At 34.7% G+C, this 72,089-nt stretch overlaps 1 long non-coding RNA gene across 1 annotated transcript; it reads left to right on the plus strand.

Moving 5' to 3' along the window:
• The first annotated feature begins 29,319 nt into the window (after positions 1–29,319).
• Positions 29,320–47,779, plus strand: LOC116658286. The gene is made up of 3 exons (XR_004313605.1): positions 29,320–29,494; positions 34,289–34,337; positions 47,662–47,779. It is a non-coding gene; the product is annotated as an uncharacterized LOC116658286 (long non-coding RNA).
• The last annotated feature ends 24,310 nt before the right edge of the window (positions 47,780–72,089 follow it).

Consider the following 72,089-nt stretch of genomic DNA (forward strand, 5'->3'; position numbering starts at 1 on the left):
CTCCCATCCAATAGGCTACCTTTTCATTTTGTTGATGTTTTCCTTCACTATGCAAAAGGGTTTTGTTTTTTGTTTTGTTTTGTTTTGTTTTTAGTTTGATGTAGTCATATTTCTTTATTTTTGCTTTTGTTGCCCTTGCCTGTGATCCAAAGAATATTGCTAAGATGTCAAAGAACTGACTGCCTCAGTTTTCTTCCAGGAGTTTTATGGTTTCAGGGCTTACATTTAAGTCTTTAATCCATTTTGAGTTATTTTTGTATATGGTGTAAGAGACATCTAGTTTCATTCTTTTGCATGCAGCTGTCCAGCTTTCTCAACATCATTTAATGAAGAGACTGTCCTTTCTTCATCCCTTTCTTCATCGTATGTTCTTGCCTACTTTGTTACAGATTACTTGACCAAAACATGTGAGTTTATTTATGGACTGTCTATTCTGTTCCATTGATCTATGTATCTGTTTTGAGCCAGTACCATCCTGTTTTGATTCTATCATTTTGAAGTATTCTATATATGTAGCCCAAAGTTACCATCTTATAGTTTCTGACTATGGTTTCCTCTGTTACAGTTTTGTCCAAACTATTCTCATTACATCTAGATTTCTAACACTGGAATATTCTCCAGTGTGTTTCTCTCCCTCTTAAAAGTATAGTGCCCAGAACAGAATCCAGCATTTGAATGTGTTCTGACAAATGAAAGGTAGGACAAGAATATCATCTTTCCTATTCTCTAAGCTAGAATTCTACCACTGTATCATACAGCTTATTCATATTAAGTTTATTGTAAACTAAAACTTCTATATGTTGTTACTAAATCAACATCTGCTCATGTGTCTGTCATTCTCTCCTCTCTTAAAAAGATTTGGGGTTTTTTAAACCAAAATTCAGTTTTATCTTGTAACATTTGTTCCATTACCCCAGGCTATCAAACATCTTAAGAAGCATACTATTTCTCCATTAAGTCCATCTACAATGTTATTATTAAATACCTTAATAAATGCTTTAAAGAAACCCAGATATATTATAAGCTCTGCATTTGATATACTATAACTTTTTTTTAAGTCTACCACATTGAGGGCTGATTTTTACTACTCCTTGCAGGATTTAGCAAAATGAGTCTTTAATAGTTCACTATTCATGGAGTAAACATTGAGATTAGCATCCTGTAGATGCACTATCCCTTAATAAATGTGAATGTCTGCTTGGCCATTCCTCTCCCTTTCACTTTAAAGTCTCTTCAGGGTTTTCTAGAAATTTCTAATAACTGAAAAATTGTTCTTGCAAAGTCACTGTGTTAAAATTGTCCCCTTTAGGTAAAACATATTTTTGGAAGCTAAGTATAATAATGACACAATAGTTTTACAGCACAATAAAATAGCATATTACATAAAACATTGATACATGTAAATTTCCTTTTACTCTATTTTGTACTTGTATGTAAATACTTGCCTTCATTCCTTCTTACTTAAATTCAGATGAAGATTATTATTCATCTTTTAGTAGAAAAACTACAATTTTTTAAAAAATAAGACTATAAATCAGCTGCAGGACACAAAAGTATTTGATTTCCTACTATAGAATTTTTCTTTACTCTTTTACCTTCTCTTTCACTCAACTCACTTGTAGAAAAACATTCCCAGATGAAATGAAACAACTGTACTTTGTTTTCCTGCTCTTAAATTTTTTTTCCCTACATATTTCTTTTCACACATGATTGATAGGAAGAGAATGGAGAATAACATGTGAGCTTCTGTGATTGTATTTGCAAAGAACACTGAGTTATTTTCTATTTTTTTCCTTGAAAAATGATAAACTTCTCTCCTCTCAGCTGGTTTTCTCCTTGCTAGGAATTCCAATACGTTAAACCACAGTCTTTTTTATATTTCTATCTATAAACTTGTAAATTTTACATACATTTGTCTCTGATATAACTGCTCTTTCAAGGAAGTTGACTTTTGCCAAAGAAACATCCATAGACTACTTCATAGAATATAAATCTTTTTACCAGGGAACACACTCATATATGACTTAATTCTTCTCCATTCTATACCTTATACAATTTGCTTGATTTTTATGGCAAATACTCATTTATGTATGATTTACTTGTTAGTCACCTCACACCAATTCCCTACCTAGGCAATTATGAGCTATTAAGTGAAACAGATCTATGTTGACTGGGTTCATCGGCAACCTCCCTCCCCAGTATACAGCTTTTTAGCTTGTGTTTTTCCCTGAGTATCTGTGCACACCAAAACCTTAGTAGGTAACATACTTAATATCCCAAATTAGCTCAGTTGCCAGGACCAACCTGCATCTTGGCATCTTCCTCCCAAATTAGAACACAAAATCTATGTTATTAACCTCTTTATCAATTCCAAAGCATGTGTGCAGTAACAGCCCTCTTGTCGTGTTATCCACTTCACTTTCTGTAAGTATTCAAGTATATTTTCCAATACTATTGCTAACTGTTGACTCACCCTAAAATACCAAAAAAAACCCAAACCCAAAATTGCTATTGCTAAAGAAAAACTAAATTTATTAGACTTGCTAAAGTAAGGAAGAATATTACCTTGACAGATACTTATGTGTCAAAATGGGGATTGGGGCAGAATACTTACAGGTATTGGGGTTTTAGGTTCTTGTCTGGAAGATTTTTAATTTAGATCATGTTAGGTGAGGAACTAATTGGAATTGTGCAGAGTTGATAACATAATAGCTCCAAATTGGGAGTCAGCGTGAGGTAAGGATTTTGAAGTGAGTCTTGCTGAGCAAGCTTGCAGTCTGGAAAATAAACTATATACTTGGGCCATCTCGCCTTTCAGGAACAGGCATTTTTTGAAGCAAATGGCTACATTATTTTCATTTAGTTCCAGCATTTTTTAATCTATGGACAAAAACTATAGTCCTATTATTGCTTAGTATACTAGGTTGGTTTAAATTCTCAATATGTCCACTCCCAAAGCCATTTTAATGTCTATTCATTTTTCTTTGTGTTCTTTTCTGTATATACAGTCATCTCTCTCCATCTGTGGGGGGATTGGTTCCAGGACCCCCTGTGGATACCAAAATCCAAGCAGTCAAGTCCTTTATATATACTGGTGTAGTATTTGCATATAACCAATTTGTATCCTCCCTTTAAAAGAGTTATGTTAGGGAACTTTTAGAAACATGCAAGTAGAAATAACAAAGAAATAATGTGTGTGTGTGTGTGTGTTTATTTGGGGTTTCCATTAAATTCTGATCAGAGGATATATGCATTTGTCAGTAATAACTTTGTATAACAAACTATAAATCTATAAACGTGAGTAAAATCAGCTAGGTAAAGATATGTAATAGAAAGAGCCTTGTAGAATGTCCAACCTTAAGGGCCAGATAAGTTTGAGCCAGCAAAAAGTGGCATAGAAGGAGGTCCATAAATGTACTGATAAAACCAGAACATTATGTCCTGGAAGATAGAAAAAAGTATCAAGAATTGCATATTGTGAAAGGTTGCTGAAAATTAAGTATGGTGTTTGAAAACCAGAAGTGCCATTGGATTTAGAAATATGGAATCATCAGTGATTTTTCTAATATACCAACCTTAAATTTGATTATTGTTGAAAAAGTAAATGTAGAGTCTGAAGGGAAGTCTTCTTTAAGTTACATCTAATAAAGATGCCATAATGTAGAAAATGAAATCATAAAAGGTAATTATATAAACCACAGTGCTGTTATTAGAGGTGGATATTGGTGTGACCATACGAGGCAGTATTTTTAGCTTTCGACTTCTGGCTGTTGAACATGAACTTCAGAAAATCATTTTGGTGCTCTCTTCTTGTGTTATTTCTTTTCTATCTCTTTGTAAATATACAGCCCCAAAATAATATAAGCTACATTTTCTCTGTTTGGAGATACTTTGAATACAAAATATCTGAAAATTCAATATTTGTGTCAGGATAATCAGCAGAGCTGAGTGGATTTGATTCTGAGGCAAGTCTTAGGAGGAAGGTTACTCTGCTGAGATTTAAGGAAAGAGAAGGGGTGAGAGTAAAATCTGGCTACCAGCTCTCTCTTCTGTAAAATTTCTCTCTGAGGACAAAGATACATTGCAATCATAAGAAATTTGGAAAAACATAAGAGCCCTGGGAACTGTTTGGATTTAATGGGTTTTGTTTTGTTTTGTGTTTTGTTTGTTTTTATGGCAGCACCTTCCTTACCTACTACTTATGTAAGGAGTCCCTCAGCCTCACTACTCCTTTCAAACACCTTTGTGTTTGGACAAAAAGGCATCCTCATGTGTTACTGAAAATGCCTAATCATAAAGGAAGGAAAAATATTATTTACTCATTCCAGAATTTGGAAGCTATCTAAATCTAAACAATTTAAGGGTCTCCTTGATATGCTGTAATGTTTCATAATATTTTTAGCTTATAAGTTGTAGATTATTATAGCTTATGATAACGTGGCATAAGATTGGTAATGCATATGAGCTGAAGCCTTAGTACTTAATACTTAAGCATGAAAGTATCAAATACTTCAATCCGTTTGTTTTGCCATGGTAACCTACAACATGGGAAATGTAGTATAGATTGCCAGTTTCAGTTTTATGGGAATTCTTTGAAATATGCTGACCCTTAGTTGTTAGGGATGTTAATTTTTGTAATTGCAGAGGAGATTATTTCCAAATGAGCACATACTACGGGAAGTGAATTAATATAATTTTAAAGTGGTGCATAAGGGGAATTTTATAGGATTGAATGCATATTTGGAAAAGAAGAAAGATATAAATCAATAATCTAAGATTCTCCCTTTGGAAACTAAAAAGAGAAGAGCAAATTAAAGCAAAAGAAAGGAAATAATAAAAATTAGAGCAGAAGTCAATGAAATTGAAAACAGGAAATCACTAGAGAAAAACCAGTTAAACCAAAAGGTGGTTTTTTGAAAAGATTAATAAAATTAATAAGACTATAGTCAGACTTAGAAAAAAGAGAGAAAACACAAATTAATATCAGAAGTGAAAGAGGGTATCACTACATATCCCATGGATGTTGAAAAAACAGTGATGGAATAATAGTAAATAGCTCTATGCCCATGTGTTTGATAACAAAGATGTAATGGAGAAATTCCTTGAAAAGACCCAACTTGCCAAAACTCATTAAAGAAGAAAGACAATCTGAATAGGCCTATATCCATTAAGGAAGTTGAATCAATAATTAACAACCTTCCAAACAGAAAGTCTCAGACCCAGATGGGTTCACTGGTGAATTTTACCAAAAATTTAAGAGCTAAATTATACCAATTCTCTACAATCTCTTCTAGATGACAGAATCAGAGGGACTGCTTCCTAACTCACTCTGAGTCCAGCATTACCCTGATACCAAGTTTTCATACTGATGAGGAGAAAAAATTACCGCCATGATTCTAGCAGGGGAAGGGCACAGTAACCATTTGGAAATATATCAAAGTATTTTATTCTTCCTAACAAAGTTGCCTCTCAAGATAAATATTTTTTAACACAAAAACCTGCATATGGATATTTATATAGCAGTTTTATCATAATAGGCAAAACTTGGAAGCAACCAAAATGTCCTTCTATAGATGAATAGATGAATAAACTGTGGTACATCCAGACAATGGAATATTATTCAGTGCTAAATACAAGTCAGTTAGTATGTCATGAAAGGCATGGAGGAATCTTAAATGTCTATTGCTGAAAGAAAGCAGTACGTCTCAAAAAGCTAGTTACTCTATGATTCCAATTACATGGCCTTCTGGAAAAGCCAAAACTATGAAGACAGTAAAAGATTTAGTGATTGTTAGACGTGTAGAGAGGCAGGCGGGGTACACGGGGCTGTATGAATAAGTGGAGCATAGAGAATTTGGGGGGCAGTGAAACTAGTATCTATGATACCATAATGGTGGATGCATGTCATTTTACATTTGTCAAAACCCACAGAAAGTACAACTCCTAGAATGAACCCCAATGTAAACTGTGGGCTTGGTTGACAATGTGTCAGTGTAGGTTCATGCACTGTAACAACTATAGCACTCCAGGGTGTGATGTTGATAATACAGGAGACTGTATGTAGGAGTAGGGAATATATGGGACTCTGTTCTTTCTACTTAATTTTGCTGTGAACCTAAAACTGTTCCAAACATGAAGTCTATTTTTAATGAAGTTTTTATAAAAATGCACATTTATAACATACATGCTTATCTTATAGTTCTTAACATTAAAACTCAACAGACAGATTAACTGTTTAACTCAAAATTTCCCAAATGTATTTTGCTACTAGATTCATTTTTATATAATGTCTCTTTATATCTCTTTGGCTTTGGATTCTGTGTAATATTTTCTGTGAAACAGTGAGTTTAGATGTAACAGTAGTAAGAAATTCTATGGAAATCTTCTGCATAGTTTACTCTGTGTCTTAAAGTTCACATTTTTGTGATTAAAGAGTCATATAAAATCCTTTTTAGACACGCAGAACAATAAGAAATTGACATAAAGTAACAGCAATAATCAAAGGTAGAATGTACTCCTATTTTGACTCACAGTGTCAAGTCAGTCTTACTGCTAAACAAGCGTCTATAGTTCTATGGAGCTGAGAGTTTGATTTTGCTTTTCTCTTAGCCACCCCATCACATACACGCATGCGTGCACATACAAACACACACACTATAATTACCATGTTGAGTGTGAGGGGCAGAGAGCTGATGACTATCTCAGATCTTTGTCAGACCCTATTGTGCTTCTCTGGTGGACCTGCCTGACTTCATTGAAACTTGCTTCCTCTCCGTAACTGTGCTGACATATGTCTACTTCTTTTGACTCGACCTCCTGCTGCTCAGTCTCAGCTTAGTTTGAATCCCTGGCACTTACATTGCTCTGTCTATTTGGTCTTTGTTTTCTATTTCTTCCCACTCTGTTTGGAAATCTTGCTGATGACCTCAGTCTCTGCACTTGGATTTTATGCCCTGTTTGCTCCTTTCCTGTTGCCACGGAGTCATTAGACTTGGAGCACGTCATCTCTCTCTGGAATTACAATATCTGTGTTTTCTAACCTCCTGGGTTTGGGTCTGTGCCTGCCAGACATTCACTGTCTTCAAGGTCATTCCAGTTGGACTCCTGAACTTGGCTTTCACGGGTCTGCCCTAGCTGGCTCTGTGACAGTTTCCAATACTTAGCAGACGTGAAAGAAGCCCTTCCTTTCCTGTCACAGCTTTTGGTAAGTCAGATATAACACTTCCTGCAAACTCACAAGGCTTGTCTTCCATGCAGTTCAGTCCTATTTTCTAATGGCACTTTCTAGGTGAAGCCTTCACCTCCAATCTATTTAAAATGCAACCTTTTTCTCTCATCACATTCCCTATTCCCTTTCCTTGCTGTATTCTTCTCCACATTATATACTATATAATATATTTATTTATTGTAGGTATTATCTGCCCCCTTCTACTGGGACATAAGCTTCATGAGTGCAGGATTTTGTTTTCCTCACTGATACATCCCTCAATCTAGAAGACTGCCTACTTCATAGTAGACACTCAATAAACACATACGTAAATGGATAAATGAATGAATATGAGTGAATCTTTGGTGGGTCAAATTGGGGGTAAGAACACTGCAACCAGCAATTTCCATCTCATACAGTTTCAAAGTTTACCCACCAAGACTGGCCCACCGGGGCATTCCCAAAATACTTAGAAGGGAATTTGCACTCTGATCTCATTGTGAATCTGCTAGCAAGGAAATCAAAGTTAAGTTTACCTTACTGACATAATCTTAAAAGCAAAGTGAACACTTAATTTTTTAAGCACAGATTTTAATGAAGTTATTGACAATTAAAGGCATTGTGGCTTACTCTCTTTTCACTAGTTATTTCATGACAAGAAAATCACATTGCTCAATGATTCCAAACTCAAAACTGGTTGAAAAAGGCGATTTATTTTTCATCATTCATTTATTTCATGCTTTCTGTAACTAAAAGTATGTTTTACTCTCAGTGAAATTTTAAATTTTGTAATCTCCCAGTTGAGCGGTGTGGTCATTCCTCCTTCCACTGTATGATACTCAAATTGTTTCCACTTCTTGGCTTCAGATAAAGGTACAGTGAACATTCATGTCCAAGTTTTTGGGTGAACATGAACTTTTAATTCTTTGGTACAAATGCAGTGAGCTAAATTGCTGGATCATATGGTAATTCCATGTCTTGTTTTATTAAAGTATTTTCTGGGTTGGCTGTTATCATTTTACATTCCACCACCAATGTCAGAGTGATCAAGTTTCTCTGCAATGGCACCAACATGTAGTGTTATTATTTTTTATTTTAGTCTTTCTGATAGGCAAGTAGAGGTATCTCACTGTGGCTTTAACTTGAATTTGCCGAATGGATATTAAAGTTGAACATCATTTCCTGTGTTTATTTGCCATCTGTATATCCTCTTCAGTGAAATGAAAAGTTTGTCTTTTACCTGTTTTTAAATAGGTTGTTTTTTCCTGTTGAGTTTTAAGAGTTCTTTATATATTCTAGAAACTAGTCCTTGGTCTAGTATGAGGTTTGAAAATATTGTCTCCTAGTTGGTAACTTGTCTTATCATGCTCTTACCATGGTCATTTGCAAGGCAAATGTTTTAATTCTGACTAAACCCAATTTATCAACATTCCCTTTTATGAATTGTGCTTTTTGCATCAAATCTAAAAACTCTTCATTGGTCTCATGTGTTGAAGATTTTTACTTATGTTTTTCCTAAAATATGTATAGTTTTGTTTTATTTTTAAGTCTATGAACCATTTTGTGTTAATTTCTATGTAATATGTGAGGTTTAGTTCAAGGTCATTTTTTGTGTATTTTTGTGGTTTTGGTCTATGGATATCTAATTCAACAACACCATTTGTTATAAAGGCTCACTTTCTTCCATTGAATTCCTTTTACATCTTTGTCAAATATCTGTTGGAAATATATGTGTGGGCTTGATTCTGGGTTGTGTATATTTTTACTATTAATATTTGTGTCTGACCTTCCACCAATAACAAACTAACTTGATTAATGTAGCTATATAATTAAGCTATATAGTTATGACTATATTAAGCTATACAGTTATGTATAGCTATAGTTAAGCTATACAGTTATGACTTAATATCAGGAAGAATGATTCCTCCTATTCTTCTCTAAAAAAAAATTGTTCTAGCTGTTCTAGGACTTGTGCCTTTCCACATACATGCTAGAAGAAGCTCTTCTATATCTGTAAGAATCCTTGATGGGATGTTGATAGGAATTATAGTCACCTTTCATATCAATTTGAGAAGAATTGATATCTTTAGTGCATTTAGTCTTCCAGTCTATGAATATAGTATGTTTATTTAGATCTTTGATTTCCTTCATCAGCATTTTATATTTTTCAGCATACAGGTTCTGTACATGTTTTGTTAATTTTATAGCTATGTCCTTTTATTTGTAGCAATTTTAAATGGTGGTTTTTTTTTTTTTTTGGTCTGACATGTTTACTGTTGGTATATAAAAATGTGACTTAATTTTTTGCCATGATCTTACATTTATGATCTTATTGAATTCATTTATTTTAGTAGTTTTATTGTAGATCCTTGGGATTTTCTATGTAGACAATGAGTCATCTTCAAATAGTGAAAATTTTCATTCTTCCTTTTTAATCAGTAGGATTTTTTTTTTCTTGACTTATTGCAGTGGTTAGAACTTCTAGTACCATCTTGAATAGGGTAGTGAGAACAGATTTCATTGCCTTATACATGATCTTTGGGAAATAATTTAGTCTTTCACCATCAATCTGATGTTAGCTGTAATGTTTTTGTAGTTGGTTTATGTCAAATTGAGGTAGTAATTCTTTTTTCTTTAACTTGCTAAGTTTTGTTTTTCTTTTTTCATGAATAGATGTTGTATTTTGTTAAATGCCTTTTCTGTGTGCATTGATATGATGTTTTTCTTCTTTACCCTATTAATATACATTTGATTTTCTAATATCAAACCAGCCTTCAGTAACAGAAGCAAATCCTATTTGGTCATTGTGTATAATTATTTTTACACATTATTGGTTTTGATTTCCTAAATTTTTTTCAGGATTTTTGTGTCTAAGTTTATGTAAGACATTGGTCCATAGTTTTCTTTTTTATTGTCTTTCTCTAGTTTTATTAGCATTATAATACTACCAATCAAAATTAGTTAAGTTTTCATTTCTCTTCAGTTTTCTGGAAGAGATTGTATAAAATTGACACTTAAAAAATGTAAATTGCCACAGGGAAGCCAACTGGGTCTGGTATTACTGTTTTTAACTTTTAAAATTACAAATTCAATTACTTTAATGATTACAGGATGACTCTGGTTACTTATAACCATCTGGTTACTTGGTAGTTTGTGTTATTTTGGGAAGTTATCAAATTTATGAACATATAATTGTTCATAGTTTTCCCTTATAATTTTTTAAGTGATTGTAAAATCTGTGGTGACATTCCCTGTTTTATTCCTTATATTTGTGATTTGTGTCATTTGTCTTTTTATCTTAAGTCTTTAGTCTTGTTAGAGGTGGGTCATTTGTATTGATTTCCTTTTAAGAACCAACTTCTGATTCTATTGATTTTTCTTTACTGTTTTCCTATTTTTAATTGCATTGATATCTACTCTTATCTGTATTATTATTATTATCCTTCCTTCTGCTTACTTTGGGTTTGTTTTGTTCTTATTTATCTAATTTCATGTCATAGGAATTTAGATTATTGATTGGAATTTTTTTTCTTTTCAAATTTGAGCATTTAGTGCTAAAGTATTTCCCTCTCATTACTGCCTTAGTTGTCATCTACAAATTTGGATATATAATTTTATTTCCATTCAGACCTATGTATGTATTTATTTCCTTTGAGACTTACTCTTTCATGTATGGGTTGTTTAGGAGCATTTTGCTTAAATTCCAAGTGTTTAGAATTTTTGCTGTTATTTATTTATCCTGTTCCCTTATATTTCCCTCTTTTATTTCTATTATTGATTTGTAGTATGGCTCCATTATGGTCATAGAACATAGTTCCTATTTCAATTCCTATAAATGTGTTGATGTTAAAATTATGAACCTGGATATGGTTTAACAGGTTCCAAATACAAAAGAATGTCTATTCTGTATTTTGGGGTAAAGAGTTCTATAAATATCAATTATATTCTTTGGGTTGGTGATTTTATTCAGTTTTTCTGTCTTTGCTAATTTTTTTCTAGTAGAGCAATTAAATGTGGGGCACTGAAGTCCCCAATTATTGCTAATTTGTCTATTTCCCTTTTCATTCTATCAAGTTTTTTTTTCTTCATATACATTAAGCCTCTATTACTTTGTGTGTATATACATTTAGGATCACTATGTGTTTTTGCTGAATTAAGCCTATTATCACTATGAAATGGTCCTCTTTGTTCCTAGTAATTATCCTTGCTATGTGGTTTCTTTTAACTGATAGTAATGAAACTATTCCTGCTTATTTTTTGATTGATAGTAGCATGATACACATTTTGGTTTTTTTTTTTACATTTCATTGTGTTTGATGTGTTTCTCCAATTTAGATAAATTATCTAAATACAGAGATTTATGCAGCATATAGTTGTGTCTTTTAAAAAAATCCACTCTATCAATCTCTGTATTTAGATAATTTATATTGAAAATACTCATTGATATGTTGTCATATATCTGGCATTTTATTATTTATTTTCTGTGTGTTTCCTGTTTCTCATTCCCCTATTTCTCACCTTCATGTGGATTATTTCAGTATTCTTGTTTTTAGGATTCTGTCTTGCTTTATTTATAGACTATTTTGGAGTGTATCTCTTTGTATAGTTTTTTTAGTGATTACTTTAGGTGTTACAGTACATATGTGACTTGTCACAGCCTACTGATACTGACATTTTACCACTTCAAGTATTGCAAGCCTACTTCCTAACTGGTCTGTTAAGGTCACCTCATAAAGGAGTAATGGACCCCCCCCCCCAATTTAAAATGGGCTCAGGTGTCTACACTAGTAATATCACAAGTGCCCCCAAAAAGTATGAAATGTTTTTTAGTCACATAGTGAGTAGGACAGGCTCCCAAGCAGGTCCATAAATATGGAGAGATTTCAGGTATCGTCAGTATTTGTCTCACTAATGGGGTGCTATGTAGGGCTAAAGGAAGCAGTGACTTGCACCAAGATTCCATTAGCACCTTATGCCCATCATGGGTACAGAGACTCCAGGAGGCACACGAGGAGGCTGCAAAAACCTCTCTAATGAAGGAGTCTCAGAGGGATACTAGTGGGAGTGCCAGTTTTATTCCAATTTCAACAGATTCTAGAGACTCTGTTCTAAGAAATTCCATTCAAGATGGTCTGATTTATAACAGCCTATATACGTTTAAGTAAAAACTTTAAATGAGTAGCATGTTTCCACCAAGATCCAAAAAGACTTAAAAGATGTTGGGTTTAACATTGTGGATGCTGAGAGGATAAATAGCTGCTTGTTGACAGTGTAAGGGATAGAGTAGCCCTTGGCAAACCAAAAAATTAAGGTGGTGAGTCTCCTATGTTTTGTGAACTGCTTTGTTATTATTTGTATGACCTGAATGAGTGTATCAAATAAATCTCCTTGGAGGAGAATACCATCAATGAAATATCCTACCTGTGTTGTGGATAAGGTTGGATGTGGTTAAGAAAGGCAGTTTGTGAAGAGTGTTGAGATGCCCTATAGAGTTACTCTATATTACAAGATCCATTTACTCTACCCAGTTTAGATATACCAGTCTCAATTCTCTCTATATATACTTAGCAACAGAATACATGTAATTATTGCTTTAATTATCTAATACAATTTTAGAAACTCTTAAAGTATAGCTTGTTATTTTACCTATATTTTATCCATTTCCTTTTCTCTTCATTATTTTCTAAACTTCCAATACTTTTTCTGTTACTGTCTTACTTGTTTGGAGAGCTTCAGTCAGCTATTGTTTGAGTAGGTCTATGAATGGTGAATTTTTAAATTCTCCTTTACTTGGAATAACCTTATTTTCCCTTCAATCCTAAAGGGTAGTTTCACCAAATATTGAATTCAAAGTGTACAATTATTTTTCTTTCTACAATTATTTTTGTTTAATACATATATTTTTATTGAAGTATAGTCAGTTTATAGTGTATCAATTTCTGGTCTACAGCATAATGCTTTAGGCACACATGAACATACCTATATTTGTTTTCATAGTTTTCACCATAAGTTACTACAAGATATTGAATATAGTTCCCTGTGCTGTACAGTATGAACTTGTTTGTTTTCTATATATTAGGTAGTATCTGCAAATCTCAAACTCACAATTTATCTCTTCACACCCATATCCTCCCCTGGTAACCACAAGTTTGTTTTCTACATCTGTGAGTCTGTTTGTAAATAAGTTCAATTATCTTTTTCTTTAGATTCCACATATAAGTGATATCATATGGTATTTTTATTTCTCTTTCTGGCCTTCTACACTTAGACTGACAATCTCCAGGTCCATCCATGTTGCTGCAAAAGGCATTGTTTTATTCTTTTTTATGGCTGAGTAGTATTCCATTGTATACATATATCACATCATCTTTATCCAGTAATCTGTTGATGGACATTTAGGTTGTTTCCATGCCTTGGCTATTGCAAATAGTGCTGCTATGAATATTGGAGTGTGTATATCTTTTTGAATTAATGTTCCCTCTGGATATTTGCCCAGGAGTGGGATTGCTGGATCATATGGTATTATTTTAGTCTTTTGAGACATCTCCATACTGTTTTCCATAATGGCTGCACCAAACTACATTCCCACCAACAGTGTAGGAGAGTTCCCTTTTCTCCACGGCCTCTCCAGCATTTATCAGTTGTGGACTTTTGAATGATGCCCATTTTGACTGGTATGAGGTGATACCTCATAGTTCTGTTTTTTGGTTTTTTTTTTTTAATATATTTTTATGGAAGTATATTCAGTTTACAATGTTGTGTCAATTTCTGATGTACAGCACAATGCTTCAGTCATATAACATACATATATTTGTTTTCATATGCTTTTTCACCCTAAGATACTCCAAGATACTGAATATAGTTCCCTGTGCTATACAGTATGAATTTGTTTATTTTATATATAGCAGTCAGTATCTGCAAATCTGGAACTCCCAATTTATCCCATCCTCTTTCCCTTCTGGTAATGTAAGTTTTCTATGTCTCTGAGTCTGTTTCTGTTTCTGTTTCGTAAATAATTTTCTTTTTTATTTAATTCCATATATGTGTTACCATATGGTAGTTTTCTTTCTCTTTTTGGCTTACTTCACTTAGAATGACATTCTCCAGGTCCGTCCATGTTGCCGTAAATAGCATTATTTTATTCTTCTTTATGGCTGAGTAGTATTCCATTGTATAAATATACCATATCTTCTTTCTCCAGTCATCTGTTGATGGACATTTAGGTTGTTTTCATGTCTTCACTATTGTAAATAGTGCTGCTGTAAACATTGGGTTGCATATATCTTTTTGAATTAAGGTTCCCTTTGGATATATGGTGAGGAGTGGGCTTGCTGGATCATATAGTAAGTCTATTTTTAGTTTTTTGAGGAATCTCCGTACTCTTTTCCATAATGGCTGCATGAAACTACATTCCTACTAGCAGTGTAAGGGGGTTCCCATTTCTCCACAGCCTCTGCAGCATTTATCATTTGTGGTCTTTTGAATGATGGCCATTCTGACAGGTGTGAGGTGATAACCTCATTGTAGTTTTGATTTGCAGTTCTCTGAAAATTAGCAATATGGAACATTTTTTCATGTGCCTGTTGGCCATTTGTATGTCTTCATTTGGAGAATTGTTTGTTTAGGTCTTATGCTCATTTTTGGATTGGTTTTTTGTTGTTGTTGTTGTTGTTGTTGTTGTTGTTGTTAAGTTGTATGAGCTGTTTATATATTTTGGAATTTAAGCACTTGACAGTCACATCATTTGCAAATATTTTCTCCCATTCTGTAGGTTGTTCTTTTGTTTTGCTTATAGTTTCCTTTGCTGTGCAAAATATTGTAAGTTTAATTAGGTCCTGTTTATTTTTGTTTTTTCAATCGCCTAAGTAGACTGCCCTAGGAGAATTGCTGAGATTTAAGTCAGATAATTTTGCCTATGTTTTCTTTAAGAGGTTTATAGTGTCTTGTCTTACGTTTAAGTCTTTAAGCCATTTTGAGTGTATTTTTGTGTATGGTATGAAGGAATATTCTAACTTCATGATTTACATGAAGCTGTCCAGTTTTCCCAACACATTTGCTGAAGAGATTGTCTTTACTCAATTGTATGTTTTGCCTCCTTTGTCAAAGATTAATTAACCAAAAGTTTGTGGGTATATTTCTGGGGTTTCTATTCTGTTCCATTGATCCATATATCTGTTTTTGTGCCAATACCATACCATTTTAATTACTGTAGCTCTGCAGAATATCTGAAGTCTGGGAAGGTTATTCCCCCAGCTTCTTCCTTTTCCTTCAGTGTTGCTTTGGCAATTCTGGGTCTTTTTTGATTCCATATAAATTTTAGGATTATTTGTTCTAGTTCTGTGAAAACAGATGTCCTAGGTAACTTGATAGGGAGTGTATTAAATCTGTAGATTGCTTTAGGTAGTATAGCCATTGTAATAATATTAATTCCTCCAATCCAAGAACATGGGCTATGTTTCCATATCTTTAAGTAACCTTTAATTTCCTTAGTTAATGTTTATAGTTCTTTGTAAGTCTTTCACCTCCTTAGTCAGATTTATTCCTATTTTATCTTTTTGGGTGCAATTTTAAAAAGGATTGTTTCTTTCCATTTCTGATATTAACATCCTTGAAATTACTGTATCTGTTTGCTTTAGACTGGTGTTCATGTGGGCTCAAACACATCCTAAAAAGAATGAAGGGAAAAAAAAAGGGAGAAAAAGAAATGTGTATTTTCTTGCTCCCCTCTCCTACCTTTTATGATTTTGATGTCCTTTTTTGTTTTGTTTTGTTTTTTTCTTCGCATCTTCATGTTTATTCTTTTGCAACTCACTGTAGTTATCACATTTCCAATTATGGTTTTCTTATATTTATAGCTTCCTGCTTATTTTCTATTTAGAATAGACATTTCAACAATTCTTTTAGCATAGGTTTAGTATTGTTGAATTCTTTCAGTCTTTGCTTGTCTGTGAAGTTCTTTTTCTCTCCTTCTTCTAAAGGATACTCTTGGCAGATAGAGTATCCTAGGTTTACACCTTTTTCACATTCAGGACTTTGAAAATATCTTGCCAGTCCGTTCTGGCCAGTAGTGTTTGTGTAGAGAAATCAGCTGAAAGCCTTATGGGGGTCACCTTGTAACTATGTTTTTCTCCTGCTGCCTTTAGAATCATTTCTTTAACTTTGGCCATCTTAATTATAATATGTCTTGCTATAGGTCTGTTTGGGACCCTTATGTGTAGGTTGGCATGCTTATATTACCCCATAGGTCCCTTCTATTGCTTTCATTGGTTTTTACCTGCTTTTCTGGCTGCTGTTCCGATTGGGTGACTTCTGTTAACTTGTCTTCTAAGTCACTTACTTGTCTATGCATTATCTAGGTCTGCTTTCGACTGCTTTAGCTAGGCTTTTTTCTCAGCCATTGAATTTTCTGTTTTGAATTATTTCCTCTATTGTTTCTATTTCCTTTTTTATAGTATTCTGTCTCTATTCATAGTCTCTCTTATTTCCTTCAGTGCTTTTATCACCCCCCCCTTTTTTGAAGTCATGATCTAGGAGACTGTCAAGGTCTATCTCATTCTTCTTTCTTTCAAGGGACTTCTCTTGTTCTTTTAATTGGGAGTGGTTCCTCTGCTTCTTCATTTTTACTTATATTTCTTTGGAATTACGGATTTAGGAGTATCACTTATCTACTGTGGTCCTGAAGGGCTGTTTTTTGTTTTTGTTTTTATTTAAAGCAGAGCTTATGTGCGTAGACTGTGTGCCTCTAATAGTTTTGTTGCAAGGGCTATTAGTATGGATGATTGCCATGTCTTTCTTCCATGTGTGCTGGCTGTTATCCCTTTGACTGGGGTGTGGTTTTAACAGCCTTGACAGAGGCCAGGGGCAAGGCCTGCTCCCCTGTTGCTGGAATAGGGGCTTCTAGGCCTGTTTTTGAGCTGCGGTGTGTGGTAGGCAGGGTTGGAGTGGGAAAAGGAGTTGCTGAGTATACCTCCCCAAGAGATATTCACTGGGAAGTGCCCTCTGTGGTGTTGTCTGTCACTTGTTATGCAGGCTTACAAAGTAATCTTTGTTGATGCTGCCTTTGTCCCCACCTTAGCTGTGGGAATGTCAGCCACCTGCTCTGGTGTCCCCCAGGTTCTGGACCCCAGGAACCACCAGTACAGATCACCAATGTCAGGCATGCAGTCACACACCTGTATCTGCGGTGCATCACAGGGTCAGTACAGACCCGAGGCCCACCTCAACGTACAGTACAGTGTGCTGGCTTGTTGTACATACCTGTACCTTGCCTCCACCATGGGCCAGAACTCCACTCCCTGCCTGTTCATCCCAGAGGTGCAGGTTCACAGTGTCACCAATGGAGCAAATCACTCTCTCTGCCTGGGGCTATAAATAAATCTCAGTCCTACCTGTGAAGTTGCAGGGGCCCTGGGTATGGATTCAGCTTTCAGCTCTGCCTCTGCACAGCAATGATGGCTATGACCAAGCGCCATCTCTGTTCTAGCCAGAACACACCAACAATGGAGCCAAGCAGACACAGTGGCTACGGTGAGGCTCTGTTGTGCCCCACCCACCACGCACACCATGCTTGTCTATGGGGGTCCCGGGCTATCCTGTTCCCACACACCCTCAGCCAGAGTCCACACTGCCCTCCAGTCCCCTGAGGCCACCTCTGAGTAGCAGACCCCAGCCCCTCCCCCAATCTCCAGCAGTCAGTCCTGGCCTGTCCCAGCCAGCTTGCATCTAGGGCTCAGGGACCCGCCCTTCCACTTTCTTTTAGTTCTGTCTTCCAAGTGGCTGCCACTTTCTCCTCCAAGCTTCGAGAAGCTTGGCTTCTGTCCCCACTTCCCTCACAGCTGAAGAGGGGACATACCATCATGAGGGTGCATTTCAAAGCAAGAGACACTCTGCCAGAGTTTAGTAGGTGTTCTGTGCGATTCAGTGGGCTTGTAGATATAGTTCTTGGTGTATTTATGGGAGAGGGTGAGCTGTGAGTCTCTCTACTCTGCCATCTTGGCACCTCCCCCTGTGTGTTCCCTACACTCGTCCAGCCCCAAGGATTTCTACTGAGAGAGTCATGTTCCTCCACTGAGTTCTGCTATTAGTAACACACTTTTCCCTGACTGCTTTCAAGATATTATCTTTGTCTTTAGTTTTCAAAAATTTGAGTGAGTTTTGGTGTGAATATTTTGGTATTTATTCTACTTGTGGTTCACTTAACTTCTGGAATGTATAAGTTTACCTCTTTCACCAAATTTGGGAAATTTTTAATCATTTCTGTAAACACCTTTCAGCCTTACAGTCTTTCTCTTTACTTTCTGGGACTCCAAAGATACAGATGTTCCACTGTCATCTCCATTAGTACCACAGGACCAGTTTTTATTTTCTCCAGGCTATTCTTTTTCTGTTTTCAAATTGAATAAATTTTATTGATCTGTTCTCACCTTCACTTATTCTACATCACTGCCACTCAACTATTGATCTCTTCCAATATAAGGTTTTAATTTAGTTATTGTATTTTTCAGTTCTATTTCCTTCTGGCTTATTTTTTCAAGTGTCTTAAGACTTGCTGCTTTAAAAACTGTCAAATAATTGATTCATTAGTTATTGGTGCCAGTTGATTGATGTTGTTCATTTAATTTGTGATTTTCGTGGTACTTGGCATGACAAAGTAGTTTTAATTGCATAATATATAATTTGTATATTATGTTGGGAGACGTCTGGTCCTATTTAAATCTTTCATTTTAGCAGGCAGTTGCCCTGGTTAGGTTTAGCATATTCATTCTGGCGCCCTCTCTGGTGCTACTGAGGTAACTGCTGGGGACAGATCAGATCAGTGTTTTTTTGCTGTATTACATAGATAATGGAACAACTAAAGATTGTACTCTACTGTTGACTATATTTATACTTTCAATGAGACTATGAGTTTTAAAAATCTAGAAACATGTTCCACACTAAGAGAGAGTAAGAAATATTCATGTAAAAGAAAAAAACAAATACACTTTGAAATTATCCAAAAAACTCATGATGAATTACCATTAAATAATTATATTTCAATCCTACCTTTGAAGACTCAAGGCATAGTTAATGTTTTCCTTTTTTTTTCATAAGAAAAATTGTCTTCTATAATATGATAAATGAAATATTCAATAATGCATATTTTCTAAGGACTGAAATCAAGACTACATTAAATATGTTAAGTGTAGGAAACAGAAGTTTATCCTGTATGTTTTGCTAATAATAGAATTAAGAAAAGTTCCACGTTTTTTGAAAAAACAGAAAACGGGAAAACTAATTTTAGGCAAATATTTTCTATTACGTAATTGTATGATATACACCCCTATTGATATACACCCCTATGTTGAGGGAAATAAGTAATTTTTCAAGGGTGTATTTTAAAATATGGGGACTGGATGAAATTTATGTTCATGTATTAATAGTCTTTATGAATAGGAATCTTTCACTGGGAGTGAATACGGCAAACATTAACTATGCATATCTAAGAAGACTGAAGTTACCCTCAAAGAAAATAGTAATTACATAGGGTCTCAAACACTGAAAAGGTACAGCAATCTTGAAAATCCAATTTTTAAAGAATATTATTTGTTATCTAATTCATGAAACAAATATATTTGACTATATTTTATTGCCACCAAATATAACAACATATCTCACTCTTCAGGTTGAACTGAATGTATGTATTCTATAGGTTGCCTATAGAAAGAAATAATTAGAATAAATTTTAATTAAAATATCCAGAATGTTTATGCAGTTGAGTATGAGGTCAATAGGCCATAAAGAAGTAGAGGTGAAATGTGTAGAGTATGTGGAGAATGTCATGCTAAGTGAAGTAAGCCAGAAAGAAAAAAAAGTACCGTATCACTTACATATAGAATCTAAAAAAAAAATGAGGCAAGTGAACTTATTTACAAAACAAACAGACTCACAGATGTAAAAAACAAAATTGTGATTACCGGGGGGAAGAGGGTGGGAAGGGATAAATTAGGAGTTTGAGATTTGCAGATACTAACTACTATATATAAAGTAGATAAATAGCAAGGCCCTACTGTATAAACACAGGAAACTATATTGAATACTTTGTAATAGCCTATAATGAAAAAAGAATCTGAAAAGGAACATATATATATAGATATAAAACTGAATCACTATGCTGTACACCAGAAATGAACACAAACTGACTATATTTCAATAAAAAGAAATTTAAAATTTTTTTTAAAAGTTAAGTGGAAATATTTAAAAGCTTGCAAGTCAGTAATTAGACTTGTACATTTTGGGTTTTATCACTGCCTTTTTTATAAACTAAAAATGAGTTCTCATAAAGATTAATGTATTTGAATATTATTTGGAGGCGTACTATATAACTTTTAATTTATTCATTTAAATTTACCTGCTTTAAATCAGAAAAAGGAATTATCATTACACTACTTCAACCATGCCCAAAAGAAGTAAAGAATACTCTCAGAACATAAAATGGTAGTTTGTCTTTCTCACTCTTTCCAACTTTATATTACAACTTTAATTTCCCCCTGAAACCAGGAACACATACTGATCCATGAAACTGTAATGACTGAATCATTATTTCTTCCCCTTCTCATGTTATGTTTTGAGGTTGGGATCCATCATAAATATTAGTATTATCATCTGGATCTGATTAAATGTAATGGATACGCAGTTTTGGAAAATAACCCACTTTTTTGCCTATTAGTAAATAATATTGATTCTTCTTTACACAAATCACTAAAATTCTGTAACACCCAGTAAAATAATGGTCTTTAAAAGCTTGCCCAGCCTTGTGTATAAAGTTTTATTTTCATAGTTTAATTCAATCTGATTATTTTGTTTTTTACCATAATAGCTATGACATTACCTACTGACGTAAAATATTTTAAATATCCATAATTAAAACCTAGGGGGAAAAAAGACAATAAAACTTCAAAACTGGTTTAAAGCTTTGCAGTAATATTTTACTGCCAAAGAAAGCAGATAAGACTTTCACACTGTGCTGAAAACTGCAGGTAATTAATTCCCATGGCAGAGAAGTGAAGGAAAAGCACATTCCATATTCTCAGGGCAAAATATAAAAGGAATTCACAGCAGATCCTGTGAGGTTTCAGCATTAACCTGTAAGGGACACTTAGAGTGGACTAGGATGTGTTTGGGGGGGGGCAGGATGAGACTGTGAAAGTACAAATTATATCATAGAAATGCTTCTGGCAACACATCATCCACAACAGGAGAAAAAGCTCTAAGTGATACAACAAACGGTGTCTCAAGTTCCTTACTCATTTCACGTTTAGCCAAATCACTGACTTTCTTTTTCCCTGTCATGCTTTCCTAGCTCAGCCACATTTAACGTCAGATGTAAGAGTGTCCCTGGCTTTTTGCTTACTTTATTTTCTGACTTTTAAAGAATAGAGGATTCTTTAGGATTTGTAATTCTGCTTTGCCTTCTCCATTTCAGTCATTGATTTCAAGGGGTAATCTGTAGTTCATCAGTAACTCAAGGAAGTATGTGTGATCTCATGAATCCTGGTGGTTTTAAGATGAAGGTGGGGTGGAGTGAGTAGAAGACAAAGGCCTGCACACCATTAACGAGGAAAGCTTGTAATTTTCCTGGGTTTGGCCAAGAGTTGACTGTTTCAAACTGCCTGCAATGTGTTTGATACATCAAGAGGAAATACAGTAAACAATCCACGGGGGGCCAGAGCAGATCATAGCATCAGATACACAGCATTTGTAGAATATAGACTTTAAGTTCTTCACAAGAAGCATTCAGGTGGGCAGCGTTCTGCCTATCATGATTATGCCATGTGTAGAACAAGGAGAATATATTTTTACAGTGACTATCTATATATTTTAAATCATATCCTCAAAACACACCTTGACTAAATCATTTTCTCATAGATTTGAAGAGTTAATAAAAGCAGTTTAGATGAAAAATATACAAAGGAACCCTCCTACTACACTCTTGGTAGAACTATAAATTGGTGCAGCAACAATGGAGAACAGTATGGAGGTTCTTTAAAAAATCAAAAATGGAGTTCCCATATGATCCAGCAGTCCCACTCCTGGGCATATAGCTGGAGAAACTTTAATTCAAAAAGATACACTCACTCCAATGTTTATATAGCAGCAATATTTACAGTAGCCAAGACATGGAAGTAACCAAAATGTCCATCGACAGATGACTGGATAAAGAAAATACAGTGTGTATGTATATACACACACACATATACACACAATGGGGTATTAGCCATGAAAGAGAATGAAATAATGCCATTTGTAGCAATATGGATGGACCTAGAGATTATCTTATTCAGTGAAGTTAAGTCAGAGAGAGAAGATAAATAACACTTATATGTCGAATCTAAAAAATGATACAAATAAACATACAAAATGGAAGCAGGCTCACAGACGTGGAAAGCAAACTTCCAGTTACCAAGGGGAAAAGGAGGGAGGGATGAATTAGCAATGTGGGATTAGCATGTGCACACTACCCTATATCAGATAGATAAGCAAGGACCTACTGTGTAGCACAGGGAACTACATTCAGTATCTTGTAATAACCCATAACGGAAAAGAATCTGAAAAACTACATATATAATCTGAATTGCTTTACTGTACACCTAAAACTAACACAACATTGTAAATCAACTATACTTCAGTTTTTTTCAAATGGAAAAAATATACAATACTCGATCCTTCTTGAGGGCAGAATTCACAAAATGGTTTTAAGAAATCTATGCAAACACCTGTGAGAATGGTAAGCTGCAAAAAGACCTAGATACTATCCCATAGTTATTTCTATTTTTCCCCATACTTCATAAAATTTTAAGAATTCCAGAATTTTAAAGGCTATGTCTGATAAGCACGAAGGTCCAACAATTGCAGGTGCCCTGTGTATCTATTAAATGCCATTGAAACTACTGACAGATTTGGCTCATGTGCCAGTGGAGTCTTCTGCCATGCCAAATCACTTGATAGGTCAAGAGAGAAAAGAGAAGGAATTGCATGTTATTTTTCCAGATGGTGTTTTTGAAGCAGTGTTCTACAAACCAGTAAGAGTTCTAGAGATACACAATCCCATTATTAGTGGTGAGGGAGGGTGACTGGAGGGCCAATAAGCAATGTTTTGAGTTCTGCAAATACTTTAATCAGAGCAGGTTTGCTTTTGTCTGCTTTACATTCTGGAAAACCTCTCCCACTTAAACTGTCAGTACACTATAAAGGCTGTTCTAGTACCAGATGAACGATCCAGATCTCAAATGCACATATGTAAAAAGAAGAACAAACTGTGTGTCCTAATTATTTTTACTGCTAAGCTGTTGGAGCACATATAAGGAATGTGCTGTTGTGGTCTTGTGTCCCTGCTTAACAGAGATTGCCAGGTAAACAATTACAATTAACAAAGGCTTTTCCACTCCATTTGTTAGTTTCAGTGTGTCCTTATCACTCAACACAAAACTCATAAAAACATAGCAGTAATTCCTTAATTATCAGAAGGACATTCAGTTAGCTTTCAGAGTTGTGAGTTTTGTTTTAGTTTGCTTTTCTAGTTCAATCTGTATTGACCCCACAGTGTTCACGAGGTATTACACAATCGTGACAATAGGTGCAGGTGAGTTTTGCAAACCAAAATGCTCTGAAATGTGAATGCATGCTTTTCCCTGAAGAGCTATTACTAAACCAATGGCCTCATAAAAATCTATTTTAAAATCAGATAATTAATAGCTGATGGTTACTGTTAAGAATATCTCTCTGGTGGATTCTTTTGATCTTGAAGCAATTTAGCCATATAAGTATCAATACTACGTTGGATACAATGATTTTCCCCCCCAACTTCCACAGACAAAAAGAGACTGATTGATTCAGCTTGATGACTGAATTCTGAATAGTAAAAGCTCAAATCTTTCTCTACCCTTTTCTTCCCAATAAATCCAAACTGCCTTTGCAGACAGATTTGACTGTATTAGTATGTAAAATGGGATGACTAATTCCCGCTATCCTATACACAGAAAGAGTGATACTCACATTTTTATTCATTGGGTTCTTTGTGTCCCTGAAGGCTTGAAGGTGGTGATTCTTCTACCTGTCTTAGCTATCAACAGGGTATCTTTCCCATTCAGGCTGAGGTTATAGCTTATTACACATGTTATCCTGCCATTCTCGATTTTACGGCACACACAGCACTGTATTTGGTATGTCTTTGAAAGCCTCACAGAACACAGCACAGTTTCTAGGACACTGCAGGCCTTATCTATGTCTGTGTCTCTGTTGCACACGTGTGTGTGCATGCACACGCATCAGAGATGTTGACTTTTGAGAGATCAGAGTTTTAGAAAGAAGACACATGCTGCTGACTTGTGTTTGCACTAAGATAAGGAGGTGTTTGGGTTATTCACCCTCACCTGACTCAGTCCCTGGCTGATGTGTAATAAAAGTGCACCTGAAAAATATGGTTTCCAACAAGTCATCTTTCTAGAGGGTAAAGAAATATCAAAATCTGTAACATTTTCCCCAATGTAAAAATTGTCATCAATGATAAAATCTTGAAAGCAAAGAAGCATACTAGTTGACTCTCAAAATTTTTTTTGAAAACCTATAAATAATATCTATTTGAATTGGTGAATAGTAGTTTTTCCTGCTAAAACTGACTTGCTTTCTCCTCATTACCCACCCCCAATCTCCTTATTTAATTCAGATGCCTTTAGTTTATTGGCTTGGCCATTAAAGCATAACCAAAAAGAAAAAGAAAAGTTTCTTGCTTTCCAAAAGTATTTGAGTGTTGGGTTCACTTTTGGTTTCACATTAACTTAGGATAATCACATAAGTTGTTGACAAATAAACATTCAAGAAATTTTTATAAAGGATAATCTTGGCAAACCACAACAGCCTTTAAACTTTACTTTAAATTAAGATTCTAGCAGTTTATTATGTTACTTTGTGCCAGGATAAGGCTATAAATGACTCTCATATTCAAAAGAATGTTTCCATTTAAAATTTACATTTACAAGTCTAATACGTTGTTGGAGCTCATTCTAGTCACAGAAAATATACTGAGTTGTATAACTTAACTTTATTAGAAACCTAACTCAATTGTTCCTTGAATCAATTTAAGTTAGTTTATAGTTTTTTTATGATGAAATTTGGTAGGTAAATTAGTGATAATGATAAATCTTAAAGTAAATTACTAAATAGTTTAATACAGATAAGTTACTTATTATGAAGTTAGTGTGTTCAACTATTCAATCGTAAATCAGTTTTGAATTTCCTATTACTTTGTGATCAGTTTAAGCAGATTGTTTGGACTATCCTGATGTTAGGTTTAATTTTAGAATATAATTTATAGAAGGTATCTAGAACTGTATTGAGTACATTAAAGACACATGGCATGTGGTTTCAACCCAAAGGAGATGCTTCATCCACTATGAGAAATATTATGGCCAATAGGGTAATACATTATAGGCCAGTTCTTTGAAAATGTAAATTGTAATCCTTAAAATTCTTGCAGAGTTTCAAAATTCTAAATTATGTGACATAATTGGCAATTTTTTTAGAAAAATAATAAATGCTTGGAAATCATTTTGGCAACCTGAGTTTCTTCATGAATACTGACAAGTTCATATTCTGCATTTTTGTGCTTAAATGATTTAAATTTTGAGCACGATGGATGGCATGTCATTCTCTCAGAAGACATTCAATACCATGGATAAGTGTATGTCAGAAATAAAAAGAAAAATGTCATAACTAAATTGGCTTCAGTGGGAAAACTAAAACTGATTTTTGTGAGAACCATAATGACCTGAATTTTATTTATGGCAAGTTGTATACGCGATTCTTCAAAAAAGTTCTGACCTGAGAAGTAGAGTTTGAACTACTCCAGGGGAGAACAAACATCTATATTAAAGTGTTTATAGTGTTATTTTTTATTGGCTCATCTAAGGAGAGGAAAGTGTTTACAAACCATTTATAATCTTCTATGTATCTTTCATTAAAACACAACAGAAAGTGCTTCCAACTGTGCAGATATTTCATATGAACACAAAGAAAACATACATATACAGTTGCACACACACAGGTATACACATGGGGGAAGATTTCCCAAGACTGAGAAGTAGCACAGTTATACTATTGAAACTGAAATGAAACAAAAGCCTCTGGTCTATGTTGTGATGAGTAAACTACCATGGATGATCTTAAATGAAATGGAAAATATAAAAGATGTTTAAAACTGGCACACAGTGTAATTATGTATGGTGACAGATGTCAGCTAGACTTACTGTGGTGATCATTTTGCAATATATGTAAGTATTGAATCATGTTGCATACCTGAAACTAATTTGTTGTATGTCAACTGCACCTCAGTAGATAGGCAGATTTCAAAAAGAGAAAAAAACTGGTATGTATATAGGTTATGGAGAAATATAGACTGGTATCTGCTGTCTGCTAACTGTGTACAAATATAATAAAAAACCCATGAATTACTACCGTATAAGAGGTACAGGGAAACAATATTTGCTCTATTATCCAGATGAGAAAACTGATGCAGACAGTATCTAACTTGCTCCTGATTGCACAGGTATGTATAAGAGATAAAACTCTGGATTTGAATCTAAATCTGAATTTCAAGGTAATATCTCCACTGACTCGTGGCTTGGGTATGTGGGTCACATAAGGCAATATTTGTAAAATGCCAAATATAGTGCCTGAAGTACAGTAACTATTAAAGGCTAGCTACAATTATTGACCTTTATTAACAGTTAGCTCCTACCCTTTTGGAGATGCTGGGCAATTAAATAGAAAATAATTTTGGATCCATCTTAATCTTCAATTCCATATAGACTGATTATAATCCTATGGAAAGACACTTATGAATATAAAATAAAATGAGAAAGTGTAATAAGCTGAACCTGTGCTGTATGTTATTCCAATACCCTGTTTCTGAGAGTGACAACAGTTGCAGTAGTGCTTGGTATTCAGTTTCCTAATGCCATCCTCAACAGAAATTCACTTATGACAATAACCCCAAATTCCATTATTTATTAATAATGCTGTCACAACATTCTTGCATTTAAGTTCTTCCAGAATCTTTGTCAAAGCCTACCACATATCTTTGGGTGGTAAGGGTGAGGTTGGAAGGAAGGGAGCTCTTAGGAGATCAAATCCTTCCTAGCCATATTGTAAACATCAACCTAACTTGCAAACCTTCCAAAACACATATGTTGGTCTAATTTTGTCACAAATTCTGTGCCGAACATTGACGATGCAGTAGTGTGCAGAGAACCCACTGTGCCCTGCTGCTATAGCATTTAGAGCCTTTACTGAAATTCAGACAATACAAGCTCTGAATAAATGTGTGATAAGTGCTTTGATAAGGAAAGAATAGAGTGCCCTGAGGTCAAATGCAAGGAAGCCCTGCCCAGACTAAGAGAGTCAGAGGAATTTCCCCAGAGAGAGAGAGAGGTTAAGGCTGAGAACTGCTACAAATTATAAACTGTGATCCCTGGTTTCGGGTTTTTTCAATCCTAATGAAAACCTTATCTACCCACCGAACCATACTTGATAAAAATTTTATAGGCATTGATTATATTCTTACTTTTGGACTTCTGGGCCCAAACCAAATGAAATAAGTAGTGTTAAACAATTAAGTAAGTTATAAAAAGAGCGAATGTGGTGTCTCCCAAAAATGTATTTTAAATGGGTATATATTCAACTGCTCTAAGCCTTTAAGGACAGAACTAGACAAATTGATTTGCCTGCTGTGCATATGCGTCTGTGTGTGTGTGTGTGTGTGTGCATGCATAATTTTGTAATTATCCCAAAGAAGCATTATATCTGATGGCATAATCAATTATTTCTTGCTTACTATTTCATAAAATGAGACTGCACTACAAACATTGTAATATGTGATACTCTGAATATAAGGGATTATAGTAAAATTTCTGAAAGTCAAAATTAAATAATGACCAGAAATAAGAATTACATAAAAGACATGTTAATTAGATGTATTGTGGTGACTTTCACACAGTATACAAAAATTGAATAATCATATTGTATATCTGAAACTAATATTAATGTTACATGTCAATTATGCCTCAATTTAAATTTTAATTTAAAAAAGTCATCTTTCAGTTTCACAGGAAAAAAAGGGAATATACAGACATCTGTGTATCCCTGTATAAGTGTTTCTGTTCATCTTAGCCATAAATGCTATGATTTCTTGTCAAGTGACCTATTTATACCATGGGCAACATAGGAAAACATGTTGTCACTGATAGAGAAGCAAATTGAGCAGCATTTTGGTAACTGAAAAGGTGTATCAGATCTTACATGGTGGGAGCAAAAGCAAGCCAGCTTTTCCTTCACAATGCCAGTAAACTGAACCGAAGAGACAAACTTTCTGCCAAAGAAAGAAAATAAAATCTAAACTTCGGATAATGATGTAATGAAATAAGCATAAAGTGAGGATAATAGTGATTCTCATCATTCTGTAAAGAATAAAATAGAAAATAGTACAGTTACACAAATCTCAAATATTAGCTAATGGTTGCTGATTACTTGCCATAATGGGAGGCTCAAGTCCAAGTGATTTACATGTTTTTAACATCAAAACAATAATCATTTTACTATCTATCTTCACTTTATAGATAAGGAAATTGAGACAAGTTGAGTGTGGCAATTTTAATATATAGCTGACTCTTGAACAATATGGGTTTGAATTGCATGGATCTACTTATATGTGGGATTTTTTCAGTAGTAATTAATTAGTACAGTGCTGCATAACCTGTGGTTGGTTGAATCCTCAGATGCAGAACCACGGATACAGAGGAACTGTGTATAGGAGGGCCAACTATAAATTATACTCTGATTTTCAACTGCGCTGAGGGTTGGCGCCCCTAACCCCTGGAGTTGTTCAAGGGTTAACTACTTATCCACATGTTCTTTGGTATTCCTTCCTTCAAGAGGTGAAGCGTAAATCCCCTCTCTGGAGTGTGGGCTGGACTTAATGCCTTGCTTATTATTAATACAATATGGTTAAAGTACAACATGTGACTTATAAGACTCATTCATATAAGACATTGTTGCTTCCTCTTTGCTCACTCTGTCAGATCACTTGCCCTGAGGGAAGCCATCTACCATGGTGTGAGAACTCCCAAGCAGCCCTGAGGACAGGCTCAAGCAGTGAGTAATTAAGGCCTCTAGCCAACAGACAGGAACTTAGGCCTCTGCCAACATCCATGAGTATGAACTTGGAAGTGAATCCTCTGGCCCCAGGCAAGCCCTCAGGTAAGTACTACCTTGACTAAAACCTTCACTCCAATTATCAAGAAACCGAAAATGTGAGATGATAAGTGTTTACTGTTCTAAGTCATTAATTTGGGGGTTAATTTGTTAACACAGCAATATACATGTAGACTTGTATAAATTGAATATTTGAAAATTAAATTTAGGAAATGTGGCTTCAAAGCTGAAGCTCTTTTATAAAATGGTGGTAGTAATGGCACTCATTTGACTTTCTGCCATATACTAAAAATTCTCCCTCACACTTCCAAGAGCACCAATCAATAGATAACATTTTATTTACTCTGGCTCAAATGGGTTATGTTCCTTGTTGAAAGCCACTGTGCTACCCAGGTAGAAAAAGATGGAAGCACATTAAGCATTCATTTAGGGCTATAACACTGATTAAATTAGGTAAAGAAAAACAGAGATTTGATACTGAGACTTTAGTACAATTTTATATTAACTATCTGCAGGAAATCAGAAAAATAAGGTGATACTTGAAATCATTTTATAACAATTTTTATAAATATCATTGGATTGAAGATGGTACTATTACTGTTGCTAATGATAATACTTAAACAGGTTAAAATTGAGTAGATATGTACTAGATAAGAATAAAGATAACATGTCATCTTTTTTTTGATGTAGTCTTGTTATAGATAAACACATTTCTTCTGTAAAGGGCTAGATAGTAAATATTTTAGGTTTTGAGGACAATGAGAATTCAGTTGTAACTATACTACTCAGCAACTGTAGTAAAAATCAATCATAAATAATATATAAATAATCATATGGTTTCATTCTAATAAAACTTTATAAAAACAAGTGGTTGGCTGCATTTACACTGAGTTATACTTGGCTGACCCCTTATCAAATATAAAGTACTTGATATAAAAGAAACATCTCTGATGTATTTTAGCTTACATTTTTGTCCTGTCTTAGACAATGCTATTCAGAAATGGAGGCTATACAGATAGTAGCAAAATGGACAGAAAGGACTTAGTTATACTCCCTGATCACAAATAAACAAGACCAAAATGAAATTTTACAGGAAAAATGACAACAAAGGAGGATAGGGCTGAAGACTCTCCATGGAAGGTTATCATGAAACTACAAGTGTGCGCAGAGTGATAGAAAGGTAGTGGGAAGAATGTTAGCTATTGTCTTAGTCCCTTTGGGCTACTAGAATGGCATACTGTAGGCAGGGTGATTTTTAAACAAGAGAAATGTTTTTTTTACACCTCTAGAGGCTGGGAAGACCAAGACCAAGGTATCAGCAGGTTCTGTCTGGTGAGAATGTTCATCCTGCTTCACAGATGCCATTTTTCTCAGAAGAAGGAGCAAAGGGGCTCTCTTGGGCATCTTCTGTAAGGGCACTAATTCCATTCTTAAAGGCTCCATGCTCATGACCTAATTACCTCCCCATCTTCTAATACCAGCACACTGGGGGTTAAGTTTCAACACAGGAGTTTGGGGGAGACTCATATATTCAGCCTATAGCATTCCAGCCCTTTCCCCTGACCAAATCACATGTAAAATATGTTCATTCCATCTCAATAGTCCCCAAATTCCTAACTTGTTCTGGCATCAACTTTAAACATCTAAAGTGCATAGTCTCATCTAGATATCAGCTAAATCATAAATGGGTGAGACATGAGGTTTATGTCTGATTTATCCTGAGGCAGAGTTTCTTTCCAGCTGTGAACCAGTGAAACCGAACAAGTCACGTGCTTCCAAAATTTAAAGGTAGGACAGGGATAGGAAAGATACTCATTCCGAAAGGGAGAAATACGAAAGAAGAAAAGAGTGATCAGTAGGAAATAAGTCCAAAACCTAACTGGGCACATTCAATTAGACTTTAAGTTTCTTTACTTATCCTCTTTGGCTTGACGCTCTGCCTTCCAGACCTATTCGGGTATCAGTGCCTCCCCACAGCCTGGAGGGGTGCTGCCCACTCTGTGGCTCTTTGCCAGGGCCCCACCCATGCCTTGGCTCCACTGGCTGTAACCCATGCTGCAGCTCTCTGACAGGGCCCCACCAATAGGACACCTAGGCAGACACATCCTGACCCACCTGCAGCAGAGAGGTGGCCACACCCATAGACATAGTTCTTTTCCCTGGGCAGGTGTTGGTAATGGCAGGGACGATGACCTCTGGGGTCATTGTTCTTCCCTTGCCTTGAAGAATCGTTCCTGTCTTCTGCTATGGCTGTTTAGGTCCATGATTTATATTCACATTAATCTCCTTATCAAAAAGTCACTTGGCCACACACTTAGTGTTTTCTTCTGAAAAAGCCATCTCAATTTACTGCAATATGGCTAAGCTGACGATTTGCCAAATCTGTAAGTTATGGTTCCTCTTCACTTAGCAATTCCATCTTCAAATCATTTCTCTCTTCTAGCATTTTATAATAAGCTGTTAGGAGGAACCCAGCCACTCCTTCAACCCTGTGCTTAGGGTTCTCCTCAGCTAAATATCCAATTTCACTGCTTACAAGGTCTACCTTCCAGAAAACACTACAACATGAACACAAGTCAGCCAAGTTCTTCACTATTTTATAACAAGGAGCACCTTTTCTCCTATTTCCAATAACATGTTTCTCAGTTCCATCTGAGACCTCATCAGAGTGACCATTACCATCTGCATCTCTGCTTACATGATTTATGTTCATGATTACTTAGGTATTCTTTAAGATGACTGAGGCTTTCTTTCTCATCTCTCCCTAGAGTCATCCTTAATGTCCATATTTTAGCACCCACCTCAGAACTCTTCCAGCCTGTTACCCAGTACCAAAGCCACTTGCTACATTTGTAGGTATTTGTCACAGCAGTTCCCCACTTCTCAGTACCAGTTTTGTCTTTTGTCTTAGTCAAGCTGCTATAACAAAGTATCATAAACTATATCTGAAACTGATAAATAGAAAATACTTCTCACAGTTCTGGAGGCTGTGAAGTCCGGGATCAAAGTGCCAGGAGAGTCAGTGTTTAATAGAACCAGCTTCCTCGTTCATAGACAGCCATCTTCTCTGATTCACATGGATGAAGAGGTGGGGGGGGGGGGGTCTCTATGGGGTCTCTTGTTTTTTATTGAGGTGTAGTTGATTTAGTTTCAATTACACCTCAATAAAAGTGTTAGTATTAGTTTCAACTACACCTCAATAAAAAATCAGCAAGGTGATTCAGTTACAAATATCTTTTTTTTTTTTTTTCAGATTCTTTTCCATTGTATGTTATTATAAGCAATTGAATACTACAGATCCCTGTGCTATAATAGTAGGTCCTTGTTGTTTATTTTATATACAGTAACGTGAATCTGTATCTATTAATCCAAAACTTCTAATTTATGTCTTCCCTGCCCTTTCTCCTTTAGTAACTATAGTTTCTTTACTATATCTGTGAGTCTATTTTTGGTACGTAAATAAGATTTGTATCACTTCTTTAAGATTCTACATATAAGTGATATCACATGATATTGGGAGTTTCTTATATAAGGGCATTAATTTCATTTGTGAGAGCTATAGGCTCATGACCTAATTGTATCCCCAAAACTATACTTTCAAATATGGTCACATTGGGGATTATGTTTCAACATAACTTTAAAGGTACACAACAGTGCTGTCTGCTGCACTTTATTATCAATCATCATCTCATGAATCCACAATCTTACTGCTTTTTCATCATTTCCATAGCTTCATCCCACACTACAGATGTTACTTAGCACTTCTGGCATGGCCTCACATACAGATAAACAAATTTGCTTTTTCTTTTTCTGGATGTACCCTATTATTGATTCATTAACACTGAACTCATGGTCAACAGCAGTCTAAATCAAGCCTGGATGAAGTTTATCTAACATGAATCTTCTCCGTAAGACACATCACTGACTTCTTGTGCTTAGAAACGCGAGACAGCACTTCATCACTATGGTTGGGGGCCATTTAAACAGTGAAATCATCAACAAAAGCATACAAATGCAAAAGGAAAAAATGTGCCAAGTAGACCACAAGAAGAACATTTGTTTAAGTAGAAGAGCTGAAATAACATGGCAGTGTGTCACCTCACTTGACCTTGGCTGAGGATGTGCACGTCAGCTGGCTCAAAGTGTTCACTGCTCTGTACGTGTCTGTAAATGATCATAAAGGCTCCAGAAGTACTGACTGGGGTTCAAGGTAAATTTTGGTGAGTAGGCAAATCTGTAAATACAGAATCCATGAAAAATGAGAATCAATTGTATATATAAATAAGAATGGTAAATATTGTATTTTATTGCTTTGATTCACTTAGGGAATATTTTATAAGTATTTAATTCATGATGATATTCACTCAGTTTACAAGGATATATAAGAATTTATTCTCTTAGAAAGTACACATACACCTAGGTACAGTGGAATGACTATGAAATTAATTACTGTACACACCTGGTCACTATTTATAACAGTGTGCTTATAGGTTTTAATAGTTATATTTGGCGTAATGATAGATGGCTACAGAAAAGAGAAAATAAAGGATTCATCTGTTTAATGATAGAAAGTTTGTCTTCCCCTTCACCCTGGGTGTGCACCTCTACTCTGACCAACACTCTTTCCTCCTCCTACATTCCATACCCTTCATACCAATATAGAAAAATGAGCAGAGAGTAACAGAATGATATTAATTATATACATTTGGTTAGTATGAATTATCTGCATTCCTATGATTTTAATACCAAGGTAATGAATCTATTAAAACTATAAAAAGTGGGTAAGACCAAAAAAGGAGAAAATATGATGTCATATTGTTACTGATTTTTTTTTCTTAGTATCCCGATACTTGGACAAGGGGCATGCACTGACAAGGTAAGCTTACACGTAAGTGTTATTCTATCTTTTACGTCAACAAAAAGATAGTCCATCACTTAAAATTTGTATATATAAAGTTGTCAGCAACAATCTGTATGCTGAAATCATACCAATGAGTGATGTAACAAGCCATTTGAAGATAGGGATTGTCATGTATTCACGTTTGTATCACCAACTTTCCACCCAGTTGCCTGGTTTATAGTAAGGCCTTAATAAACAGTCACTTAATTAAGTAAGTATTAGTTGTTGAAAATGGAAGTATTCCAGTTTTTAAAGTTTATTCAAAATATGTTTCTGACATTAAGAAAGTCCATTGGGTCTTTGGCAGCTTAATGAAATGCAATGCTAACTATGGGTAGTGAATGCAAACAAGACAGGATGTATTCACAATGAATGAAGTGCTGCAGTGAAAAAAAAAAAAGCCTTCTTCCCACACAATCGGGACCATCTGTTTGATCATAATTATTAAGGAAATAAAGTGTTTTCCAAGTTTTTTTTTTTTTTTTTGATAAAACCTAAAAATGTTGCTGGAATATTGGTTTATGTGCTGAGTCCACAGTTTCTTCTTAGAGGACTTGCGATCTTCCTATGTTAATTTCAATATGAACAATGTGGTCAAATAAAATAACTAGAATAATGTAAGAAAAATGGTGTGTTAGTGAAGTGTTAGTATAGATATGCTGTAGAGTTTAGATGAAAAGTCACAGCAAGAATTTCACCCGTGACTAGAGCAGAGCCAGTGCAGATCTAAACCTACGCGTAATATGTTCCATATGCTTAATACCTACAGGCTATGAAATATATAGCTGATTTAATTTTAATTAGGTTTTTACTTCCTAGGTCATCAACACACATGTCTGCACACATTTTCTACAATTCACATACATGGTGTATACTAGTTTTGTTATCATTAGGCTATGTAGAATAGAATAACTTCTCAGGTCAAGAGTTTTAAGAAATGTAAAATTTTACTCATCAAAAGAATGAAGATGATCATACTGAGTTCTTAGTTGCATTACATGGTGAAAAGTAAACCAGACTTATTCTTAGTGCAGTTAAAGGGTATATCACTTTGATGCTTATACTTTTTCTAGTGGTTCTAATTTCATATTCATTTTCAAAGAAAACACTCCCTGAGACCATACACAAAATAAACTCAAAACAGCTTAAAGATTTAAATATAAGACAAGACACGATAAACCTCAGCAATGTTTTCCTAGAACAGTCTATCAGGTAATAGAAATAAAAGAAAAAAATTAGCAAATGGGACCTAACTAAACTTACAAGCTTTTGCACAGCAAAGGAAACCGTAAGCAAAACAAAAAGAGAACCTACGGAATGAGAGAAAACATTTGCAAATGTGACTGATAAAGGTTTAATTTCCAGAATATATAACAATTCATACAACTTAGTAACAACAACAACAAAAAAGCTCAATCCAAAATTAGGCAGAAGACCTAAACAAGCAATTCTCCAATGAAAACATACGCATGGCCAAAAGGCACATGAAAAAAATACTCAATACTGCCAATTAGCAGAGAAACACAAATCAAAACTACAATGAAGTATCACTTCACAATAATCAGAATGGCCATCATTCCAAAGTCCACCAGCAATAAATGCTGGAGAGGATGTGAAGAAAAGGGAACCCACCTACACTGCTGGTGGGAATGTAGTTTGGTGCAGCCATTATGGAAAACAGTATGGAGAGTCCTCAAAAGAATAAAAATAGATTTGCCATATGATCCAGAAATCCCACTCCAGGGCATATATCCAGAGCAAACTTGAATTCGAAAAGATACATGTACTCCAATGTCCACAGCAGTACTATTTACAATAGCCAAGACATGAAAACAACCTAAATGCTCATCAACAGATGACTGGATAAAGCAGCTGTGGTAAATTTATACAATGGAATACTACTCAGCCATAAAAAGAATAAGATAATGCCATTAGCAGCAACATGGATGGACCTGGAGACCATCATTCTAAGTGAAGTAAGCTAGAAAGAGAAAGAAAAATGCCATATGATATCACTCATATTTGGGATCTAAAAAAAAAGGAAAAAAAGGACATTAATGAACTCATCTACAAAACAAACAGACTCACAGACAATCTTATGGTTACCAGGGAAAGGAGGTAGGAAGGGATAAATTTGGGAGTTTGAGATTTGCAAATGTTAGCCACTATATATATATATTTAAATTTCTTCTCTATAGCACAGGGAACTATATTCAGTATTTTGTAATAACTTTAATGAAAAAGAATATGAAAACAAATATATGTATGTATATGCATGACTGGGACATTATGGCTCTGCACCAGAAATTGACACACTGTAACTGACTATACTTCAGCTAAAAAAGAAATGAAAGTTAGAATCAGTTATGGTGTAATATTGGACTATATATATACATGGTAATAACAAAGAATGAATTATGCAAGTGACCACAGGAATGGATCTCACAGAAACCATGTTTTGTGAAAAGAAAATGAGGCACAAAAGCCTATTTACTGTACATATTTGATAATTTTATAAGAACAGAAAAAAATAACTTGATAAAGTCGGAATAGTTATCTCTGCAGAAGGTTCTGAGAGGATTCTGGGCCTGGGTAGATATTAACTGGGACAGGGACTCTTTTGGGGTGCTAGATATGTTTGTATCTGGTCACACTGTATCTCTACGACTAATGCACTTTATTCTGTTTTCCTCAATGGAAAATCTTTCAAAAGTACTTACCACATTCTAGATATTATCTATATTGGATTAGTTCATTTTAACTTCAGTGGAATGGGAATACATACAAACATTTTCCCAGTAAGAGATAAAAAGAGGTTTCTACCTATTCAAAACTAGTTTTTAAAAATCTAAAATGATTTAATATTATCACTTCTGTAAGCATTTGTTTATAATTTTTTTAGATAAATAACATTTTGCTCCCAAATGTTTCACATTATTTGATTTGATTTGAGCAAGCTGTTCATATATGCAGAAAGAAAACATCTGATAGTGTATCAGATTGTAGTGCATTAATTAGACAAACATACATCAATGTTAAAAAATGGATTGTTGATACATTCTGTACTTAAGCCTGGCGGATAGGAATGCTATATATATAGTTATCCTGGCTATGCATTTTACAAACATTAAGTGGTCCACTCTTATCATAGTCTGTGTGAGTGGTGCCGCCTGTAGTTAAGCCTGGCAACATTCTAAAAATTTTATACATACTGTGTACTCACAGTATTTCCCATCAAAATCTACATAGTTAACAAAAGAAATGACCTTTCCTGTTCTTTAAACAATTCATACCATTACATAAACCTTTTATTTTTTTTTAACTAAAATTAAGAGCCTTGTATTTCCTCATTAGGTATTTTATTTACCATATTTACTCAAGAAGAGAAAGCTGTACAGAAAACCAACATATTTTCAAGGTTATTTCTCAAGCCATGTTTGCAATTATGTGCAATTTGACATTGTCCATAGTATTTGTGTGTCCTCTACATAAAGTGTGTTGTTTCATCCAAATATATTTTTGTTCTCAAGTGTATTAATAATGAAAATAGTAAATGGGTACAATTTCATTGCTGAGTCATATGTTTGCTTGAAATTCTGGTGAGGTAGTGAAAGCAGTGGTCTGGAAAAAGAGGTGGAAGCATTCAGAGCACAGGAGTGGAAGAAAGGAATAACAAAAATGTAGCTAGGTGGACTGGGAATTTATATAAATGGAGGAAATCATTCAGCAATAAACTCAGCAACATGGGCCTAAGGGGGGAAAAGGGGAGAATATTAAAAGTAAACATTCATAAAATAGAATTAAAAGCACAAAATGGCATGGCAAAAGTCAGCATTTCTGAATCACTTAAAGTACGTGTGCAAAGTATATATTTTTGGAATGACATTAAATAGATTTTAAATATATGTAACTCAAAATATGACTATTTTATATCAAAATAATACATATTAATGTTGTTCAAAACATCTTGGTTAGTACTAATAGGGGAATAAAGATATTGACAGTGTTATAAGTTTAAAATCAAGGGCCCCAAGCCAACATTTTAAGAATTCCTGCCTTTCCTTTGAAACCTGTTCTTTTTCTCCTCAACAATCTAATGTGGGTTGAATGAGGAAACCAACAATTCAGTCATTGACAGATACTACTCCACACCTTAGTATGATACTTTCTGACATGCATTAAAGTGAGGCTTGAGGAGAGTGAAACAAAGGACTAAATATAAAATTTGCATGTAGAACAGAAGAAAAGCATTAAGGAGATTCTAGTCATTGTCTAGTTATTTGAATGTGTTCGTGAACTGTACAAAAGGTACACTGGATGTGAGATGTTTGACAAACAATCTGCATGCCCAAGTTAACGCATCCATACTGACAAGCAGTTAGCCTGACAAAACTGACTTGGATCGACTTGAGTCCCTTTGGAAGTGATGTGTGCGGAGTAAGCAAGTCAGCCTATGGAATCTAAGACCTGGCATTCATTACAGCCCAGCCGGCCCTATTGACCCTTGATGGTCATATACGGCCCTCCTTCAAATGCCCAGTGATCCTCGGCTATCAGCTCATACTGGATAGACAGACAATGAAAAGATAACATGAAAGTCTTGACTGCACAGAGAAGTCTTATCTGTTGGTTGGCTTCTCTTTGGCCTTAAAGTTCTCAAACTTTTTTTTAGTAGCACCTTAAGAGATATCATTTGGCAAATATAACAGCTTCTCTAATCTCTGAGTGTACTCAAAGAGTTTTAGATTTATTTTTTAATTTGTAGATTATTTTCACCAATTATTGCTTCTTGCAGGGATGTTTTTTTTTTTTTTTTTTTTTTTTTTTGCCTTTTTGGGTCCTCTCTGTAGCAGATGGCTTTCCTAATATGCTGGTCAATATTTCGTTGTTTATTCATACTTTAGATTAAAGTACCAATTAGTTGGTTTGGATTTCCTCTTGACTTTTTTTGAAAGGCTTCCTTCATCCCAAAATTATAAAGATTCTGTATTTTCTACTTTTATTTTTTGTACTTAGCTCTTTAATACTGTGTGGACTTCATTTTTGTATGGTATATAACACACATTTAACTTTATCAATTTTTTGTTTGGAATGAAGATTAGTTATCCTAAAACCATTTATTTAATTTATTGAATTGTTACTCTTCCCTCGGTGATTTGAATAGGGTCATTCCATTTTTGTTTTACTAGCACGGTGGTGTCTGTGTGTTTGTAGATTATAGGGGTGTAGATAAAACATCAAATGGGGACTCAGAGATCCAAATGCAGAAGGACACATTTTTCACAGCCATTTGCCAAATGCTACGTTTGTAGGTGGTTGAAACTTAAGACTGGAGGGATCTCTCTTTTTAGTCAGGCTTGCCTAGTATTCTGGCATCCTACAATTTTGCATACTTTTTCCTTTCCTTAAAAAGAAAGTGGGAAGGTAGGAGGGTTTGTCTTTTATTATCTCAGTTGGAGAAATGAGGAAATGTTATATGTAAATTTTTCTGGCAAATCTGTTGAAAGTCAGGTCTGCTATTGCATGTCAGCACCACGGCTTCCTTCCCTTGTCCCTCAGTCAGTGAACTCCATCCACAGTGGGTGTCGAGCAGTGGACCTGGCTGGCCTGTTTCAGATGGTGCTCTGTACTCACAACAGCAGCATAACAATGAAAATAGACACTGAGCTCTTACTAGGTTTAATACTTAGCATGAATGATCTCATTTAATCTTTAAAGAAATCCTATGATATGGACTGAATTGTGGCCTTCACTTCCTCCAAATCCACGTGTTGAAACCTTAACCTCCAATATGACAGTATTTGGAGATAACTTTAGGGGTAAATGCTAATGAGGTCATAACTGTGAGGCCCTAAGCTAATGGGATTAGTGTGCTTATATACTTTATATATTATAAAATGTACATATTGTTTTGGTTGATATATTTAACCCACAGACGCTCCAGGCTAGAATTCTGACTGCACTGGGGAGCTTCAAAATGACAAGTTCAGGATTTTAAATTATTCATTCAAGGCACAATTAGAGCACCTTTATATAAAGCTTCTGTGACATTGGTGGAACTGTCACCCTGAATCAATGAATCTGAAAACCAGATACTGAGTTTGATTCAATGGTTTAGAGCATTGAAAAGTAAGTCACTGTGTTCAGTATCTTGTAATAATCTGTAATGGAAAAAAAATGAAAACAAATATATGTATGTGTATGCATGACTGGAATATTGTGCTGTACACCAGAGAAAGACACACAGTAAGTAAGTTAACATCACAGGCTCAGCAGGTTTTCAGTGTTGAATCTGGGAACCTGGCTGGAAGAGTGGGAATCTGAATACTAGAGTAGACAAATTATGGTGGATTTGGGTCAGTCTGAGTCTCTGGAATCCCTTACTGAAGCTGTTGTTTGCTTGCTAACAGAAGGAATAATTTTCCCCATCTAATGAGTTTAATCCTGCTTTATATGAAGATCACTGAATGCAGGCTTTGATCATTCTTCTTTCAAGGAGATGAAAATTTTACTCAGGATAGATTCCTACCAACCCTTATATCCTCCAGGCCAATATTGAGGTTGCAGCAAGTTCCAGAAACAAATACAAAGTCTGACCTACTATGAGGAAAATTACATGTCAAAAGGATGACAGTTTTTTTTTTTTAATTTACATTGGCAGAAATATAAATACTGCAGAATATGTTGTAGAATGAATTCCAAACTGTTAAACCACGTTGGAAAGAATGTAAGATTGTGACAAATTTATCACTATGGCTACACCTATCAGATGGTAATTTTTGAATTCAGTGTGCTAGCTTGAACAGTTGTCAATGGCTCCAACAGTCTGCCACACTGATTTTCTAGAACTGGAAGAAAAATGTGACCTACATTAAATAAAACTGAGATTCCAAAAATTTCTTGTTGCAATATAGATGACACAATTCAAAGAGAGAGATTGGAATGTTGTTCTTACATCAAGTACAAGATCTTATTTTAAATACATTTTGAAATAATATTTTATGCATTTGTACACCTCAGATGTATGCTTTCATATTTTATATGCATAAGTAAACACAGTGGGTTCTTTGAGTTTTCTCTCTCTAGACCTCAGTACTTACCACCATTAAAATGACTAACTCATATGATTAAAAGGTATCTATATTAAGTATACCTAACAAATAGGTTAAATATTTAAATGATTCCTAAATAAGCCACACAGAAGCAGTAAGACTCACGTTGGGTGCTGTTACAATGCAGGTGCCCCCTCTCCCAGAAGCAGACTATGACATTATTTTTCTCAAATTCAAAATAAGCTGCTATGAATACAGTATTTAGAACTGAATTTTGTAGTAAACCTTTGGTTTAAATAATTACTGAATTTGATTTTTCTCCTTATGTGAACATGAACCTCAAACATGGAAACTTGTTAAGCCTTGGTGTCTGCGTCTGGACATGTCTGGAGACAATTATACCAGCCTCACAAGATCCTTGGGAGGACTTCAGTGAAGTAATGTCTAGAGAGATTAACACAATGCCTGGCTCATAGTAACTGCTCAATAAATTATTAATACTAGTATTGTAAATTTTGAATAAAGAAAACAAATGTTACCTTCAAAATAGCTTTACTAAAACACGTAAGGAGAATAACTTTGGAGCAGAGATTGGGTTTTTTTAAATGCTGCATCAGTAAAAAGCATATTTTCAAAGTGACTCATTCTTTTATTCACTCCTTTTTCTTCTCTTTATCATTCCACTGCTATTCACCCTTAAGATTTGTCTTTAGCTTTATTTATAATTCATTTAGTTTTTCCAAGAAATTAATTATTTTAGTAATTAAGCCAACTACCTCCTCTTAGAGTTTACTCAGTGCTTCTCCATATAAAAACATATTATTCACCTCTAAGTAAGGTTTGCTTGCTTTGGCTGAACTGACTGCACGTTTCATAATGTTTATCCATCCATGAAACTTCACCTTCTGTAATGCCACTTGATGATTAGATATATAACAAGGATTTATGACAAAAATTAAAATTAATCATTTGATGATATTCATGAGCCTCTAATTCAAGATTCTCATGGGGTTTTTTTCAGATTAATTCAAATACTGCTATATAAGGATGAATCTATCTTCTTTATACAGCACTACATGAAGAGTATACATTCCATAGTTTTCCCACATAGATACTGCAACAAGAAATCACCTAGCACAGTATAAGCAAAATTGCACTTAGAATTTATATAGTTTTCTGTCTAATGTTGTCTGGGGGCAACAGAATGTTTAATTCTGGTAAGAGGGGCATGGAACCAAAACAAATTTGAACCTCACTGGGTAAACTGAGTTTGCTCTGGGCTTGTTCCATCCTGTCTTACCTAATAAAATCTTCAAGAATATCCTACATAAAGTCTATTAAATTGACAGCCAAACTTGTGCTCCCATTTTCTCTTTCAGTGTACTGATTCTCAATACCCTTCTCCTTCTCCAGATGCCCCCTTAACTCTCTGTTACTCTCTGCTGCCCAATTCTTCTAGTAAATTTCTTTATTTTACTTATTTTAGATCCACCCTCTAGCCAGAGAAGAAAGTTGGAATCTTCTGGTCATTATATTTCTCAGCCATAATACTTGCTATGTGAAAAGAACAGAGCTGGAGGAGTCATACTCCCTGACTTCAGACTATACTATAGAGCTACAGTAATCCAAACAGAATGGTACGGGCACAAAAACACACATTGATCAATGAAACAGAGTAGAGAGCCCAGAAATTAACCCACATACTTAATGCTCAATTAATCTATGACAAAGAAGGCAAGAATATATAATAGAGAAAACACAATCTCTTCAATAAGTGCTGTGGTAAAAACCAGACAGCTACATTTCAAAGAACGAAATTAGAACATTCCCTAATACTATACACAAAAATAAACTCAAAATGGATAAAAAACTTAAATGTAAGACTCCATAAAGATAAAAACGTAGATACCATAAAAATTCTAGAGGAAAACAAATGCAGTTAAGTTTTTGGCACAAATCATAGCAATATTTCTTTGTATCTGTCTCCTAAAGCAAAGGAAACAAAACCAAAAATAAACAAATGGGACCTAACTGAACTTAAAAGCTTTTGCATAGCAAAGGAAACCACTGACAAAACTAAAAAACAACCTACTGAATGGAAGAAGACATTTGCAAATGTTATGACTGATAAAGGGTTAATATCCAACATATATAAATAGCTCACACAACTCAACATCAAAAAAAAAGAAATCTGATTAAAAAATGGACAGAACTGAATGGACACTTTTTTGAAAAGGAAAAGCAGATGGCTAACAGGTACATGGAAAGACGTTCAACATCACTAATCATCAGGTAAATGCAAATCAAAACCACAATGAGATATCACCTCACTCCTGTCAGGATGACTGTCATTAAAAAGACCAGAAATAACAAGGCTAAGAGCTGGAGAAAAGGGAACCTTCATATGCTGCTGGTGGGAATATAATTTGGTGCAGCCACTGTGGAAAACAGTATGGTCTCAAAAAACTAAAAATAGAACTACCATATGATCCAGCAATCCCACTCCTGGTTATATACCTGAAAAAAAAAAGACACTAATTCATAAAGATACATGCACCTCAATATTCATCACAGCACTATTTATAGTTGCCAAGGTATGGAAGCAACCTAAGTGTCCATCATATCCATCAACAGATGAATGGGCAAAGAAGATGTGAGTACGTACACACACACACACACACACACACACACACACACACACACACACACACACTACTTCAGCCATAAAAAAGAATGACATTTTGCCTTTTGCAGCAACATGGATGAACTTGGAGGACATTATGCTAAGTGAAATAAGTGAGACAGAAAGACTAATTATGTATGATATCACTTATAAGTGGGATCTAAAAAATATAACTAGTGAATTTAACAAGAGACAGACTCCAGATACAGAGAACAAACTAGGAGATACAATTGGGAAGAGGGAAGGGGGAGGGACATTAAAGGGGTAGGGAGAAAAAAGGGTTTATTATTGGATTATATGAAATCATATGTGTGAAACTTTTGAAATTTGTAAAGCACTAGAGTTTAAAGACTCTTTCATTCAATAAAAAAATTTAAAAAATATATTTAGAAGGATAAATTTCAAAGTCAATGGCCAGAATGAAAACAGAAGTGAAATAATTAAAAGATTGAAAGAAAACAAGATTAATGATACTGTCAAAAATCTATCAAAACCCATAGAACTCAATGACATAAAGAGTAAAACTTAACAATGCAAATTTTAAAAAATAATCACGTAGGAGGTCAGAGGATCGTAAAACAGACATATTTACACTGGGATTGAACAATTTAGTAAATCTATGGCAAATGAAGGGATTCAGATTTCTCACTGTTGGCATGGGAGGCAATATTTAAGCAAAGGGAAGAGGCTGGGATGATCCATGTGGTAATGGATTAGAGGTGTAGACATCAGTATGAACTCATGTTCAGCTTAATATAAATATAGCTTGTTACATATAGAAATATTTATAGAGATATGTATATACACGGGTGAGTACACACACATCCATTTCCCTGCTTTGCCAGCTGAGAGACCCAAAAGCAAGAACTCATTAACAGCAGAGACCACACCTACCTTTTAATACCATTCTCCAATAAAAAGAACCATGACTTCTTGGAGAAATGGTTGATTCTATGACTAGGGCAGGAAATACACAGGATGAGCCTCAAAATTGTGTACTGCCAGAAAGTAAGGAAGTGTTCGAAGTAAGCAAACTGTACAATCATAGAGGTATGTCAAAGGAAAGCAAGATTCATTAAAAGAGCTTCCAGATGGCCTAAGATGGAATAATTTGTGCAACAAAATAAGTAAAACATTACTGGATTATAGCTCAAAGTTTAAAATACATACTTAGATTTCAACTGATACAAATGATTGAATAAATAAATACATAGGCAACAGACAAATCTCCCACGCCAAAGAATTATAAATAATTTATGAAATTTTATGCTCATGGAGGTGGAGTATAATTGCCCCTTCTTTAAGCTTGAGCTACACGTAGTGACTGACGCCCAAAGATCACAGTATGGAAAGGGAGGATACAAGAGTAACTATATAATAGTGAAAGCTAACAACACCTCAACCAGCTTGTCAAGATTGGTATCAATATTATAAGCCATATTGATAGTATATACACTTGATATGATATGATTAAAATGGCATGTTAGTTTGTGGTCTTCCTTCCCCAAACATAACCCAGCGTAATCATGAGGAAAAATAAGACAAATCCTAGTTGAGAGACATTCTATAAAATAACTGACCAGTAGGCCTTCAAACTGGTAAGGTCATCAAAAAACAAGAACTAAATGTAGTGTGAATCCTAGACAAAATCTTAGAACAAAAAAGGAATACTAGGCAAAAACTAAGGAAATCTGAATAAAGTGTGGACTTTAGTTAATAATACTGAACCAGTACTACTTATTTGATTGTGGCAAATACACCATACTGATATCAGATGTTAAAAATAGGGGAAACTATATATGGTGTAAATGGAAACTCTCTGTACTATTTTTGCAATATTTCTAAAATAAAAATTTTAGTAATTTAAAATAAAACCTGTAAGAAATATATTCTGACAGGCAAATTATTAAAAAAAAAAACTACACACTCAATAGGATATTTAAGTTTTTTTCACTCTTGAAAAAACACTTGGCATTTTTGAGCAGGATTTCTATAGTATATATTTAGAGGTTGTTTCAGAGGTATTACAATATATGTTAAAAAGTTAGCATGCTTTTTAGGGATAATAAATGTATGGATTTATGTTCAAGTTAAATAAAATATACCTTTAATTTCTAAAGAGCTTTGCAATTTACTGTGGGATTTCATATAGTCTCTCACTTCTTGTAAAGAAGGTCAAAAAAATATTGCATTAATAAATGTATAATGAGCAAACTAAAGCTCAGATACATTAAATGGCATGTTAGTGCCATAACAGAGTTAGCACATGGCAGAGACAGATCATGGAAATGATCTCCAGCTCACTGATTTATTTTTCAACTTTGCCCTGAAAAAACATCTAGTCCTTTGTCAAAGACATGTTAGAGTATTGGAATTTACTCCAGCTGCCTTTAAAGAGAAAAAGGTTAATGCAAATGAAACTGACAAAGGCTTGATCTCCAGAATATATAAGCAGCTCATATGACTTAATAAGAAAAAAACAACAACCCAATCCAAAAATGGGCAGAAGACCTAAACAAGCAATTCTCCAAGGAAGGCATACAAATGATCAATAGGCACATGAAAAAATGCTCAATATCACTAATTATCAGAGAAATGTAAATCAAAACTACAAAGAGGTATCACCTCACACCAGTCAGAACGGCCATCATTCAAAAGTCTACAAATGACAAATGCTGGAGAGGCTGTGGAGAAAGGGGAACCCTCCTACACTGCTGGTGGGAATGCAGTTTGGTGCAACCACTGTGGAAAACAGTATGGAGATTCCTCAAAAGACTAAGAAATAGACTTACCATTTGACCCAGGAATCCTGCTCCTGGGCATATATCCAGAAGGAACTCTGCTTCAGAATGACAACTGCACCCCAATGTTCATAGCAGCACTATTTACAAAAGCCAAGACACAGAAACAGCCTAAATGTCCATCAACAGATGACTGAATAAAGAAGAGGTAGTATATTTATACAATGGAATACTATTCAGCCATATAAACAGACAACATAACGCCATTTGCAGCAACATGCATGTTCCTGGAGATAAGTGAAGTAAGCTAGAAAGAGAAAGAAAAATACCATATGAGATCACTCATATGTGGAATCTAAAAAAAAAAAAAAAACAAAAACAAATATAAAACAGAAACAGACTCATAGACATAGAATACAAACTTGTGGTTGCCAAGTGGGGGACGTGGGAAGGGACAGACTGGGAGTTCAAAATTTGTAGATACTGACAGGCATATGTAGATTAGATAAACAAGATTATACGGTATAGCACAGGGAAATATATACAAGATCTTGTGGTAGCTTACAGCGAAAAAAAAATGTGACAATGAATATATATATGTTCATGTATAACTGAAAAATTGTGCTCTACACTGGAATTTAACACAACATTGTAAAATGACTATAAATCAATAAAAAAAAGCTTAAAGAAAAAAGAGAACAAGGTTAAATGATGTTCAACTACAATTAAGAATAAAATACAACCACATTTTCTCTCTGCCTTCTTTCATTGTTAGAGGCTAATTTTATCTTAACTTAAAAAGGAAAAAAATTTTCCCCATATGGTTTTCGTTCCAGGACTGTGGATCATGCTAAAGCTACAGATGCCCAGCCTAGGAACTGACCTGTCTGTGCACCCCAAGACCTGCATGCAATGAAGAGAAGTCCAGGTATCCCAGTCTTCTCTGTATACTGAATACGAAGATTTCAGACCCACTGATGACATCCCTACTTCTCTTTGCTTCTGGTACCCAATACTGGCTTCTAATATTTTGGCTTCTATCTTAGCCTGACAAAGGGAAGTACTCAGTTTCAATTAAAGCCGAACTTTACAATCCCTTGGAAATGGTGGTATACTTGCCCTTTCTCTCCTCTTTTTACTATTGTTCTGCCCGCCTGGCATCTATCTATTCTCCTTCTACTAATTCCCTTTGGTGAAGTAACTTCCGCACAATTTTCCTATTGATCAGGAGAGAATGACCAAAGGCTCCAGATGCAGAGTTTGTCACATGACCCAAATCTAGCTGACCAGCTTCTTTCTTCTCTGTAGCAACAGGAATTATTTCAGGAACTGACATGTAATAAGAATTGATCTGATGAAAGGCAATCCTCAAATTTGTAGGAATTAAATGACAAAGAGTTTTTCATACTGCAGTTGCTTCCCCCAACCCCAAGTTTTATTGAGCGATAATTAATGTACTATAAAATATATTTTGCATTGTAAATGTACAATCCAGTGGTTTCAATAAAACAACTGAATGCAGCAACCATCACTGACATCTGTTAGAACACTTCCACCACCCCAAATAGTTACCTTGTACCTGTATGCAGTTAATCCTTTCCTAACTGCAGCCCTAGATAACCACTAATCTGCTTTCCGACTGTAAATTTGCTTTTTCTGTATATTTCATATTATTGGAATCAAGCAACATGTGGTCTTTTGCATCTGGCTTCTATTACTGATAAAATATTTATTATTTGATTTTTGAGATTCATTCACATTGTGGCATTTATCAATAGTTTGTTTCCTTTTATTGATAAGTAGTTCTATTATATTGATATACCACATTTGTTTCTCTGTGCACAATCTGATAGACATTTGGAGTATTTCCTGGTTTGGCTACTATGAGTAATGCTGCTATGAACATTTACCTACAAATCTCATGTGGACTATATATATATATATGTATATATATATATATATATTTTTAGTTTACTTGGTTAGATTCCTAGGAGTGGAATTACCGGATTGTATAGAAAGCATATTTTAACATTTTAAGAAACTGCTGAACTATTTTTCTAAAGTGGCTGTGTCATTTAACATTATCCTCAGCAATGTACAAGGTTCCAGTTTTTCCACAGCCTTACCAACACCTGGTACTGTTCATGTTTATTATAGGTTTTCTAGTGAGTAGATGAAGTAGTATCTCATTGTGGTATTGACATTTCTCTAATGACTAAGAATTTTGAATAACTTTTCCTATGCTTATTAGCCATTTTTATTTCTTCTTTAATAAAATCTATCTTTAAATAACTTGAACATTTTTTAACAGTTTGTCACATTATCACGCCAAGTCTTGTTCATATTTTCTAAATTCAAATTCTTTATCAGATGTGTAATTTGCAAGTATTTCCCCCAGTGTATGGCTTGTCTTAATTTTCTTGATGGTATCTTTTGAAATACAGAAGTTTCCAATTATGACAAAGTCAATTTATTTTATTTTTTCCCTTAGGAATCTTGTTTTTGGTACCGTATCTAAGAGCCCTTGACTGGCCAAATTTCATGAAAATTTTCTCCTATGTTTACTCAGCAATAGAAATAAAAGCAAAAATAAACAAATCTGACCTAATTAAACTTATAAGCTTTTGCACAGCAAAGGAAAACATAAGTAAAACAAAATGACAACCTATGGAATGGGAGAAAATATTAGCAAATGAGGTGATTGACAAAGATTTAATTTCCAGGATATATAAACAACTCATACAACTTAATAACAAAAAACAACCTAATCCAAAAATGGACAGAAGACATAAACAAGCAATTCTCCAATGAAGACATACAAATGGTCAACAGGCACATGAAAAAATGCTCCACATTGCTAATTACCAGAGAAATGCAAATCAAAACTACAATGAGGTATCACCTCACACCAGTCAGAATAGCCATCATTCAGAAGTCCACAAATGATAAACACTGGAGAGGTTGTGGACAAAAGGGAACCCTACTACACTGTTGGTGGGAATGTAGTTTGGTGCAGCCATTATGGCAAACAGTATGGGGATTCCTCAAAAGACTAAAAATAGACTTACCGTATGTTCCAGCAATCCTACTCCTAGGCATATATTCAGAGGGTTCCTTAATTCAAAATCCCCAATGTTCACAGCAGTACTATTTACAATAGCCAAGACATGGAACCAACCTAAATGTCCATCGACAGATGACTGGATAAAGAAGCTGTGGTGTACTTATACAATGGAATACTACTCAGCCATAAAAATAATAAAATAATGCTATTTACAGGAACAGGGATGGACCTAGAGATTGGCATTCTAAGTGAAGTAAGCCAGAAAGAGAAAGAAAAATACCATGTGATATCACTCATGTGGTATCTGAAAAAAACAAAAAAAGGAACACTATGAGCTCATCTTCAAAACAGAAACAGATTCACAGACTTGGTAAACAATCTTATGTCTACCGGGGAAGGGGGGGAAGGGATAAATTTGGGAGTTTGAGAGTTATAAATCTTATCTACTATATATAAAAATAGATTTAAGAAAAGTTTCTTTTGTCTAGCACCAGGAACTATGTTCAATATCTTGTAATAACCTTTAATACAAAAAATATGAAAATCAATATATGTATGTATATGCATGACTGGATATTGTGCTCTACACCAGAGATAGACACATTGTAATAGACTGTCCTGCAATAAAAAATTAATTTAAGAAAAAGTCCATAAATGATAAATGCTGGCGAGGGTGTGGAGAAACGCAGACTCTCCTATGTTTTAATCTAAATTTGAATTTTTAGCTCTTAATTTAGCTCATGCTATTAGCTATTTTTTCTATATGCTATGGGATAAAGGTCTAGATTATTTTTTAATTCGGATATCCAATTTTCCCTGAATCACTTGTTGAAAATAATATTTCCCACTAGCCTTGTCTTGAAGAGTTTTTTTGAAATCAATTAACCATAAATGTAAAATTTGTTACTGGATTCTCAATTCTGCTTGATTTGTTTCTGTTTCTATTCTATGCCAGTACCACACTGTGTTTATGCCATGGCTTCATACTAAGTTTTGAAATTGAGGAGTAAGTCAGTTCTCCAACTTTGTTCTTGTTTTAAAAATGTTGTTTTGACTATTCTAGGCCCTTTTAATTTCCATACAAATTTTAAGACCAGCTGGTAAATTTCTACAAAATAAGCCTGCTACAATTTTGGTAAGAATTTCAGTGAATTAATAGATTGACCTACAGAGACTTGTCATCTCAACTATATTATTCAAATATATGAAATTAGACCATATCTCCATTAGATCTTAATTTCTTTCTGAAATATTTCATAGAATGCAGTGTAAAAATCTTTCATTTCCTTTGTTAAACGTATTTCTAAGTATTTATATCCTTTTTGATACTACTGTGAGTGGAATATTTTTAATTTCATTTTCAGATTATTCCTTGCTAGGATTTAGAAATATGAATGATTTTAAAATATTGATCTTATATGCTGCTAATGAGGTAAACCAGTTTATTATTTTTCAGGTATTTTTGTGTATGTCTAAGATGTGTGTGTGTGTGTGTGTGTGTGTGTGTGTGGTGTATTCCTTGAATTATCTGCCTATTAGATCATGTAATTTGCATTCCCCCCCCAAAAAAAGACAGATTTACTTTTTTCTTTCTAATCCAGATGCCTTTAATCTCTTTCTTTCTCTCCTGCCCTACTTCTTACACGTGCATGCAACTTATTGTATTGCTTAGAACTTCTAGCATTATATTAAATAGAATGGGCACAATGGACATCCTTGTTTCATTCCCTTTCTTAAGAGATAGAGAACTTTTCTTTTTCACCATTAAGTGTGGTTTTAGGTGTGCGTTTTACATAGTTCCTTCTGGATATAGTTTTTGTTACTAATTCAGTTTTCTTACTGGTTAATTACCTATTCAAATTTTTATATTCTTCTTGAATCAGGTTTGGTAGTTTTTAATCTTTCTAGAAATGTTCCCACTTTATTAAATTTGCTAATTAGTTGTCCATACAATCCTTTAACTTCTGTAGGGTCAGTAGTGATGTACCCTCTCTCATTCTTGATTTTTGTAATTTGTATAACACATCTTTCTTTCTTGGTCAGTCAGACTAAAGGTTTGTCAGTTTTGTTCATCTTTACAAAAAGCTCATGTTGGTTTTATTTATTTTTTCTATTGTTTCTGTCTTTTCTATTTCAGCAATTACTGCTCTAATTGTTATAATTTTCTTTCTTCTGCTTATTTTGGATTTAGTTTACTCTTCTTTTTCTCTAATTTCTTAATATGGATGAGATACTTCTAATATTGGCATTTAGAAGTATTAGTTTTCCTCTAAATATTGCTTTAGTTCCATAAATTTCGAAATGTGGCGCTTACATTTTTATTCATTCCAAAGTATTGTTCAGTTTCATTTGGAGACATACTCTGTGAATCATGAGTTGTTTAGTATTATGCTCTATATTTTCAAATATTTGGGGATTTCCTAGATTTCTTTCTGATGTTCATATATGGGTAAGAGGACATATTTTATGTGCTTGTATAATTAATTTGACTATTTCAAAGATACTGAAATGCCTAGTATGTAGTCTATTCTGAAGAATGTCTCGTGTATGGTATATTTAGTTGTTACTAATAGATTATGTTCAACTAATAGGTTAAAATCTCTATGGGTGTTAATTGTATGAATCTGTATTATAATAGAATCCTCCTTACTATATAAAAGAATGTAAAACATTATAGTATATGTAAGCCACTATAAATAACATGAATTACTTGGTTATTTGTTTTTAACTAATGGTGTAATATCCTTATATTTTGAAAGTATTAATTCTGCCCTTGCCACTGTACAATGAAAACAGTAGGTGTAAAAATGCCTTGTCTTAATTTAACTGTAACTGTCTTATGTAAGTTTCATGATATTAAAGCAAAACAAGCTATACATTACATTTTCTAACACAGTGAGACACTCTAGGCAGCATATGCAATATACGCTTTCTTTAGAGACCTTGTGGGAATATGCGCACACTGTTGTGCATGTGGTGTATTCATTCACAGCATATGCCCTTGATTTATTGTTGGCAACTCAGCAAGTAGGTTTATGTTATTTAGGTTCATGAAGCAGAATGGTAAAGGTAATGAAGTAGCTTTAACAGTTCATGGACCAAATTAGAATGGGTGATTGCTTATCAGGGGTGCCACTGTTGTTGCAAAATTTCTCACAAATGTATCCATATCAGCTATTTAAATCCTTACTTAACATTTCTGGAAGCTAATGATTCCTAGAAAGACATTTTCACAGATATACTAGTGCTTAATATGAATGTTTGCAGATTTTGTTAATAATATCATAAGGTGTTTTAAAAGTTCTTGGGAACTATTGATTCCAGTTACGGAAACACTTTTATGGGGTCAACAATTTTATTTCTGTTGTAAAATAAATAATAATTAAAATATTGAGGGAACATTTTGAGTGTTACTGCTTTTGTAATGTGTAAAAGCAAGGTTCTAGCATAAATTACCAGTAAAGCTTACCATTTTTTTTTGTTGTTACAGATATTGACTATATTCCCCACAGTGTACATTTAATACTCATGACATTTATTTTGCAACTGGAAGTTTGTACCTCTTAATCTCCCTCACCTACTTCTTTCCTCCCCAACTGCCCCTCCCTTCTGGTGACCACCTGTTTGTTCTCAGTATGTAAAACTGTTTCTCTTTTACAATGTTTGTTCATTTTTGTTTTTTAGATTCTATGTATAAGTGAAATCATATAGTATTTGTCTTTCTCTGTCAGACTTTACTCAGCATAAATAACATGTAGGTCCATCCACATTGTCACAAATGGCAAGATTTTATTCTTTTTAATGGCAAAATAATATTCCACTGCATATATAGATACCACATTTAAAGGTTTTAAAACTTTCCACATTTGTTTAGATGCAATAGGTTTTTGATGGGAAAAGCAATATTTGTATAACTTTTTTTTTAGCTTTTACTATATTTGGTCACTTTTCTGGTACAGTTTCTGCTATAAGTACTTTAAACTGTTGGCAGAAGCTGAGTACAGTAATCTCCTTAGTGTTTTCCACTCCTTGGAAATTAAAACATGGCTTCAGGTATACTATTACTGCTATTTATTTGTACTTGATGACATTTTATACACTTGAAATAAGGAATGTCTGAATAAATAACATGATTTTCTCTGGCATTTCTCCACAAATATTCTGACTAACAGAATATTTAAGAAAAATGCCCAGAGTCATATCCAAGTTTTATATTTTGAAAGAAAAAAAATAAGTATACCACTTACTTTTAAAGCCTTATTGAGATGTAATTCACATGCCATAAAATTCACTCATTAAAATGTACAATTCAGTGGTTTTTAGGATTTTCAAAAGTTATGCAAACTCTACTTTCTGTCTCCTAATCTAGACATTTCATATAAATGTAATTGTACACTATATAGTCCTTTGTGACTGGATTCTTTGACTTAACATGTTTTCAAACTTCATTTGTTTTGGAGAGTATATAAGTACTTCATTTTAATTGGTGAATATTTCATTGTATACATATACGACATTTCATTTATATACTCCTCAGCTGATTGACATTTGAATGTCAATAGCTAACTTGGCTATTTTCAGAAATAATGCTGATATGAACATCTGTGCACAAGTTTCTCTGTGGACATGTCTTTTCAGTTTTCTTGGGTAAACACCTAGAAGTGGACTTGCTGGATCACATGGTGATTCTATGTTTAACATTTTGAGGAACTGCCAAACTATCCTCCAAAGTGGCTGCACCATGTTATATTCTCATCTGCCATGTATGACAGCTCCAGTTCCTCCAGTTCTTACAAACACTTGGTACTATCTGTCTTTTTGTTGTAGCCAACCTAGTAAGTGTGAAATAGTGTTTCATGGTGGGTTTGAGTTGCATTCAAGTGAGTAATGAACTTGTGCTTCCTTTCAGGTGCTTTTTGGACATTTGTATATATTCTTTGGAGAAATGTCTGTTTCTATTTTATGTACTTTAAAAAACTGGATTATTTGTCTTATTATTGTATTGTAAGAGTTATTTAAATAATATGGATACAAGTCCCTTATCAAAAATTTTTTCAGCATTCTCTCACATTCTGAATTGTCTTCACTTTCTTGTCTTTTAAAGCATACATGTTTTTAATTTTGTTGAATTCCAATTCATCTATTTTTATTTCCTTGCTTATGCTTTAGGTGCTATATCTAACAAGGCTTTGTCTAACGCAAGTTCACAAAGATTTACTCCTATGCTTTCTTTTAACTGTTTCATATTTTCAGTTCTTACATGTTGGTCTAAAATCAGTTTGGAGTTAAATTTTTATGTATAGCATAAGCAAGAGTCTCACTTCTTTTGCATGTGGATGTCCAGTTTTCCTAGAATCATTTGTTGAAAAGACCTATTATTCTTCTCTCATTGAATTTTTTTGGCTTACTTGAAAGTCAATTGACTATCCTTTACTTTGTTTATAATCTCAAGTAGTAACTCTTCAACTGGACCTTATTTTTCTAATCTTAATTAAATGTACTGTTAATATTTGTCAAATGACTCTAGTATATAACATTTGATTTCTTGATTAATTTATTATCTTTTCCCTTATATACTATTTTACTTCTTGATTTAGTATCATAATGATTGCGTAGGTCAATTTTGTTCTGAATTTTAAGTGGTAGACTATGAGGTTATCATCTTCCTTGATAAATCAATCATCAAATCACTCTGAATTTAAAAAAGAATTTAGGATCCTTTTGCCCTAGATTTTGCCAAATATGACAAAAATGTAAATTTCTACTATAAATATAAGGCACATCTTAATCAAATTCCTGCTTAAAATCTATATTATCAAAATACATACTAGCTGGAAATACTAATATTTATAGAAAAATCACTTATCATATTTCCTGGTTGCCCAACATGCTGACAGATCCTAACCTTATTTGAAGAATTCTTAGGTTCACGATCCCATTTGCTCAAAGTAAATCAGAAACTTATCCCCCTCCTTTCCAGCCAGTTCCCAGGTAGGTGAGTTCACACACAACAAGCAGGCTTACTTGTTAGGATCTTTAAATTCTTAAGTAATTGAGGGAATTAAACACAGGACCTAATCCATTTGCCTGGTTACAGTGGCAGCAGAAGCCCAGACATTAATGGGTCTCAGAGTTTGCAAAGTCTCCTGCCTTGCAGAGACGGTATCCACGGGGAGGCCACGGCTGCGTCTCCCCTGGAGCTTGCCTGCTGCGTAGCAGCAGGACAGTGTTTTCCTCAAACTGGATCAGCAGTGGTGTTTTATGGCATGTTTCCTGTAAGTTTGCCCTTAAACCAGCTCTCTAGAAAATTCAACAATTCTGTAAACTGCTCAGATATTCTATGGTAAATTCCTTTTCTGTTTAAAGAGACCAAGCAAATATTCTTGCTTTCAGCTGACAACCTGATTGATAAAATACTTTATACCGTCCTGGAGTAGATTGATAATAATCATTTATGAAGTCATATTGTCAATTTACTAACAGAATTTAATTAAAATAGAATTAGCTGAAAAATATTATTTTAGTTACTGAGATGTCACAGAGGTTTTAAAGACAAGATCATCTACTGAATTCTGCACCCTAAAGGATTCATGATAACCATGTGGATTTATACAAAGGTACCAATGTAAACTTTTAACTATAATTATAATATAATTAACTAAAAGACCATTGGAAAATGGCAAGAACTTAGACACAAATAATATTAAGACATTAACATTTTCAGGTGAGTTAGTATTTATGACCTTGGGATAAGAGCTTCTGGTTATTTCTGTAGACTCACAAAACAGAATTTGGGTCTTAAGCTTGCATTCCTCTGAATTCTTAAATAATATATTAGCGAAGTATAATCAACTTTAAATGTTTTCAATTCTAATCAGGAGTGCACAGAATTATACAGGTAGGCAAAAACCTAAATATTTTTATTGCTCGCTATACGGAAGACTTACACATATGTATAACTGGACTATTATGTTGTACACCAGAAATTGACACAACATTGTAAACTGATTATACTTCAATTAAAAGGTAAAATGAAAATGCAAAAGATAAAAATTTCTAAAAAATCAAACTCTTCTTGAAAAAAACTAAACTTTCTTCTTCCCATTCCTTCCTTCATTCCTCCCTCCTTCCCTCCCTTCCGTCTGTCCTTCTACAATATTTATTACATGCCTGTGTGTCAAGTGAAGCGCAATGCATCACGCTAGTAGTTAACTTGATAAATTATGTCTCCACGCACATACACATAAAGTGTTTTAAAATCTTGTGATACTCCATTCCATGCTTTTTTTAATGTTGGTATGTGGCAGATATTTGTTTATATATATGAAGAGCTAAACAGGTTCACCAAGGTCTATAACGTTCTTGTGTGTTCAGACACTTTTCAGGTATAGCTGCAATATTCAGTACATCTAAACATTATATTGTCTCTACCTTTCTACTGCTTGCCACACAGGACCTTCAGTATGAAATGGAAACCAAGGTCACAGATGGAAATGGTAACAGGATTCCTCAGCCTATGGATATGATCTCACTGGCAGTCTTAGACTCCTCTTTTCCTGTACTATTTGAAACTCCAGCCAAACTTTAGAGCCAATTATATATAGAAATGTAATATCAAGTTTATTTTTAGGGCAACCAGTGCACTTGGAGCCAAGTTTCACAATGAGATTCTAACATGCCCTGAAGATTAACAGCATCTCTCAGGATGAGGTGAAATGATTTAATGCTCTTGGAAGTTATCAGTCAGAAGCTTTATAGTGAGTATATAAAAATCTCATTCCCATTTCATCCTTGATTTCCATACTTCACTATTCTATTACTAAATTTTTGTTGTTCTTTAAAGGGAAAGGGAAGTATACAGTGAAGTAAAGGAATTAATATTTATGGACGGCAACTGTACTAGAACCTCTACTCACATTATCTTAGATAACTTTTAAGAAAAAAATGTACGAGATACGCATTCTAACTAATTTCCAGATGATGAAACAGACTGATTGAGGTGAAGCACTGTATCTACACCAGTAGAAAAATGTATCAGTGTATCTTCCACCTATTCAGTTAAGCATTCAACAAATATTTACTCAACACATAATAGGAATAAAATATTTTTAATTTAGACTATAAAAGCTATAATGAGATAATCTTTTTTGAATTATATTCTGCATATTATCATATTTTGAATTTACCACATCACCTCGTGTTTTCAGGGCTATTTTAAATAGGTATGGTCGGGGCCTTTAATTTCATATACTTTGTTTCCATTGTTGGTGATAACTGTACCTAAATCTTGTTGTTGTTTCAAGTGTTAGAGACTTACTAGAATATAAACTTCATCAAGGCAAGAATTTTCTTTTTTGTTCATCAATGAAAATCCTCTTAATCTAGAACAGTGCCTTGTTGGGTCTTCAACAATGATTCCTGTGAATAAATGTATGAGATTACAGAAATACAACTTTTATAATGAAAGTGAGAAAATAATAAAAATTATCTCATAACTGTTTCAGTGAAATAAATAATTTATGTCTGGTTAAATCTACACTGGATTGGAAGTCATTACAGTTATGTTTCAGCTCCGCAGATTATCTCATGAAACACCAAGATTACGTTACGTGATTTTGGGTGCTGTCAGTATGAGGTGGGGCACAAAGGTGAAAAATTAATTTATAAAGTAAAAATCTAAACACCCACCACGCAGAAATCACCACCTAATCTTGAGAGCATAATCCTGCACACATTTTGATACCTATTTTTTTTATCTGCCCATGCATGTATTCATTTGTCTCTCCCTGTGTCCAACATTAGTAAACTCAATATACCCTACCATTTGGTCACTAGGCTATAAATATTGTTTGTTCCTTTTTGACTTATTTTGCTTAATTTGCTGTTGTAGAAGTGCAGCAGATTTTCTATAGGAAAAGCTTTGCACACATCCATGGGAATAATGCCTAGATTTTAAATTGAGGAGACTGGTGTATGCATATTTTTATAGTTTTGAGAAGGGTAAGTATTTCATGACTCAAAAACAGAGTATACAAGTGTCATTTTCTTAACAATGAGTATTGTCAGGGCTTCTCATTCTTACCAACTTCAAAGATACCTTAATTTTTATGAGAACATTTGTGCAATATAATGCTTTAACTCCGTAGTTTTTCAGACAACTGACTCTTTTTTCCATCTTCTGTACCACAGAGAGTAGTTCGTATAATAAACCCTTAGCTTCTCCATAACTCTGCTGACTAGTAGCAAGGACTCCAAGTAAGACTCTGAATGTTTCTTAACGCTTGTGGACTTTTGATCCCAGCTGCTGATGACTACTGTGGATTATTTCATACTTCTTTAGTATTCTTAGCAACTGTTATGGCTGTGATGGCAATACAATTTTAGCCATGGTTACAATCTATATGCCTTTTGTGTTCTGTGATTTGATGGTAGATAATCTTGGAGGAGGGACGTGTCCTCATAGCAGCTGCTAGTCATAGGCCATTCCACATTATAGTTTAAATCTTCTCATTCAGCCAGAGGGCATTTTTTTAAACATACATGTATATATTTATTGATCAGTTTACAGTGTTGTGTCAATTTCTGGTGTACAGCATTCGCATATGTTTTGGCAGAAGATTACTTTTAGGACTCAGTAGCAGGCAAATTTACCAATCAAGCTAACTTGTGGAAAAGAAGTAAACAGAAGATGAACAGTAACTTGCTGAAGTTAAATAAAAGTTGGAAGCAAAGTATAAACTAATTTTCAGTGTCATGACCTTCCTATATCAATGTTATATTATTCTCATTATTCTTACTAAGAAAAAAATCCCTACATCTTGCTTGTAAATACAACAATACAATAATTTTGTCTGAGATCCCTCAAAAAAGGAATTGCTTTTTATTCCTGCTTTTAATGAAAATTGGGGTCATAGGATGAAAATAATTAGACCTTATTTTTGCAAACATCAAACCTTAAGAAAAATGAGTGCTTATGGTTTCAACTAGAGACCTTATTGCTGCAATGCATGAGCATTTCCTTATTCACAACCTCATTTATACAAGTATTTCCTGAATGACCAATACATGTCAACTTCTGTGGTAGATGCTAGAGATAAGTGATTAATAAAACAGCCTGCTCCTGCATTCTAACTGGAATTATAGACAGCTGAATACAAACAGGACAGTGCTATGAACTATGCTAGATGGATCAGGTCTGGAGATGACAAGAGCTTATGTCATAGGCTAGAAGAATCAGTGAAGACTTCACTAAGAAAATAGTATTTATGACCTTAGTGATGAGAATTAGGAATTATTTATGTGACAAGGGGACAGGATTCCAAACTGGAAATATTAGAAATGAATGCCCAAAGTGAAATTTTTAGTGCACTGCAGGAACATAAATGCGGATTACTACCCTGAGTAAGGGGTATTAAGGGAAGAAGATGAACATAGAAGAGTTCAGCCAGTCCAGGTCGTCTGGACCTGGGTAAGATATGGATAGGAGTTTTGATTTTATTCGAAGAGAATGAGGAAAACATTATAGTATTTTACATAGGGCACTTACAGGGACAGAGTTGTTTATTTGAAAGAACACTCTGGCTAATGTTGGGCACTAGTTGAAGAAAAACACAGCTTGAGGTGAGGATACCAGTTTGAAGCCTGTTTTGTTATTCAGAGGATACCAAATATTAGCATTGACTGAAGATACGCTCTCAGCGCGGTTTAGAGGGGCGGGAGTGAAGACAGAAAGACATAAACAGACTGAAAGAGACTTATAGGATGTAAAATTTTAAGGCCTATGTGGAGCATTATGAAAGGAAGAAAACCATGGATGTCTCTGAAGGCTGTGAGTGGGACTCTGGGCGTTTGGCTATGCTGCACTAGGAGATCATAAAAAAGGACCAGCTCATTGAGAGAAGAAAAGTGAGATTAAGCTTACGCATATTGAATATAACCTTCCTATATGCTATAAAATACAAGTGCCCAACTGGAAAATAGATACGCCATCTAGAACTTAAGAGTGAGTTCCACACAGAGGATATTGTGGAATTTCAACATACAACTGGTAACTTGGACACACAAGTCGTTAATCTCACCCAGAGAGATGACACAGAGTAAAAAGGGAAAAGGTTCTTGAATAGAATCTTGAAGGAATACAAACTAGGAAATGAAATTTTCAAACTCAAGTTTCTTCTGTGGCCAATCAGATGGTATAAATTAATAAAAGAGTCCAGATATACAAATATACAAATAATAATAATAATAATGGCATAAAGAGGTAAGTGGCCAGAAACATTGTGACTCAAGGTCAGGGTTCAAAGAAGGTGACGGAGGCTGTAGTGGCCTCAGAACGAATGCCTTTCAGGAGGTGCTGTCAGTCAATTCTAACCAGTTTTTTAGTATTAAACAATGTATCATGGAAAGCTCAAACTCTGGATGTTCATATAATTTTTTTGAATATTGACAACTAATTATTAAAAAAAGTTGTGAGTAGCAAACAACACACAATGGTGGACCAGATTCTACACAGGGCCGTCCCATTTTAAGGAACAGAATGAAAAAAGAGAGTAGCAACAGAGGAGACTTGGGACATATGAACAGAGATGTACAAATGCAGTGACCCTAAAGAGCTAACAGACTTCCTCATCCACTACTAAGTGGTGAGAACCTGTGGAATAACAGGTCCTTGGGCTTGGAAACAGCTCCAAGTATTAAACAGCCTGTACTGATATTACTCACAACACTGCCTTCCGTCTCCTACTGTTCATCTTCATCGTGTAGGATTTATTATGCTTCCATGTGCGTGAGTTGCAGTGACAGTTGTTCAACTAGTAAATGGAGTATATAGTTCATCTTTTCCAGAAATATTTATCACTTGTGGTTTAACATTTTTTGTACCTCGAACATACTGTTTTAGGAACGTGTTCAATCTAATTCTCTTTAAGATTTTTTTTCTACTTTTCTTTCCTTAAATAGCATGGCAATATATCCATATTGGATAGTTTTCTTGATAAGATTTTGCATCTGCTCCAACCAGAACAGAATGTGACTGCCAGGATGCATGTAGCTGGAATGACAGAAGCACTTTTTTTTTTTTTTTTGAGGGATTTACTGGATAGAAGTCAAACACTATATTGACTTGGCTCTAACAAGGTTTCTCTTATGCACCCTATAAGGTATTATACGTTCTTGGCAAATAAGAAGTGCTAACTCCTCTCTCTTGGGGTTGAGGCATATCCTGCCCAAGCAAAAGGATGAACATGATAACCTAAGAGGTATTTTTCCAATCATGACTACTGTGATCTAAGTCCAACAGACAACTAGAACTTATAAAGCATTTCATTTTAAAATGATTGCACTTAAATTATCTTAAGATATATCCTATGAAATATATATTTGCTTTAACATACATTGCAAGAGTCTGAGCAATTTCTTCCAGTTATATTTTGCCCTACAGTTTTCAAGAAGAAACTTGGGAAATCCAATGTCCTATGTATTTTCAGGAGAATGTCAAAGCTGAATTCAATTTGTGAAGAATAATACTTTCTCAAGAACAGTATTAATGTATTAGACCCTCAATTTTCACTTATTTTTTCATAATTAATTCCAAAATTTACAAATATCTTCTAAATCTATAAATTTCCTTATAAAATTTGATAAAGTATGATGAAAAGACAAATGTAAATGCTTCATATTTTTAATTTTTGAAAGATAATATTTGAGTCATTGAAATAAATCTGAGTATTTGAAACAAGTCTCTCATGAACTATGTGTCCAAGTTAAGCCCATAATTCTGTGCAAATTTTACTGTATATGCACTTGAATTAGACATCAACGTAGCTGAGTCATCATCTATGTTCACCCATCAGCCAAGTAGCCTTCTCCCTCACATTTAGGCACATAAAATGCATCTTTGTATGACAGCAAAATTAGTATTTACTATGCTTTATGGATTTTTTGGCCTCCTGTAAATGAAAAAAAGGTGGAGATACAGAAACTCCAAATGGCAAGTTTTAAAGAATAAATCAAAAGTCCAGGGAACAGTGGAAAAGGCCACACAGGTAATTATTTTGTTTTTTTCGTTTCCTAAAGGTCTATTATGTGGCCTCCACACAGTGCATTTAGCTTTAGCCTCTCTCTACATCTGCCTGATCCTTCCTTGACTCCTACTTATTTCATATTTCTTTTTGTTTCTTGCTTATTACATTTTTTAACCGTTTCATTGAGGTATAACTGACATACAAAAAGCTGTACATGTTTAATGTACACAATGTACTGAGTTTGAAGGTAAGTGTGGACCTCTGAAACCATCACCACACCTATGCCATAAACATATCCATTCCCTCCAAAAGTTTTCCCTGCATCCTTTACTATTATTAATGTGTGTGTGTGTGCCTGTATGATAAAAGCACTCAACAGAAGGTTTACCCATGTAGCGAATCAGGGAGGTCTTCATCAAAGGGTAGAAAACTTTCAGTTATAGCAAATGACTATGTTCTAGATCTACTGTACAACACAATGCCTACAGTTTACAAAACTGTGTTATGTACTCGTTGTATTTGCTAATAATTCATTCACCCAGACCTTGGATAAATAAAGCAGGTGTCAGGTAAAATGTAGCGGAAAAAAGAGGCAGAAAAAGAAAAAGTTGACTTTCTCTGAGTGTCTCTCATGGGCCATTAACTGTGATAGGCTCTTTACTAGCATCCTTCTCAGTATGCACAGCACGCCTGAATACCTCAGGGTATCAAACATTCTTCTTCACCACTCACCACGTTTCATCTATCACTAGACTCTAAATACCTTTCATATGTCTTATAAACATCTCAGTTATCAAACCACTTCTATCCATCCTGTCAAGTCTGGGTCGCTATCATTTTTCACCAATAAATTTCTAATTACTTATTTGGACTCATCTCATTTTATCTGCTGTACTTTATTAAAATGCTATTAAAGATGCGTATTTGTCATGCCCTTTCAACACCTTAAAATCCTTCAGCCGCTCTTACACAAAACCTACGTATTTCCAAGTATGTGTCAAATTCCCGAATGATTCACTGCTATCTGCCCTTCTAAATGTACTTAGCATCATTCTCTGGCGTGGTATCTAGAATGATTCATTCCCTCAAGTCGCCCAAGCTCAGTTGCACTGTAGGGCATTTTCCAAGCCTCTCCATCTGCACAGAGTGCTCTTGGCCTCACCCTTCCAGAATGCTACATTCCATGTGCCCATCAGGTCCTTCTCTTCCTATGACAAACTTCCTGCCCAGGTTCCATTAGGTCCTCAAGCCTGTAGTTTAAAAAAACTCAGTACTTCTTTCTGACAACTAATTAAATGTATATTTGTGTCATATGTGTCCTTCCATTCTGGTGTGTGAAACCCACATATCCCTAGTATTTATAGTGTTTGGCATATATTAGAGAGCTAACACATATTTGATAATAAAATAAAATAAAAATATCCATATGTAAATCATTCAATTCATTTTACACTATGAGATTCCTAAATGACCTCTCTACATAGAACTCACGAAGTTACCTAGGACTAAAAGTAAAACATGACTTGAGCTGTACTTAGTGCTTATGTGTTCCTTCTTTACTAATCTTATTATGTTAAAGATGATTTATGAGATGAATTAGAGTCGATTTAAAATGTTTTTGTTTCATTACTATTTGTTGCATGTATCAAATAAAGCAAATCTAACTTACTTTTTATTTTTATAAACTACAGATAAATCCAAATGGAACAAATGGGCTTTTTAATATTCCAAAGGAAATATCAACACTATGACAAGACTAGTTTTCATTATCAAGCCATTGTTTCCACATATCTTTTGAACCTCAGGTCAAAATATTTATTTTGGAGTATTTAGGAGATAGTTTTTAAATGAAACAAATTCTTAAGGTGTTGATAAATATTTTGAATCTTTAAACTACAATATAGACCCTGATTTAATTCACTAACAAAACACCAAAACTGAATTTAAAAGTGTTTTTATTCACCCATTACTTATTCCCCATTTTTTTTGGTAATCCACAAAGCTCTCTCTGATGCCCATTTTTCTTGCTATTCTTTAATTTCCCAGGACCACAGAACTTTTTCAGAATATTGCTCCAGGTCTGTTTACCTTAGTGCAGTTAAAGAAGCCAGGCTGCATCACGGTTAACAGTGTGGCCTCTGGAGCCAGCCTGCCTGGATTTGAATCCTGACTTTGTCACTTACTAACTATAAAAATATTTCCTGAGTATCAAAAATATGGAGCAATTAATTTGATGGCCTTTGGCTCAGAATGCAAATGCTTATAAGGTTGATACTGTGCCTGTAAGCCCTAAATAAATAATCTGACAACCTCAACATTAACCAGCATTTCTGAGGGAAAATATCCTATGATCTGTTACCTCAACAATTTGAAGTATGCTGCTTACAACATCATTATTACATTATAAAGGTCATTTGTTTCAGGCATTTCCTTAAACAGAGACAACTGTAAATACACACACACACACACACACACACACATAATACAGTAAGAGAATTCTGTACTATGCTAATATGCTGACTGAGTTAATTGGGGCAGTTTTTATCAATGTTTATATTTTATAATTTTCCCTTAATGTAAGAAAAACTTATTTAATTTTTGAATCTTAGATTTTTTAATAAGGAGAAGGTTTATTATTTCAGTGTGTATAGATGCTTTTCTTGTAATTTTATAGATGACAGAAACAAATTAATAAGTAAGTCACATTAGATTACGGTAGCAATAACTGCCTCTCTGAATTAATACCATGAATACACTGCTACTCACCTTTATTTCATTCTTATAATGTGTTGTTGATATTAAATTATTTCATCTTAAGTAACCATGTTTCATTAAAAACTAGAGAAAAGGAAAACAAATGATTTTTTCTTATTTAACAACATAGTAAATTATTTGGAAACTACATTGTTACTAGAATATTTAAAATATCCTAATTATTTGGGCCAAAAATATAATTTAATTAAAAATTAGCCTACAAAATTTGACTAGCACTAGATGACCTAAAATAGTTTGGGGGCTTAAATATACTTTTCATGATATAAGTCCTCACGTAGAAAATTTAGAATGTATTCCTCAGCTGTCCTGTGCTCTTCATACACATAGCACAAGATATTGTCAATGGCATAATGACAGTCCAGTGTAAGAGAAATATTTTGCTAGTGCACCACAGTCAAGGTCATTCTAGGTGCAGTTCAGAGAGACACTCCATATCGGTGTATTTGAATCTGGCTGAAGACAGGTCAAAGATGATTAAAGTCAAGAGGGTAAGGCCCATCTAAGAGACAGTCAAGAGGACTTTGGTTGTCTGATGAAAGCTAATCACTCTAGTAACATGAAAGCTAAAGAAGGAACACAGTCCTTTGTCCTAAGAGCTGCACTACCATCCAGTGGCTCTTCTCTCTCTCCCACAATGCAGTTGTTAAAGGCTTCTAGGGTTAAGATCACAAAACCATTTAGAGTTCTAACAGACTTGAAGTAAAGAAAAACCTTCAAAAATTCAGCAGTACAACTGGCTTCTTTAAGAAGCAATGAGACTCTTTGAAAATGCAGAGTTCAGAAGTGAAACATTCTTATAGTTACAGACGTTGCGAGGGGTTTATTGCAACCAAGTCTGTCTCCCTCTAGGTAACACCTGCTTATCATCCTCTGCTCCTAACTGGTTTCAGAAAATAAGAAAATCAGTTCCATCACTTATCCACCCACAGACCTTTCAACAGTTTAAGGCAATTCTTTGGTACCTCAGTTAGAGCAATATATGTATTTCCATTTCCAAATGAGACAAGAGGGAAGGGGGCAGGGCACAAGCACTAGAAGAATGACACAGCTATTAACACCAAGATGGTAGATAATTCAACTCCCAGTTAGACCTGAGCTTAAATATGCGCTCATTGAAATACAATAGCTGCTAAATGGCACTCCCACAGGCGTCAGGACAGTTTTAAGGCTGACCACAAAAGGTCAAAGGGTTGGTGATAGCCCAGATCCTGAGAATCCCAGCCTCTTCCCCCAAGTAGCTGGAATAATTTCCCTACTTCTTAGCATATGAAGCTACAAAGCCCATAAAAACCAGCAACACCACACCTCATGACAGCTCTCCCTTCTGAGCGAGACAGCCCGCACTCAGTCCATGGAGTGTGTATCTACTTTTACTTTAAACTGAGCACCCAACCCCCACACCTCTTGGCCTTTCTCTTGCCTTCTGAAACAGCCTACAGTGTCTACGGAGTATGTATCGCTCTGAATAAATCTACATTTACCCAACTGTGGCTCACCCTTGAATTCTTTCCTGTGCAAAGCTAAGGACCCAGAGTTGGCAGTGCATGTCCCAGGGACTCAACTGAGACCTGGGACAGCCATCTTCTCACCTCACAATTTTCCTGTTATCACAAAGCTCTCTTGATTTCATGGATAAAAGACAGTATAGAATTTGGTAACTCCAAGTGTCTGGCAAGTAAGAGGAAGCTTTCATCATCTTCATCACCAGTGTCCCAACACTGTGGTGCTTTCTTTCCTCAGTCAAGTGGTCTGAGTCTACCAGAATGACACTGAGATTCCTCAGGTCACATACATTTCCAGGTCAGTATATCTTGTGTGATAAATGATTAACTGCTGGCTTGAGTCACTTTTAACTAATTTCCTAAATGTCTTCTCTCTGGTGTGGCTAAGAATCATGTGCCCAATTCCCCTTGCCTTCTCAGTCTGGCACACTCTAAGGAAAATCTGAGTATTGCACAATTGAAGTCTGGTAAAATTACACTTTATCCAAAACAAACAGTGGGAGCACTACCAGAGGAGTTTATGGTTCTTTCCAGAAAAGCAGGATTTGGGGGATAACTCTTCTCAAGTCTGTTGCACTCTTGTGACGATGTCAACCGCAACCACTAAAACACAACATACTCCTTTTCTCCTGTGCCTAATTTTACCCTGAGTTAACTGGAGGAATCAACTTTCCCAAGGTGATTATTCTTGTTAATCATCTCTTCTCTTGTACCCTAGAAGTCTGTGAGTTCTCTTTAAACAGGGTATATAACTTCTTTTCAAAGGTCCCAGCCAGTCTGTAGGGATTGCCTTTAGATACTGGGAACATCATTCAAATTATGCCCCTGTTCTAATATTCATGGATTACCAGCCTATTCTTTTCACTTACACTAAAGGAAATTTGAAGGTTACAAAAATACCCTTATGTAAATCGTTAAACGTGCCACTTTCTTTCAATATTCTTCGGTCAGTGAAAGATAATGAAGCATGCCATTATCAAGGTACTAGCTTCCTTCTTTCGTGCAGGCATTAAAAAAATCACATATTTTTGTAGCCATGATATTCATAAATGTTATATGTCCTTTGTGGAAAATGAGAGTTAAGTTTCAATTAAACCAGATTTGTGAAGTCAATCCTTCTGTATCAGATCCTACACCAAGAAAGGGATGAAACATATATAGAGTCCATGCTAATTTCAGTTTAAGAAAAGTACTGCCACTGTTGTTTTGTGCTTAGTTTCATATTTTCCCGAGAATGACTGAATACATATGTTGGCATTTCGAAGTGATGAACAGTGTCTAAAATCCTGAATGAATATATTTGTGATTTAAAAACATTTTATCATAGAAAATCAAAATTGTTCAGCTGTATCTGAATTATTCAGAATATTAAGTAGTCTCATGATCTTCAAATACTCATAGTAAGAGATGTTTTCATTAATAGATAAATTTTTCTAAACCTTCATGAAATATTTCTTCCTTCAAATTGTGTTGAATGATTTAAAATATATAAATCACTTAGGAGTGTAGATTGCATATAATAAGCATTATAAGTGTTTGTTATGATAAATACTAAATATTTATAAAAATATAAATTTAAACATAAAGCAATCTTAATGTAAGAGTAATTTCCATTAAATTGTGAAGCATTTATCATGGGGAAATCAGTGTATTATATCTCCAATGTTATAAAAATAGATCAGTTTTGAATTCATATGTGCTTCAGTCATTTTTAATGTCAGTACACTATATATGTAACATGTTTAATAATTCCTATGTGAGAATTGAATTTCATATTTGGACAGAAAAAAGAAAGAATCTACCTGATGAAACATAATGTTCTTTCAATGTAAATTGATATGATGAAAATACATTCATTTTGAAAGCAAAAAATCATGCTTTAAATTACTCTAAAAAAGTTAATCTCAGAGCAGTAGTTCTATATACTTGAAAACAAAGGAAAACAAAGAACAAGATATTCCCAGAATTGACTGGAAATGCTGATGGGATCCTGCACAGGTCGTCATGCAAGCCTGGAATAACTGGAAGGCAATAAAAGTGTGACCAAAAAACTCATGGCTGAATTCCAAGATGAGCTACTTGCCGCGTTTTCTGTTGTGTCCTGGTGCAGAGCCCCGACGCCTAGCTGTCGAGTCAGAGGGATGCAGGGACACTCTGTGAGGGGCCCTGCCATCCAGACTGTCATCAAAACATGCTGCTTAAATAATACAGGTCATGAATGACTTCTGTTTATCATAAGTTGGGTGTTATGTACGTTCATAAACTACTCCATATTAACTCTTTTTTTCTTTTTCTTTTTCTTTTTCAAGATAGATTCCTATGGATTTTAAACCAGAGATACTGTAACTCAGCAGGACCCTATGGGGCATTCCTGGGACAGACCCTCCCCCATGTCCTCTGCTTGAGCTCCTCTCTGAAGTTCCAAGGTAACCGAGGTAACTGTATCTGATGCACACTTCCTGGTTGTTTTACATATGCTAAAACCACCACCAAGTGGAAAAAAGTAACTACTTGATGACCATGAGCACACAGCCCCCAGACCTACTGCTGCATAAGGATTGAGAATGTTAACCCCGTCACACCACCTTGCCATCAACCAACCAGAGAATTGTGCATGAGCTAATCACACACCCTGGGACTCCCCCTCCCTCACTTCGCCTTTTAAAAGGCTTTCCCCAGACCCACTGGGGAGTTTTTGAGCACTGGCTGTCCTGGACTCCGTGTACTGCCGCTCGCAGCAAACACTTTGCTTTACCATGACCTAGGGTCAACAGGTTGGCTTTACTGCGTTATAGGTGAGCTGGCCCAAGTTTGGTTAGGTAAAAATACCAGAGAGAAAAATTACCTTGAATTTATGTTAATTTTAAGAGGATTACTACTTTATTATTCCATAATTTTTAACTTGAAAAACTATTATGACTAAAGTTTCTCACATGATGTATAAGATATCAGTACTCTAAGGAATAAAAATTGGTCTAAACAACTTAGTTTTAATAGGGAGTTATTATTTAATAGGTATAGAGCTGCTGTTTTGCAAGATGAAAAATTTCTAGAGTTTGTTTGCACAACAATGTGAATATACTTAACAATCCTAAAATGTATACACTTAGGAATGGTTAAGATGATAAATTTTATGTTATGTTTTTTACCACAATTTAAAAAAGTTGATTAAGCAATGCTTAGAACATTTTAATAAAAATGTTTGCTTAGAAACAGTCATGAGAAAGTAAGAACTTTGCTTCTCTCCTTTATATCCACAAATATCAATGTTTTTCTTATCTGTCTGTTCCTGTTATGAGAGCAATTGCTAGTACAACTGACTGGGCAATCCCAGCTCTCTTATTAATAATGTTTGCATGGAATGTATTTTCCCATCTTTCTACTTTCAACCCACTTATGTTTTTGAACGTAAGTTGGGTCTCCAATAGACCGCATGTAATAGGTTTTTACCTTCTTATTCAATCTGACAATCTCTGACTTTCCTTTAGACCACTCGCACTTAAACAAATTATTGATTAATTATTAGCTGCATTTACATTTACTACTGTGTAATTTGCTTTCTATATGTCTCTTGTCTTAGTCCTCTGTTTCTCAGTTACTATTCTCTTTTGAGTTGAATAAATGTTTTCATGTACCTCTGATGATTTTTGTTATATATTTTCAGTTATTATTGATTGCTCCAGGGATTACATTATTTACCTTTTCACAATCTACTTTAGATTAATACTAATTTAACTCTGATAAAATTTAAAAACTTAAAAGACATTCTGCTATATAACCATAGCACTATCACACGTATCTAAGAAATTAACATCCATTAAATACCATCTAATATATAGCCACTATTTAAATTTCTGTGATTGTCCTGAAAATAATTTCTTGTTTCTTTCTTCTAAGTCTAGGATTTTTATCAAGGTTCAAGTATTGCATTTGGTTAGTATATCTCTGTTCTATTTTCAGCACTGCTGATTCTCAATAAATTCCTCCAACACTGATCCAAATTTTTTTTTAAATTAAATATAAAAACTTTTCTCCAACATAAATAAATTTAAATGTGTTAATCAGTTTCTTAGGTAAGTAATCACTTTGATAAAATGTAGGAGGAGACTAGAATATAGATTAGCAGTTCACCCATGTTAAGGGTAGGTTCCATTCAGACCCTATACTTTGAGTAAAACTGGATGTTCATAAATGAACTACTAAAAATTTAATCCAACCTAATGAACTATCAAGCAAAACTAGTTCTGTATTTTACCATAAAAAGGCGGCCTTCCAAACCACCAGGAAGGCCAGGATAAATCTGAAGTTCTCACACTTCTCAGGTGTCTGTGCTTGAATGTGTTGGCCCGGAGAGACCCGGACCCCAGCTCCATGTCTTTGGCCCACAACTTGCCCCCACTGTCTTCTATCACTGTCCTTTTCTTATTCCTGGAGGGACTTCATGCTCACCAGTGTGAGCATTCCAGCTGTTACTTTTAGGCTCTAAACAGTCTCTGTAAGAAGCCTCTCCTTGGCCATTCTTTGGGCCCAGAAGTGTGTACACATCAGTATGTCCTCAGGAGGAGAGACTCAAAGAAGAGGCTCACATAGGAACTGGGAGCATGGGTCTGGGCCATTCAAGCAAGGCCTTCTAAGGTCCTGGGTACCTAGAACACGGTCCAGAAGGGAATCCGTGGGTTCTGGTTGGTCATGACTTATTTAAACACTCCTCCTGGGGCAGGGCCTCTGTTGTCCTGGTTTATACTATGTATTAAATATAATCATAATTTCTTACACTATTTGCTGATACTGTCCATTAATCCTAGCTAACATAAATAAGTGACTGGATACATGGATCATAATCATCATCATCTTTCTAACAACTAAGTCTCCTTGGTAATCTCAATTCATTTATCTTGGAG

This window comes from Camelus ferus, chromosome 2 (genome assembly GCF_009834535.1).
Source record: "Camelus ferus isolate YT-003-E chromosome 2, BCGSAC_Cfer_1.0, whole genome shotgun sequence".
NCBI classification, from domain to species: Eukaryota; Metazoa; Chordata; class Mammalia; order Artiodactyla; family Camelidae; genus Camelus; species Camelus ferus.